The following is a 72,089-nucleotide window of genomic DNA, read 5'->3' on the forward strand; positions in this document are numbered from 1 at the left end:
AAATAATAAAAGAGGAAACAAAGCAATCATCTCCAGCAAGGCCAGCAGGTGCTCTAGTCAAACTAACTCTTTAACCCCTTCAGCCAGGCAGAGAATAGCATGTGTGATCTTAGGGAACTTGCCAAAGAATCTCATTGCCACACACTGTCTGACCAAATTTACTTATTCTGCCCAAGAGAAATTTGCTATCTATGTCCACACATGTAGAGAGATACCTCTTGAGCATCTTCTTCGAGGCAAACCATATTCCTGAATTTAATGCACACCAAACCTCTGCCAGTGCTTAGCAAACCCTCACCATGGCCAGTTTCTCACACCTGAACCTTGTTTTCAGTGAAAACAGTGACAACATACAGATCACCAGAGCTCAGATTTGATTCTTCCAGCTTACACACATACTAACTAGGAGCTACCTTAAGGATCAGCATTTCCACTGGTCTTTTCCCAAAGCCAGGAAGGGTTTGGGAAGCATCTTTCCTTCCCTTTTTTATTAGCTACTGCCTAGGAGGTCTTTACTCATAAAATTTCCTTGCTTGCTACTGCCAAAATTTAAGCCCTAGTACTGCAACAAGATCTATGCTGAGTTCACAGTGTCACAGACTTGTTCTGTGACCTTTGACAGAGTACTGTATCACAAGCATTTATACAACTGGGGTTTCAGCAGCATATTTATAAGGTCCTATATGTTTAATTCCTGAGATGTCATTTCTATACATGCTAACTCTTTGACTGGGATAACTCAGCAGTCCACAAAAGGATGCATCTATACAACCTGCATGATGGCCTCCAGTTCTAACAAAAGCCCCTGGGAAAAAAGAAATATCCTTTGCATTGTCATTAGTAGCAGTATATGGTTATTGTCCTTAAAGACAAGGCTCTTAGACTTAATCTATTTGTTTACAGCTGTATCTAATTGCTTACAGTTGAGTTTTCCTAAGAACTGGAAGCTCTTTTTCACTACACTTTGGTAGCACAAGATCAGGTTGCCTGCAGATGAATCAAAAGATTTGAGGATTGAAGGTGGTCCTGCCCAGTACTGGAGCTCTGTCAATACCAAGGACTCTCCAAAACTTCAAGGAGTTGTGGGTTATCTAATTCCAATGATGCACATTAGGAGAGAGAATGTTATTTAATGAGAAAGTCACTGGCTGTGAAGATCAGCAGGCAATTTATCTATCAGGAAGAAAGTATTTTTTTTTAGATAGAAAACATGATGTTTCTCTATGTTAAATTCTATACAGCTCAAGGAAATGGGAAAGCTTGGTGATCTTATCCTTTTGATTTCCTCTACCAGTCTTCTGGAAGGACAAGTCCCATTAACTGAGGAGAAGAGTTTCTGGTTTCCTTGCCTTGTGTCACTCTCTGTTGTCCTACCTGTGGGACAAGGGCAGCAGAGCCTGCAGCAGAATTCACCACTGGCTCACTAAAATAAGTAAATAGCTGTCTGAGACTCCTCCTTCAACCATGGTCTCAGCCAGCCACAGATTTGGGGAGCCTGAAGTTGAGCCTTTACCTTTGAAAGTGGGGAAAAAGAGTTCCATTCCTAACAGTGGTTTTTACATTTTAGCTTATTATCTGCTCTCTTGGCTACCCCTTCTGGGGAGATGACACTGCACTTTATCTCATGATCACATGCATCTGTGGTGCTAGTTAAAGGCAGGGAATATTTTACTTAGAAGTCAGTTTTCTCCATTTATCAGTTACAAAACACATTTCTATCTAACAAAAGGTGTAATGTAACAGTAGTAAATCAGATTTTTGTTTCTTGTACAGCTTTGCAGTAGTGGTGCTTCTGTAGAAAATCCCTTGGAGACATCTGCAGATGGTATTTCCAGCATTGCCAGTTTTATTGAGACAAAGCTCGCAATGTGCTGCTTAAAAATGAAGAGGCCTAGTGATGCTCTGACTCATGCACACAGGTAAGAATAAATATTGATTAGATACCCTTCTGAGACTGAGATAACAAAAATTAAACAAAAACTATGAAAAATCTTGTGCAGGAAGGATCAGTCTAACATTGAGTTACAATAGCCACCTATGCATTTACTGCTTGCATAACTCAGTAGGTAAGGATGTGCAGGGAAGTCACAGACATAGTTCAGAGCACCCTTCAGATTGAAGCCAGACAAATATAAACATGCTCAGCCTTATACAGCAGTAATGATATCAGAAGCTCTTGATCTTTTTCAAGCCAGATTAGGTCAGGGATGGCTTCAAATTAGTTTCATTATATAATTCCTCATGGGCTCACTTCAGATCCACATCAAAGACCAGCACCACCAGCAATGCATAAAGAAGCCAGAATCAAAACTTGGGCATGGTGGAGATGAAATTCCCATTAGTTTCAGATGAGTTAGGATTTGGCTGGGTTTGTGCTGCCTTTACTTACCACTCAGGCATAACGATAGTTTGTTAAGGGCATGCATGTCCTGCCAGCAACACTTCATGAACTGAGGGCTCCGTTAACTTTTTTCCCTTGTATGAGATGCATTAGGATGGACATTGCAATTAGCACAGGGTAAGAAGTTTTTCATACCATCATCTCAAATAGAACTACAAAAGAGGAGTTACAACAAAAGGAGGCGGCACACGCTTCTGCCTAATGCACAGCAGGCAGTGGTGAAGAATAACATGTGGGTAAAGAAATGGGATGCCATCATGGCAGCAGGTTCATTCACCTACATGCAAAGTTATGAGAAGTCTGACTGAATGACAAGCTCTTCAGCTCCTGTCCCCATTCCTCCACACCCCTTTCCTTTGTTTTCCCACATCCCTTGTTTGCAGAGCTATGCCTACCTTGAGTCCACGGCGTGGGGGGGTGTGTGTCCATCTTTCAGATGAGTTCCAAGCACCATCTGGGTTGGGGGTCTGAATGCCCATGAGTGGTTAGAGAACAGCATCTGCATTCCCAGAGCACATCTAGTAGGCACACACTCCTTTTAGCTTGAGGATTCTGTTAGCTGAGCCTAAGCAAACCAAGTAGGGAAGACTATGAGATGCTTATATAAAAAAATAAGTCGCCACCACCACAAAACCTGCACATCTCATCCAAACCCTGACCCAACCACATTTGTTCAGGGCTTCTCAAAGAACCTGTTAATGTAAGAAACAAAAAAAGAACTATGTCAAGTTTGACTGTACTCTCAACTGTCAGAGAGATGGTAATGATCACTCTCTTTCTAACTGGGATTTCCAAGAACACTACAATAAGGAAGCTGTTTGGACAGTATAAATATAACTAGAACAGGAAAGACTTTTCTTTACCTCCTTTAAATTATCTCACTTTCAAAATAGGAAGATGTGTTGACTCCAGGGCTACAGAAACGAAAGCTTATTCAGACATGCTTTGGATTCAATTGTCTTCAAACAGGAACAATGACCTACAGAGAAATAAATGGAGTTAGACTGAAATCACTGGAAAACTGATGTAGAGAAAAAGAAAATCTTCACTCCTCCTTCCTAGCACAAAGCAAAATGGCAATCAGTAATGTCAGTTTTCAATACAATTCATTCCATGACTTGCAGAATGGGAATACATTTACTGACCATGGTTGTCACGTTGTAAGATGCAAGAACTGATACAACAGCACACCAGTTACAAGAAAAACAACTTTCTGAGGCATAATTAAGAAAGACAAACCTTGAAATAGTCATTGTTCAAAAAGTACAAAGACATTATGCTGACCTCCCCTACTGAAATTAGCTCACTGGCAGCAGTTAGCTAGTGCCTATGGAATTTTTATTCTCATTGAGTTTTTATGTCATCACCACATTTTAATGGTTTGCTGGTAATCCTTTGGCATGAATCATGAATCCAAATTAAAATATCCATTTCTGCATTTATTTGCATTTACTGAACTATTCTTTCTTTAATTTCATGTAAAGTTCACAGCTCCTGCATTCATTTCTGAAACTTTATCAGCCAAAACTCAGCTTTAATATTCTCACCCACAGTTGTATCAAATCTATGGAAGTGGGGTTTGCTAGAAAGGAATCTTTCCAAGACGTCACAACTAGAGAAAGAGAGAAAACAGAGAACAAGGCCAGCAGCTCATTTTAAAGAGCAGGCATCTTTAGAGGAATAGCTGTTCCATCCTTAAGAAAGAAAAGGGAGTACAATTTAGATCATCAACTTCAGATCGTGGACGAGAAGCCAAGTCTGGGGCGTTCTGAAGAGGAGTAATTGTATTCTCTGGCTTCCTAATATCAACATTTGAGGCTGCCTTTAGCATCCCTGGCACAACTGAGGACACTGGCTGGGTTCTGATCATTTGTCAGACCAATACAAAACATTTACCCTTTGCAATCAAACACCATTAAAACCACTTCTCATCTGTCACAGCTCTGAACAAACGTGCCATGGATTGGCCTCACCAAGCAACATCTGCAGTAACCTACTTGACCACCACTTTTCATCATAAGATAGCCAGCAAAATAATTCCTAGCTTGCAGTCTGAAGCTATAAAATGAATCACACAATATTTACATGCCCTGGGGTCTTTTTGGCCCAGGCATTACAGCATACCAGGGCGTAAGGATCTTAATAACCCCATATGGCTTGCTGAGCAATTAGATTTTTCCCTTTGGTTGCAGAAGGCAATTTTCAATTCTAGCAGATGGCAAAACAGTGAAGGTCTGAGAAGTCAAGAACTGACTAAGAAACCTCAGATTAGTACTCAGGCCTGATGTTGCTCAGCCTAATATTGTCAGGAGTTGAATTTTTGCCCCAAATGAAAACAATCTTCATTCAGAGCATAGAATTTCAGCAAAGCAGCCCCTCAATTATGCCTGTTATTCAGAGGGCCAGGCCCAACAGAGAAATCCATAAAGCTGCTGCAGCTGCATGTGGAAAAGCAACCCCCAGTGCATCACACACTCAGCTCACCAACTGTTAAGTTTCATTTTGTTTGAAATTGGAGTATTCAGTATGTATTTTTTTCCCCTTTTCACCAAAAATCACCTGAAACACAAAGTCAGCATTAAAAGATGAAGAGATAGTTTTGCAGTTTCAGGGCTCTCCTGGCACTAGATTAGCACTCTGCATAAAGGCTACTAACCTGGAGCTGCATCAGGACAGTAAAGGGCTACTTTGGGGTAGAGTAGGAACACAGCAGAAGTGATTTCTAGTGTATAGGCTACAAAGAGCCCAGCAACATCAAACCAAACTGCCAAGAGTCAAAGGCAGCTTTCTGATGTTTGCTCAAGCTATTAGGGTGTGCTGTAATACTTTTCAGTACAGAATTTATAGATGGAGAGAGGCAGTCTATCATTTTGAGACCAGAAAAAAAGGAACCAAGATGGAAAATGGAGAGCTGAGATCCAATTCTATGAAAATCTGCCACAGTTCTATATTCATTATAAGCCTACCACAGCACATCCTGCTCAAAGGCTTACAGAAAATGTGTTGCCAACTACCAGGGAATTACTGATTTTGTTAATTTTTTCACTTAAGAGTGCTATTGCTTGGCTGTGGTAGAACTGACAACCTGGAGGGGGTCAACAAGCAAGCAAGCATTAACAAACAGAATCACTATGACTTTTGACTGCAGTTTCCAGCAGCAATTGTCTCCTCTAAAACAGCTTGCACAAGTACCAGTTGTCATCTATCTAAGGTATTGCTGTTTCAGTCCAATCATTAAATGCTGACAGCATTTGATGTTTTGATGAGTGTTATTTTGGTCAAAATAAGTTTTGGTAGCCACCAGTATTGTCTAAGCTTCAGCTAGGAACCACACTTGGCTGAGAACTGCAGTGTTTGCCGTTGGCATTGTCTTTTCATTACTGATAAAAGTAATTCATCCTCATTAAGCACAACTCATTTTTAACATCCTGTGCTCTTTTGTACATTGTGATTTAATCCAGCACTTGGATATGCCCCTAGTCACTAAGGCCTGCACTTACTCCAGTAATGCCTTAAGATACATAATGTATCACTGGATTTTCTCCCACACCTTCTTCCCCAAGAGGGGATTCCTGCTGGGTAATGCTTTCTCTCAGTACAGTTTTCTGAGCATTGTTTTAAAGTGTTGGACTGTGAAAGCATGGTTCTGATAGGTTTCCTAGTTTCTATACCACCTCAAGATGATTTGCAGCAGAACTGCATTTTTCAGAGCACAGAGCAGTTCTGCTCACACAGAGTAAAGCTTCACTGTGCCAGAACAGAAATGTCACTTCTCACATCTACCTCAGCACTTTGGTTTGGCACAAGAGTAGGATTGTGATATCCTTTACCCATTTTCTGTGCTTTCTGCACACCAGATTACTCACAAACCTATTTCAGCACTTACAAACTAGACACATTTCAGAGAAAACTACCTGCATCTTCTGCTTGATCTCTGCACAAAGCACAAGTAGCACCTAATGAAGGCACTGTGGTCGACCTTCAAGAGAGCTTTGAGCAAGATGTACAGGGACATTTTGTTTGAGGAAAGAAATGAAATCCAGTCTGAAATACAAGCTCCAACCACCTACAACACAGATGTAGGGGCCTCAGCATTAGCTTTTCTGGTCTACTGATGCTCTGCTTCTATCACAGTATCACAGTATCACAGTATAACTAAGGTTGGAAATGACCTCGAGGATCATCAAGTCCAACCTATCAACACAGACCCCATGACTAGACCATGGCACCAAGTGCCACGTCCAATCCCCTCTTGAACACCTCCAGGGACGGTGACTCCAACACCTCCCTGGGCAGCACATTCCAATGACGAATGACTCGCTCAGTGAAGAACTTCCTCCTCACCTCGAGTCTCAACCTCCCCTGGTGCAACTTGAGACTGTGTCCCCTTGTTCTGGTGCTGGTTGCCTGGGAGAAGAGACCAACCCCTTCCCGGCTACAACCTCCTTTCAGGTAGTTGTAGAGGGCAATGAGGTCACCCCTGAGCCTCCTCTTCTCCAGGCTAAACAATCCCAGCTCCCTCAGCCTCTCCTCACAGGGCTTGTGTTCAAGGCCTCTCACCAGCCTTGTTGCCCTTCTCTGGACACCTTCAAGTGTCTCGATGTCCTTCTTAAATTGAGGGGCCCAGAACTGGACACAGTACTCAAGGTGTGGCCTAACCAAAGCAGAGTGCAGGGGCACAATGACTTCCCTGCTCCTGCTGGCCACACTATTCCTAATGCAGGCCAGGATGCCATTGGCCCTCTTGGCCACCTGGGCACACTGCTGGCTCATATTCAGGCAGCTGTCGGTCAGTACCCCCAGGTCCCTCTCTGTTTACCTCTGTCACTTTTCTCTGAGCCTCTCGAACTTCATTGATTCCAACAAACTCTTTGTATCTGTCCCACCAGCTCTTGCATGTTGCAGACATTTTCTGAAGGGAGTTTTTTCCCAGAACAGTCCCAGCTTCTGTCAGATGATGAAAAAGAGCTGTGGCCACTTCTACTGCAGACTTGGCTTCAGGCCTCTTAGGTGCTGAGGGGCAGTAAGTCTGCGCTATGTATACATTCATTTTTGGACTCCACTTTATCGAGGAATGGTGATACTACAGACCACAGGACACTGAGGACATGCTTGACTTATATTTCATTGGCCCCATGTCTTGATAAAAGTGCACTGAATAAAAGTGCTGCAAGGATGAACAAGAAAAAGAAGTTCTTGAACCATGGCTGACCAAGACTTAAACCAGCATGTGTACCGAAATGAGTACAATTCAAGAATGGTTAAACCATCACTAGTTTTTCACCATCACTTACCCAGACACCTTTCCACAATTTTCAACAGAGGGCAGTTCTGCCACAGATTCCTGCTTTCCTGTGGTTAGGAATTACTTCCACCAGGCTTCTTGTTTACTAATTCACTCGCTGCATGAATAGTGACCATGTGCAGACCCAGTACCAGCAAGAGTAGCTTCAGAGTAATTTAATCCTTCAGCACAGAAGCGATTGCCCTATGAAACTGTGCCTTGGGCATGCACAGTTGAGTTTGCTGTACCATGTCACAGGTACTAACAATTCTGCAAAAGAAAAGGAAAAAAGGCGGTGGGGGGGGGGGCAGAAAATATCTTGAAGTAAGAAGAAGCAGGGCTTGGTCATTCCTTTTATCATGCACTGAACAGGTATATGAAATGTTGATGAATGAAATGAGAAAAACATTAAGCACAAAGAGAAAACACAGCAGTGCTGAAACAAACAGAGAAAGTATTCTCAAGAGCTTGCCTACAAAACTGAAGTTTAAGAGCTACAAAACCAGAAAAATATCAGGTAGTGAACACACAGCTGGGGTGACATTTTAAAATGAGCTTCAAATTCCTGCTCTCACTTTTGCAAAAGCAGACTGCTAGTTATGGTTCACTGATCTGTGAAGAAGATCTTAACTTTCTGCTGAGGGTATTGCTCTAAAAAACTCAAGGAAAAGCAGCTAATAGGGGTTTGTATGAAGTTTGAGTGTGACTGTATCGGGTTTTGACTAATGCAATAGAAAACCACAGACTATTAAGAAAGCTTGGTAGTTGCTGAAGAGATTAGAAAAGATAAATTAAAAGTTTTCCATGTTAAATTTAGGCAGCTAATGACATCAAATATGTGCAAATAAAGGCATCTCCACAGGAAAGGATTTTTCTTACCGGAAGACAGTTTAGCTGGTTGCTGATTCTGAATGCCACAAGTTCATTCCCTTTTAAGTGTTTCTAACAAACAGTAAGAACACAAAACACCAATATGCAAATCTCAATAGTTGTTTTCTATACACAATACTACGGTAGAGCAAAACCACAAGAACACATAAATGAAACAAGTTTACTCTCCTCACAGCATCATTCACATATTTACTGTTACAACACTCACTCTACATTGCAGTCCATGGACTGAAACCTCAGCTGAACTTTGTCTGCAGGATTTCTCTTTCAGTTGCACTACCACGTGAAGAGTTTTACCAAATATTCAGGCTACTGAGTCAGTAAGAGAAAAGTTGAGATTTTTGTATGAACAGACAGAATGCAAAGAAAGCAACCACAGTTTGAGCTAATAGGACCTAGGGCAGTTATGAAAGTTTCATCTAAGATAACAATCCTTGTCCACCTCTTACATCCTCTGGTATGAAGTAAGGTTTGTCTGTCTACAGTCGTTGACACAAATATTGTTTCAGAGTGTACACCCCTGTTGCTACCCACACTGGGAACTGGTGGCAAGCCTTGCTTTTAAGGGTCCTGTCTTACTTCACAGCCTTTTTGTCACTGCCAAAACGCAAAACCTGAGTTTGCGACACGCCACCACACTCCACAGCTACACTTCTCATGCCTCAGGGGGTCAAAGTCTGTCTGTCCCACACGACCAGCCCCTTCCCTCTCGCCACACGCAGGGCTACGAGCCCACGCTCCCAGCACCCTGTGGGCAGCACGACGAGAGCGCCATCGCCTCTGGCAGCCACGCTGAGGCGCGTGCGGCAGCAGCACGGTCTCGCCTCAGCCAGAGCAAGGGACGGGTGGGGAAGAGCGGCCTGCCGCGGGGGGCTCCCCGCTACAGCCCCCGCCTAGGCCGCGCCCGCCGCCGCCGCCAGCGTCATGTACAGCCCGGAGCTCTGTGCGCGGCGGAGACCGGGCAAGGGCGGCCCGAGCCGCCTGTGCCCCACGGGGCGGCTGTGCCCCACGGGGCGGCTGTGCCCCACGGGGCGGCTGTGCCCCACGGGGCGGCTGTGCCCCACGGGGCGGCTGTGCCCCACGGGGCGGCTGTGCCCCACGGGGCGGCTGTGCCCCACGGGGCGGCTGTGCCCCACGGGGCGGCTGTCCCCGAGGAGCCCCCCGAGGCTACCAGTCTCCGCCACGGTCTCCCAGCCCGAGCAACACTTCCTACGTGCCCGGGGCCCGGCCCGGCGCCTGAGGCACACGCCACAGCGGAAGCACTGCTAATCACTTGCAAATGGAGATGTAACCATTTAGAGCTTTAGGCCTCCTCTGTGAGCCTGGGAGAGAGTGCCTGCAGAGTTAATTTAATTCACAAGTCTACAGCATCTCAGAGAGACTTCGAGCTTTACACTTACTCTGAAAGCTCCTTCTGAAGGCCACAGACAGACAGTCACTGGGTGCTGATGCACACAGCAAAGGGAGTCACTGGGCTTCTGAAATACACTGGGGGGTTCCACAAATGTGCATTTATAGCTGAATGTCTCTATAAACATGTCATAGACTCAGGGTTATCCACAAGCTAATGATTTGGTTATGAAATCAGTTTCGTGGTGATTAGTGGACTGAAATCACAAGGGCAGGAGTTTTAAAGTGAACACGAGATTCAAAACTTTCAATGTGGAAACACAAGCCAGTTTGCAAGTTTCCTCTGTAACAGAATGTAGTGTTAACCTCTCTGCTAAGGTTGGAACTAGCTTTAAATACTCTATGAAACATGCCATGATAAATGTTTATATAGCATAAAATGATAAACATTAAACTCTGCATCCTAGAAGACACTAGGTGTAACTTTTCTCCAGACAATGGAAGAAGTGCTGACCAGAGATGCCTGTCACTGGCTGCAGATCTCACAAGTGGAACTAACTAGATGCAGAAGGAGCTCTCACTCTTCCCCTCCCTCTGCTCTCATCAGAAGGCTACCCTACCCTGACTGGCACTCTAACTACTTAGCTTATGCTAGTTTTAGCCTTCCATCTTTTTCTGATATTGACTTGAAGCCTGTCATTTGTTACAGCTGGAATTGCATCTGCTGAAGTTAAGGGGCTAAGAAACATGCCAAGGTCCACCCAAGTAGAACCTATCATTTCTACAGAAAGCATTTCAAAGTCTCCCAAGTTAATGTTAGAACACATTCTAGATGCACAGTTTGTCCAGGGAGATGAGTCGGACAACTCTCACTCACATGTGTGGAGCTAGGGCTTAAGAAGAAGTTGTACTGCAGCATTCTTCCTTAGGTTATCTACAACATAGAATATTACCACAGGAACTATTTTCTAGAACAACACACAAATCCCTAATGAAACTGCATTTATGATATAACCTCAATAAAACAATTTACTAATGCTTGTTCACATATCACAGCTGTCAAAAGAGAGAGAGTTCATATTACATTTGAGACATAGAGTGCTGAGTTGTACAGAAGTAGTGCACACAGCATGTGCCAAACCACAGCTTGATTATTAGCAGCTTTTAACAATGCAAGAGAGAGAAATCTCAACTTCTCCATCTCTCTTCTCTTTTAAAGGAGCATTAGCAAGAACCCGACTCACTTCCGGAGCCACATGCGCCAAGCGGCTGCATTTTGGCGCTTGGGGAGATACTCCGAAGCTGCAAGGTATGGTGGTGCTTGTGGATTTCCAATGGTTTCTCTACATCCCTTTCATTCCAGCTCTCAGTAGTAAAGACAGCATCTTATATCCAGGCTTGTCCAAAATCAGTGGGAGCTCTGCGTTGGCTTTGTGTATACGATCTCACATGCAGCAGAGCTCCAATCCTCCCAGTTGGTGTAACAGGAATCATTCCAATTATGTCCCTAGCTGCAGTTTAGGCTAATGCCTGTAGGAACATTTACTTGTTCTTGGGCATAGGACAGAGCCCTGATCAGATTCCAGGGGTGCTCTGGGGTTAAAAGCTACATGCACACAAGCATCTGCCACTCCCTGATTTCCCCATAACCCTGGGCAGAAGCTCAGGCGTGCTCCAAGGCTGGAGGGAGAGGGAGGAATAACAGTTTAAAACAACCAAAGCAAGCCCCACCAAGCCCCACAATCTCAGGGTACACTGTGGTATGCTGCAACATATAGCCTGTGTGCAGCTGATGAGATTGCTGGTGTGAATGGGAACTGCTGGCAGAAGAAAGTCTGCAATCTCTGCTTGTATGCCTGCATTAATGCTGCCACAATCTTTAAGGTTCATCATGCAGCAGAAGTTTGTAACTACTTAAAATGCTTAAATGAAAGAAATGCAGGAGGAAATGCAACGGTGACTTATCACCACCACTACTACACTAACATTAGACACTCACAAAGGACTCTTAGCTGAAGACCACAAGGTACATCGCAAAACAGTTCACAAATCATTAGCTAACCAATGGCAGAACAGTCAGTGTGAATTAGGCAAGAGACTGAGAGGGTCACTTTGCTCATCATTTAAGATGGATGCTAGTGGTAGAGCTCTGGAGCTATTAAAATAGCAGCAAAACAGTTTGCACAGGGAGAGGAAGACGACTGTATCCAAGCAGAGTTGCAGAGAGGATTTGGGAAGATGAACTTCAATTTTCTGTGCTGGACTTCAGCCAAAAACTTCAGGACAAGCTCTTCTTCTGCAGGACATACATTGAGATTATGTCAAAGGAATCCCCACTAGTTTACAGACATCAGGTCAGGGAGAAGAAATCGGTTCCTCGAGGCACAGAAACAGCTTTTCTGTATTGCTTTAGAAATATGATTTCAGATAAACCTGAAATATTCCACTTGACCATAACCCCACCCACTTTCCAAAATCAAACTGGTCTGAATTAAGAAAATGAAACATTTTATTGAAGAACAGTGAAGTGGTGTGGTATTTCCCAGATCTCCTTTTACATCTCACTGATAACAGTCTCTCATTTATCCTGCTGGTGTGTTGATTGACATAGAAATTGTCACCTGCTGAATAATCATCAACAGTTGAGGTGCACTGATCAGACAGACAGTTTAGAGCTGTGCTAGGAGAATGTGTGACAGGGAGGGAATTCTGCCTAGGATTTCAAACCCCAAAACCCACCAGTTTCCCCAACAGCTGAAGTGATCTGAGTGGCATGGAGTCACTGTCCCTGGAGGTGGTCAAGGAGGGGACTGGATGTGAGACTTGGTGCCATGGTCTAGTAGTCATGAAGTCGTGGGTGACAGGTTGGAGTTGATGACCTGTGAGGTCTTTTCCAACCTTGTTGATTCTATGAATTGGTTTGGGTGCTGGGGTGGGCAGGATGGGTAAGGAAGACTTTCTTCTTGAAGCCAGGCTGAAGATTGTTGTTTTAAATAATCTCAATAATAGAGGGTTTGTTTTTTTACAATACATTGATATTTCCTAAGCAGTAATACATATAAATGCCTATACTTGAGAAGACAGTATGGAGCAAGGTGATGTTCATAAATATGAATCCCCCCAAAAAAAACCAAAACACCAGTGGTTGGTGTTACTGCAGATCAGCAATCAGTGCATTTACTCCAGCAGCAGGCAAGAGGGAACTGCCTCAGCCTTTTTTTCCCCACACTGAGTAGCTTTCAGGAAACCAGATGATTTTAAATGAGATTATGTATTTTGTAGAGCAGAGGAACATTCTGACAGACTGAATCCAGAGTGGTTCCAAAAGCAGTGACTCTAACAGTGTTCAGAGTTGAGCCTAGTTTAACATAGTGTTATAGCAACTGTGCAGAGCTGCTTCTGCAGAGTGTGTTAAACTGAGCTTAGCGCTACTTCTGTCAGCTCACTGGAGTCACTGCTCTTAGTCAAAGCCCACTGATGGTGCAGAATGTACTCTGCTCAGTGCAGACAGACCATGGCACACAGATGTTCAGCTGCAGTTTATGGAAATACAAACTTGTCATTTGTTTACATTTTGTTAAAATGACTTCAAGCCATCATTTATTTCTGCTTGCTTTTTGCCCAAGAACAAGGTCACTCAACTCTCTTTTTCTGCTTTCAAGTATCCTGTGCCTTTCCACTCCCTAGTCCATTCAATACATCCAGAACCCTGTACTGGATACATGAACAGGAGGGGCATGAGCAGCATGGATAATCACATTTCACTCAGCCTACTTATCAAGCTGAGATTCCCCTCAGATTTTGTCTCTGAGGGCACACCAGGCTGAAGTCTTGATTCAGAGAAAGTCACAGGTTAGAGTAGGGGCAGTTGTCATTTAGGTTCCCCTCTGTGTAATTTTCACTAGTACAGCCCAGTTTCAGGAGAAGAAGCATATGAAGCAGTCTGACTACAAGGACATCTGAATTAATTGAAGGAGCCTGACATGCCCATATCTACATGACTTCTGAATTTTGTCAGCTGCATAGTGATTCCTTTGGGATAGCACTGTGATAGGATGCCACTATGCAGAGTGCAGCCTAAGGCCATGTGGCATTGTAAAGCAATCCCAGAAACACCACTGTGGGGGTCACAGCATCTGCAAATGGGGAATTCCAAAGTGCTGCAACCACTGTCACTACAATGTCAGCTAGTAAATATTTTTCTCTCCAGCTGGTATCTCTGATGTCAGAAGATTGCTCTTGACAAATGAATATTTAAACCTCAGGAGGGAGAAAACCTATTTCAGTTGAGAGACCATCTTGCCCCTTCAACAAATAGACATAAATGCATTATATGTAAATTCAGTCAGGAAGTTATCAGGATGTATTAGAAGGTATTTAGGCTTAGGATCAGCCTCCAATAGCAGGTACTGGAAATACCCTCCAAGGGACACATGGTCACAGATGATTAAAAGATCATTTAATAATCAGAATGGAAAACTGAGGAAGGGGCCTTCAGCTCCCATCTGTCCCAAAACCAAGAAAATGCCTTTGGAGAAGGCCAAGAAAAACCTCAATCTTCCTGGCAGTATAAGGACTGCTACCTTAGGGAAAGAGGAAAGAAGAGATAGGGATGTGCAAGGGTAACCACAAGCTGCAGAAGCAGCTCAGAGGACCATACTAACTCTAGGACAGAGCAGAAAACCCACCAGCTCTTTACTTTCAAGGACACAAGTGCTATGAAGGGAACATGCACCCAAGAGTGAGCCTCAAGGTTCCTAAAAGAAGAGTTAGCAGAGCCAATGTGTCCTTGAAGTCACCAAGCCCATGGGCTGTGACCCCACAGCTGCCTGTTACACGTCTGCAGGAGAAGGTCTAACCAGATGAGCAATAAGGCATGAAAGCAATTTTTCTTCGTTCCTCATGTAGTGCAGGCTCTTGTGGACACTGAACAGCCCTGAGTCAGTAAGAAGGTGACAATTTTATGTAACTTACAAAAAAATAAGGCTACCCATTTGTTTGAAAACTAGAGTTTGAAGTACAGAGGGGATTTGGCTTCTTTTACTCATTAAGCTGTATAGCTCTCATCTTCCTGCTAATCAAAATGCTGTGCTGATTTAACAGTGTCACTGTGTTCTGTGAAAAGCTTAAGAGAGCTCTTTTATCACCACTTAGAACACTAGTGACTTGAAATTAGTTGTATACATGTAAGGGAAAACAGACTGTCTGTCCCTCTGCCAGAACAAACAACTCCTACTCATCTGACTGCACAGAGGAAGGGTAAGCAATCCTCACAGAGAAAGAAGTTTAAGAATCTTAATAGCTGTGGTACAGCTGACTCAGCTTTTTTACATTCTTATTTATATATATATAAAATACTCTAAATATTCCCATCAGCTCAAAGGCAAACTAAATCTGCCAGTAAACCTTAGCCCTGCACTTGGCACGGATCAGGCCACGTCTTGAACATTAGGTTCAGTTTGGGGCCCTTCACTGCAGGAAGGACATTGAGGTGCTGGATCATGTTCAGGGATGGTGAAGGGTTCAGAGAACAAGGCTTATGAGGAGCAGCTGAGGGAACTGGGGCTGTTCAGGCTGGAGGAGGCTGAGGGGAGACCACCTACTCTCTAGAACTACATGAAAGGAGATTGCAGTGAGGTAGGGGTTGGTCTCTTCTCCCAAGTTAAGTAGCAACAGAAAGAGAAGAAATGGCCTCGGGTTGTGCCAGCAGAGGTTTAGACCAGACAGAAGAAAAAACTTCTTGACTGAAAGTGTGGCCAGGCATTGGAACAGGCTGTCCAGGGAGGTGGCTGAATCCCCATGCCTGGCAATATTCCACAGCGCACGTAGCCATGGCTTTTCAGGACACGGTTTATCAGGCATGTGAGTGTTGGGCTGATGGTTGGGCTCAATGATCTTAGAGGTTCTTCCCAATCTCAGTGAGTCTGTGATTCTGAGAGGTCAGCTCTGTGTTCCCTTCAAGTCACACTTGAAAATGTAGGGAGAGCTAGGCTATTGATTTGTGTTAGCACGTGTGTCCAGTTTTGTTCTACAAAGCACACAGCTGTACCAAGGTAAGAGTTATGCAGAACTGGGGTGGGAAATACAAGCTCAGGGAGCCTGCCTCTTGCACCCATCGTCATGTCTGCCACCTGCCTTGGCACCTGCGAGATCTTCTCATTGGATCTAGGAAACGAGCTCTGACAAGTGCTGGGATCAACCAAAGTCCCAAAGAGGGTCCACGTGGCCTGTTACTTAATTTGACATCCACATATGATGTTAGTCCATAGCTACAATGACCGGCCCTTAGTGCTGTGCCACACACATTAGTCTTTAGAGTCAAGACTGCCCCAGTGTCAAACAGGAGCTCACTCAGACAGGGCCATGGCAGAGGCAAAAGAAAACCTTCAGGAATGTTTTCTTCCACAGCCCCTACCAGAATTAAATCCAAACATCGACACTAGGAGGTTATCTCCCAGACTTGGGAGCATGAGGTCCAAAGAGCACAACAGGCACCAGCTAGAGCCCAGATGAAGCACAGAGCACATACCTCTGGAAGCTGCATGGCACCACTGTTGTGAGCAGTTCATTCCAGCATCCCATCTCTTGCCAGTCAGCTCAGCTGGGAAGCTAACACAGGCACTGGGGCCTCCCACACCTCCTGGGTTTTCTTATCACAGGCTTGTGTGGCTGCAGCGAATGATTTCGTTGTACCCAGGCTGTTAGTGTCAGCAGCTGTCAGGCAGCAAAAGCTGCCTTGGACTCATTTCTTACAAGTCCTAAGCATGCCTGGAGATAGGCTGAGAGAGACGGTGGTGTGCTCCTGGCCTCCACGTATGGAAATCTGTCTTACTGTTCTGCACCACCAAGTGGCCAGATGAAGCAGGTACAGCAAGACATCTTTGGATCCAGGCTGACTACGTTACCCCAGATGGGTTTGGCTCTATTGTGGAAGTTTGTACTGGCCCTGACTAGCAACTAGGAAAAATAGTCTTTGAATATTAAGCCTCATGTTTTGAAAGAAGGAAGTCGAATGTTCTCTGGCATCTGCTAAAGGTGTGTCCGAAGGTTATCAGAAGTACTTAATCTCTCCTGTCTGATAGAGCTCTTTGATGGGCTGCACACCTGAAACTTGGGCATGTTTTAAGTACTTTGAATTAATAACTCAGAACTGGTGGATAGCTCTGTAAATATGAGGCCAGTAGTTTTGAATATCAGTGAAGTGGTTGTGTCAGAGTAGGAACAGACTGCACATATCTAAGGGAAGATTTAGTTCCTGTTCGTAACAATATGTTACCCCCTGATACTGGGCCTGCTTTGGAATGTTTATTGTTAAATCCATGTATTTTTGGTTATATCTCATTAAGAGAATAATACAGCCTTGGAAAGTACATTCTGAAAGGGTATCACAACAGGATTGGGATTACTGTTTGTGAGACACTTTTAACTAGGGGGAAATTTCAAATTCAATTTACAGTAATGTCAAAGCACAATTAATATATAGGCAATGATCAGGGGAACATGCAGAAGTACACAGTGATAGCACTACATCAACAAATAAACTTTTGGTGCTAGTAATTAGGAACACAAGATTATTATATGTTTAATTGACTAAAGCGACAATTTGGAATTACATCTAGTCACATTTAATTGGATTTGGAACCTCTAGAGGAAAGGAAACGGAGAGCAGTGTGGAGAGGCAGCCATAAAAGCAAACTGATGTTCTAAAGTCTGTTAAAACTCTGCATTAATGTCCATTGCACAACGGTTCTTTAATATCCCTCAGTCTAGAAAGAGTAATGCAATGATTGTCACAGACAGTGGGAGTGCTAAAGCATACTCCATTATGCAGCAAGACAGCTGATTGCTTTCAGTTTGGGGACTTTTTTTTTATGAGATATAGTTTAATCAAAGGTGAACTGTGTCTGAGTTTGCCACAGACAAGTGATGTTCTCAGACTGCACGCTACAGGGTGTTTACATGTTGCTGCTGTGATAGCAGAAATGTATATAAGACACTTCACTCACAAATACTGTAAAGCATAAAAACAAAAGAAAAACTAAAGTATTCTGTTCCAGTCATTAAATATTTGCTGAGACTGAAAGGTGATAAAGCTGTTGAAAGAAAATATAGGGCTGTGTGTTCACAGATAGTTTTGCTAACTAAAAAATGTTTACTAATGCTTGCCTTAAAGTTGGACAAAGACTGAGAGTTATGTGTAATCTTTTGACACAAACCTCCTGTTACACTCTTTTACTGTTACCTGCTTTGCATTTTGCTGTATCCATTCTTCTCTCCCCACACACTCATTCATTCTGCTTTTGTCACCAGGAGCGCCATGATTGCCGACTACATGTACTGGCTGATGGGAGGCACCAGGAAGCGCACAAGCAAGTACATCAGATACTATTGGCAGGTAAAAAATTGCTAGCTCAATGAGGAAGGAGGTGCCTATCTCATTATTAAGACCAAAATGAAGGATTACTGCTTAAAAGAGTGCCGACAAAGGTAGCTCTTGGGCATGTCAATCAACAGGACACCAGACAGCACTACCGTATTTATCATGAAGGAGATTGTCTTGGACTAATTTTAAGGGCAAAATTCAAGGTTGTTAACCCTTGGCTCATACTTCAATTTTATGGACTGCTATAAAATTTAATTCTGGATACTGTAGAGTCCCCTAAGCTATTTTTTTGTGAAGTCTTCCTACCTCAGTGACACTTCCCTTTTGCAATTTTCATGGTACTAATCCTCTGACACCTTTCCAAGCTCTTCAGCTGGAAGGGGAGGACAAAAATGACTGTAACAAATGGTCTCAGAGGAGCCTAAAGTGTTCTGTGAAGGATGGCTAGGCAAGACCACATTGTACAAAGACTACTTATGAGGGGACTGGACCATTGACTTCAATGAGACAGGTCTCTTGAGTGATACTTAGGTGAGATGGCTGTTCAGCCACATCAGCACAAACGTAAGTTTAAGGGTACCCCCTTCTGCTGAGGAGAGCTCTTAGAAACTTGGAGGTGAATAGATGCTCGATCCTTTGCTGGGAGATGCTTATTGCTGCAGGAACTTAGTGCTGCCAGTGGTGTCCCAGCCTTAACCCCCCAGTTTCAATGAGAGCAAAGTCCATTTCAGAGAGAGTGCAACATTTGGGCCACAGGCCCAATGGAAGACCCTTCTGCCTTCCAGCATGGACCTTGCTACCAGGTGCTCCTTGTCCAGATGAGGAATTAATGATACTAGGAACAGTCTATGTCCCTTGTGATAAAATTTCTCAGGGTGCATGCATGGCAGTCTATCCCAGTATCTGCTCAAAACAATTACAGTGTTTCGATGCTATTTCTGCACACCCCATACCAATAATCAGGATGGAAATCAACTGCTGTAAGACCCTGTCAGAGGACCTGTTGTCTAAAGCCATGAAAGAGAAGGACACAGATACATAACAAATTGGCACACTCAACCCTCCATTCCAGGTTGGTGGGAGCAGATGTCAGCTAAACAAGCAACCCACAGAGGCACAGTGTGTCTTGGATAATTTTGCATAAGTGGAGGCTAGGCTGGAGAACCAAAGTGAGGACTTGTCAATAAAACACCAAGCTAGTCCCATAATGATACCTTCTGTGAATCACTTCAGTGTATAAGGCCATCTGGAAGGTTGATACACCCTGGTAAAAACTAGTATCTTTTCCTCCCATGCTTTTCTGACCATCTCTGGTAACTTTGTGTTGGCATTGCCACTATTAACCACATCTACACATTTGCCAACATACAGCAATGAAGCCTTAGAGTTCCCCCAAAAGGACAGCCCTTGTCAAGGAGACAAGGCTTTGTTAGCAACAGCTGTAGCTAAAGCAGTGCTGAGCGTAGTCTTACCCAGAGCCCAACACAGGAGAAAATGAGCTCCACCTCACTTACTCTGACTGATAAGAGTACCTAGCAAGACTGTTTCCAGGCTGGTAGCTCATCCTGGCAGTTCCAGCACCGGTTCATTGGGGTCCACTGAGTGTGAACTCCACCTCTCCACATAAAAGCAGCGCAATGCATCATTTGAGTCATGTTTAAGGGATGGCAAGGTTCATAAGCTTTGTGTTGCCCTCTGCACAGGAGTGAATTTTACTCTTAATGCAAACAGGGTTTAAATGCAATATTTTAAGACTAATATTCTGTATAGGCATAGTGTCTGATTCATGCCAACCCAAGGGGTAATAGGAATGCTTAGCATTGTTTAGCAAGCTCCCAAGGACTGAATAAAACCCTCCTATGAAAGATGTGACCTTCAGAGAACGTGGAATCACTTTTTTCTTTTAATCTAAAAGATAATGTATCTAATACTTTGCTCCTCATTGAAGACATAGGCTTGCTGCACTGAAGACTGTTTACAAATGTGCTTTCTCCATTAAATGAATTTTCTGACTATAGAGAGGCAGTGTTTTCTGGGAGTAATTTAAATTCCCCTCTAATTAATATTCAAGACCAAAATATGTTATCTCTACATGACTGTGCAATTATAAAAGGGAAACTATCATCTGTGAAAGTAAGTATTCTTTTCTTAAAAACACCCTGGCCAGTAAGTGACCTGAAATGTATGATCCCTTTGCCTTTTCCTTAGGCTATGATTGAAGAAGCCATCACTGCAGAGACCTCTTATACAGTCATGTACACACCACTGGAGACAGAAGGAAAGGAGCAAGACATAAACAAGATCCAGCGCGCCTTTGCTAAAAGGAACCCTGAGTACTTGCAGCACCAGTATACAGGTAACAGGTTCACCTGTTCAGAAGCACTGGGGAGGTTTAGGCTGGATGTTAGGAAGAAGTTCCTCACAGAAAGGGTGATTGGCCATTGGAATGGGCTGCCCAGGGCAGTGGTGGAGTCACCATCTCTGGAGGTGTTTAGGAAGAGACTGGATGGGGTGCTTGTTGCCATGGTTTAGTTGATTAGATAGTGTTGGATGATAGGTTGGACTCGATGATCTCAAAGGTCTTTTCCAACCTGGTTAATTCTCTTCTATTCTGTATGCCCTGTGTGTCTGTGGCTGACTTACAAAGAGTTGGAGAGAGTCTGGAGCTTGAAATCCAGGCATTTCTAACCTTCTGGAGGACGGGTAGTTCCCTTCTGGGATTTGCTCTCTAAGCGTACATGGTTTAGGTAATCAATTCAGTCCTTAGGAGAAGTACAGACTTCACACTATAAAGATGATTTTTTTTATCCAGGGAGCCTCATGTTCCCATTGTTGGATTTCATTGTTGCAACTAATCTTTTGTTCAAAGGTAGATTGGCATCGTATTGTGGTGACAGTGAGATCCAAGTTGATGCCAATCTCTGTAGACTTCCGTCAGTTACCAATGGTCATCCCTGCATCACAGCCTTACTTCACAAAAATATCCTCTTTTCTACAAACATAAGGGACTGACCACCAGCTTTGAGAGCATCTCAGCTGCAAGGATGCAAATAGATAGCCAGGTTCCCTTTAGCCCATTAAAGACAAGTAGGATCCTAGGATCCAGAGCAAACAAGGGTGTTGCAGAGCCTGTTGTCATCCGGTAGCATGAACTCAAACAGCATCTCCTGGAGCAGACACTGAAATTCTGGTGCCTACAGCCATGTTTCAAGAGAAATGGAAATGATATTTTGGCAAAAGAGAGGCAGGGGGATAAAAGGCATTGCTTACTACCATTAACTTGGAACGTAGTTGACCCTGGTACCACCTGGCTTTGAGTTGGTGATTGAGAAACATAAAGGGAAAAATGCATTTCTCAGGTCAAATTCTGGCAAGCCTCTGTCTTCATCACATAAACTAGATGTGCATCTCACCCTGCCAGCAGGGTGGTCTAAAGGGTTGAGGTGCCACCCACTTCTTGCCAAGAGTTACATACTCAGGTCAGAGATGGTGGCTTAGTTGTTGCCCCTCTACTGAGCTCATTCTACAGATCCATAAGACTTCCAAAAGTATACACATTGCATCCTTGGGAAGGAGAAGAAAAACTGTTTGAAAACCACAAATAGGCATTGGGGAAGCAAGCATTATAAACAAATACTTAACACAAGTGAACTTGTTTGGTTCATTTTGCTGTAGGAAACTGTCATGATTTTCAAGTTGCAGATCACCCATGTATTTAGTTTCTGGCAGCAGCTTTGGGGTTGTTTGAAGAGGGAAAATGGGGACTTGTTTGACACAGAGGTTGTAAAATCCCACTCTCCCATTTACTTGCTTAGGTGACTGTGGAGAATTTCCTGGGACAAAAGTATTGGCATTAAAAGGAGCATAAAATAAAGCTCCCCAAACCTGATTTTTAGAAAGATAAATCCATATTTCACATACAACTCTGAATTTACAAGGGTGAGACTTTGAGGAGCACATAAGCAGCAAAAGGGGCATGGTGTGCACTGAAACCCAGTTTGTCTCCATAAATTACTGAGTGACTCTGAAAGCATCGCCAGTCACTTTCTTACTCCTCCCAATAAGGGAAAGGAAGAAGGGGGAGAAGGAGTGAGAGATAAACCAACCCAGTCCTATATTCCATTACTCAATTACAAAACAGACTAAATAGAGCAGGTTGAGGGATCACTGAATTTTCTAGGAATGAAATGGGATAGAAAGCCAAGAAAAAACACTCTGTCTATCAGGGGGTTGAGAGTACAGTGCTGTGGAGAGCCTTATGCAGTTGGGACTGCTTCCAGATGACCTCCTTTCTGTCCTGGAAACTCTCAGAGCAGATGTGGCTCTTTGTCTTAGACTTGATGCTGAGATAACTGTTGTCAGTGTTAGGTGAAGTCAACCAAAGCAGTAGGGGTTACTGATCTATTCAGATATGACCTTAAAATCACACTGCCCCTGAACAAGCAATCCCACGTAAGGAGTTTAGCACGTGGTTGGTGGGGTACCGCTGAACTTTCAACCTGCAGGTCTGCATCTCACGGAGGTGAAATGAAAAATGTAAGATAAGCCCCATTTTAGCAGTGGCTGTGAGACACCAGGCATCTCACAACCATGTGGTTTGAAATAACCTTCCTGTTCTGTAACAATCATCTGCCCAATTCTAGCCCAAGCTCTGCTAGAGTGTAAGGACTGAATCCATTTCAGAGCTTCCCTTATTGCCGAGGAAAAGGAGCAGATACACATTTAAATCCAAGTGTACAATGCAGTTTGTTGCAGAATTGAGAATCCATCAGAGGCAGAATATGCTGCAAGGGAAATATCAGGTCCACTCTCTTTGATTTATATAGGGGTAAGTCCAGAGAGCTCTGAGCAGGGTTCTCCATTTGTCACTGGGATCACACAGCCTGGCATCTTAAAAGCAGAGCACACTGAAAACAGAGCACTCCTTTGTGAGAAGTGGCACTGACATTCAATCTAGGTTTATTTTTTGTGTGTGGGAGGGAGGAAAGGACTGGTCTGGATCCCTAAGCAAAGGTGAAGTAGACAATTGTTCTGAGCATCTGTCCTCACTGAGGTCAGGGCGGTCCGACTCAGCTGATCCACAGGGTTTTTGGCAACAGCAGTCACAGACTCTGGACAGCACAGGCTGTCAGATGCCAGCTGAGTGGGTCAGAAAAGACACCCAGGAAGCCTAGGGGGCTGTGGTGGTGATGGTAAAAGCACAAATCTGTAGGAAGTCAAACTTCACAAATTCAGGGGACAATGAACCAGCAGCTAAAAGACCAGAATGTTGTATTACTGAAGTGGTTTTAATGCTTTGGATGATCAGCATTGAAAAATTCATAAAGAGAAGAAACTCATTTTTTGTTATGGATCTGTGAAATTTAAGGCATTGATCTAAAAGGTTGCAAAGTCTGGAATTTCAAACCCCAGTTCTAGCTGGATGGGTTGGTTTAGGCATCTTTGTTGTGGCAAGCTTTCTGGATTACATCTCACTCCTCCTTAGAGTTCCTTTTTCCCTTCAAATTAAGTAACTTCTCTTACAACTGAAAAGAAATAGAACAGTGGAAATTATTGTCATTTCCCTCTTCCAGATCCTGAGGCATTTCACATCTTGCCACAGTCAGCTAAGTGGCCATCTGAACCTCCTGGGCTGCACTTGCTGACTCTGGGTTTCAAGAGCAAAGGCATTGGGAGACGTGTGGAAAAGTGGACACGCAGAAGACTGCCACTGCTCTCAGGTACTCCAACTTGCTTAAGAGCTGGCATAGCTCAGAGGTGTCCTCCATGATCCTTGCTAAATGAGGGGGCTAGGGGGGTCCTCGTGTCCCATGTCTCTGTGCCAGCAGCCTTGACTGTCCAGACAGCTCTCCCCACCATCCTCTCTCCCCCTCCAGTTTACCCATCACCTTGCTAGATCCATCATGGCAAACATATCTGAATGAACACAGTTTATGGGCTTGTGATTCTTGCCATCCTGAAGAAACTTTCTGAAAAGCTCTTTCAAGTGTAGGAAATAATAGCTGGCACTAATGCCTGACATTATGAGCTGCCCAGGGAGGTGGTGGAGTCACCATCCCTGGAAGTGGTTTTAAAAAAGACTGGATGAGACACTTGATGCCATGGCTTAGCTGAGTAGATGGTGTTAGGTAACAGATTGGACTTGATGATCTCAAAGGTCTTTTCCAACCTAGTTAATGATGTGATTCTGTGATTTCATTTCCTAGACCAGAAAGCACTTTTCAATACTCTCAAGGGCCAAGAGGCAGAGAGATACTGGAAAATCGTTGGGAAAAAGATCATGTCAGCAATGGATTTCATAAGAAGCACCAAGTTAATTGTGAGTATAAACCTGAGTGTCTGGGGTGCAGTGTGTGTGGTGGCAGAAGCCAGTGCGTGTGTGAGCGATGTGTGCTTTTGGGTGGGTAATTCATTCTGCACGTGTTCCTTCTCTGTCCAGAAGTGCTCAGTGAATTCATTAGGTAGAGTTCTAATGGATTTTAGATACTTTTTAAAGCAGTTCTAATTATTTAACCGTGTACCCAGTGTGTTTGAGATCACTTTGCAAGCAATGTTCTCAAGTCTTTATGGCCTCTGATATTAAATCCCTACTTCACGTAACCACCAAAGCTACTCACTAGATACAATACCTGAAGTACACTACACACACCACCAGAATCTCCTTCAAGAGTTAATAATTGCTGTTTGAAGCATTTCTAGTTATTTAGATTCTGATCCCTGTGTAGTGAAGTATGTGAAATAACCTTCCAATCTGTTACAGCCATACTGCAGGTCTATTAGTTAATTCTGCTCCATACTTTCTGCAATAATGTACACAGCTTTTTAGCACCGTGGCTTTTGATTAGCACAAAAGGTCAAAACTCAAATTTGCATGTAGACTAGACTGTTTTAATGCAATTCTTGAATGATTCTCTTGAAAATAAGTGGAAGAAGCCTCTCCTCCCCAGATTGTGAATGCTAATGCTAACATTCTTTCCCTAGCAATAACAGCTCTTTGGTTTTCTGTGTGTTGAAGGCATCAGCCATTTCCTCCTCAGAGGTGTCTTAGCAAATCACAGGATTTATATTCTTAGGTTTTGATAGCAGATAGGAGGTTGACAAAAACTGCTACTTAGCAACCCCTAGCAAGGGAGAAACATTAGCTAGATATTTGGGGAAGCTCTGTCTCCTTTACTCTCAGAGAGCAGCTGCTGAAACAACAGGAAGTGCTTGAACTCACATCCTTAGTGGGAGGTAAAGGTGCTTAGAGTGTCACTACAATGGACTCTCCTCAAGCATCTGCATCAAAGTGAGGCAGGTGAAGCTGGCTGAGGGCAGACAACCCCGAGGGAACAGCAGCTCCTTCTTTCCAGCTCTTTCCTTAAAACATGTGCTGTTGGCTTTGGATGACCAAAAGCCCATTCTTGATGTTCAGGCTAATAGCAGTGGCATCTTTGGGAAGGTGAAGTGTCTGGTATTGCTGTGTGCACTTTGAACATTTAAGAAGCTAGAAGTATGACCTGACCATGGGTTGGGTACAGAATAAAACCCTGGTCTTTCTAAAAGCTCTGGCAAAACTCATTTCTGGAAAAAACAAAACAAAACCAACAAACAAATTTGGACCTTACTCTCTTTGGATGTAACAGAGAGGATCAAGAAGAGAAAAAGCTTTGAGATCAGGTATCTATTGGATTCCCCGTAACTACCCTGTTGTGTAAATGGATATAGAGGGATAGGACCACAGGATTCAATCTGATACATAGTGTATCTGTCATCCCCAAATAGAGAAGAGCAAACAAACTCACCATAGAAGAGATGAGAGCAGAGTAGTGTGCTAGGACCACTCAAGCCAGTCCCCACTACTTGTATGAATTTGCACTGCTCCTACACAGTCATATTTGCTACCAGCTCTAGACCTCACCTCATACATTTAACTATTCTTGCTGAAACAGAAGAGAGCTCTCAAAGACACAGGGTGAAATCCCAGCACCCTGAAGACAGCAGCAAACTCGACTCATGCTTCAGGCAAGGTTTACCCCGGTGCCACCTCCGGCAGCAGCAAGAATGGGTAAACAGGTCTTAACCACAGTCCTGTAGATGTAAAAGCAGTCACCAGAGGGTCAGTATGGGAGCTTTAATGAAGAGGAGGAAAGCCTCAAGACAGAAGAAATGATCACTGGGTTAGATCAAACAGCTGCTAATTCCACATCCATTATGTGGGGAAACATTTTCCCTTTCCTGACAGTTTTCATAGCATCGAATGATCTGGGCAAGACAGAACCTCTGACCCAAAGAGCAAATGACAAAGCCAATTCTACCTGATAATACAGATAGGCACAGAGCCAGAACTGCACTGCTACTGGTGACTAAAAGCTCTTTATGGACCTAGCAGAGATTTGGCCACTTGTGCCTCCTTGAAAGTATTCCAACATTTTCCTCAGGCTAGAAATATTCCACCATATTGCCCTCAGACACACACTGAATGAAAAACTTCTGCTGAGACAAACCTCAGACACAAACTCTAGCTTTACAGCTTGAAGATGATAATAGACTATGTTTGGGATTTAACAGAACAAACATTCCTTTCTGCCCTTTTCTTCATTTGCAGATGCAAACACACAATCAAAAGTGCTTCTCCTAAGCAGATTTTTATTCCTTTACAAACCAACACCAAAAAATCTCAGTGCTAAAGCAGAGTTTGTTAAGCCATAGCAACTCTTGGTAGTAGTCAATTCTGCCACCTCAGGTTTGCAGCTACACAGCCTAGTGTTCATAATGTGATTTATACCACTGTGGGTAAGATGTGAAGATAAAGATTAAAAAGGCAGATGAAAAAAGCATTTTCTGTTGCCCCCCACCCCTTGGTAAGATGTGAAGTGAAAGATTAAAAAAGCAGCTTAAAAAAGCATTTTCTATTGCCCCCCACCCCCTTCTTTGTGAAGAACAGCCAGTCCCATTTGAATCAAGGGGACACTTGTGTATTGGGACACAGGAAGCATTTGAGGGAGAATGTCACAGTCTGGTCCCTGCAGAGTATCATCTGCTGCGGGTGGGGAAATGCCATAGACCTCATCTACCCAGAAACACTAACCAGAAATGCAGATATACATGACACAAAGATTATTTGCCTTATATATATACATAAATATTATACATCTATATAATCTCAGGCAAACCTTCAGCTACTCATATTCCAGTGAAGCTTACCCACACTAATAAGTGATTATTCTATCAAGACATTTCACTGGGGTCATTTCTACTGCTTTGTACACACCAAGCTTGCTGTTCTCCTGCTGCAGTCCCATATCAAGGGCACATGATGCTACATAACAGGAGAAACAGTGGCCAGAAGGCTGTATTAGACTGCTCAGATTGTAAAGGTGAACAAGCCCCACCATATGATTCACAGCATGATGTGCACATTTACAGACCTCAGTGGTTTGCTGTCTGTAAGTAGAGGGAAAGTGTTTACTGCACACAGATTTCAGCATACAGGCTTTCTGAAGGACACCAAGGGCATTAAAGAAACATTATGGTGGGTTTTTTTCTGCTTGTTATTGCAATACATCACAGTGCTGCTTGCAAGGCAGAACTTCATTCAGATTGAGAGCTAAAACATAGTCGTAAAGCCTCGACAACAGAAAAGCAGAACTACTGGGGGGCATTCCAGACATGCAAAGTGGTGCTCTTAAAGCTGAGAGTTAAACTTACCACACATATTGGGTATGGCAGACTCTGCTTTGCATTCAGGCTGACCAGCCACTTTGCTTTACTTTTTCTTTAGTACTGTTCCAGGTTACACCCATCCCTGGAGGGGGCTGAAAAAAATCCCAGCCCCCAGGCAGACAGAAGAACCTGAGCCAGGTGGCCAGAGAGAGAGCTTTAGTTTTCCCCCTCCCAGGAGGAGGGGTCCCCTGAGTCAAAGGTCTATTCCACTCCTCCTTCGTGTCCAGCAAGCCTATTTAAAGGGGGCCATTGCCTTACTTCCCCCTGCTTTTCCTGCACGTTGCCTGCTAGACAGGCTATCTTTGCTGCCTTCCTGCAGCCACCCCGTGGTGAGGGCGATCCCCATGTTGCTTCCAGACCACTTCTAAGGACTGCATCCAAACAATCCATTTGCATCCAGGGAATCCAGTGCCAGCTGAGCCTGGGTTGATTTATTTTTGTATCTACCCTTTTCCTTACACCCTTGTAACTTTCCCTCTCACTCAGATGCTAAATATATTTTGTTTAAACTTCCCTTTTTACTTCCAAGCCAATTCCAGACCATTTCTTTTGTGATTTTTACTTCACCTTTCTCCTGCTTTTACCCTACCAGGAGAAAGGGGGAAGGGGAGGAAATCTAAATCTTTACTCTGGGTAAAGTTTAAACTATAAGAAGTACTCATCAATTAAACTTCATTTATAAATAGAAGTGGCATAAGGGATAACTGCTTTCTTGAGTACAGAGCAAAGCAAAAAATGGGGGTATCACCCCAAAATTCTTGAGGAAAGGACACGATTCACTCCTCTCACATGCTCTCCAGCTCCTTTTTGCAGTGAAAGCCCATCCTATCTTTGCTCTGATTGTTAGTGCTAGGTATTTAGCAGTAGCAGGTGAGCTTCATCCACAACAGGCTGACCTGCTTTTTGTAGCTGCTTTTTCATCCCAAGGTCAGAGGAGCGACAAGGTCACAGGGCTGAACCTTGGACATCAGGACCTTATTTCTCTCCTAGAAGGAAGGTCTTCAAAGATGCCTGAGGATAAGCATTCCCTTTATTTTTTAGTTTAAAGATAATTCATGTAGCAAATAGTTTTCTGGTGAAAGCTCTTTCTTAGGAGGACCTCCACTTCAGGTGAGACTCCCCAGTATGTATCTAGGCCTCAAGAGAACACCCAATTACTCACTTTTTAACAAAAATTCTCTTTGCAATACCAGACCACAGGAGTGAAGCCTGTCCAGAAAGTGACAGTATCACAATGTAATCATTTATTGTCTTAAGAGGCAATCAGAAGAGCCAGAGTAGACAAGTAGACAGAGATCAGGTCAAGAAAGCTAAAGCCCAGCTTGATTTAAATCTGGGTATGAACATCAATGGCAACAAGAAAAGCATGTCGATGATAAAAGAAAGACTAGGGAAGATGTGAGCCCACTCCAGAAGGAAAGAGGGGACCTGTTCCCCGGGGGTAAGGAGAATGCTGAGGTACTCAACAACTCTTGCTGTAGTTTGCACCAAAAAAGGCTCTAACCACAGTTACAAAAGGTAAAAGCAGGAAGTGAGGAAATTAAAAACCACCCACTGTAAGTGAAGATCAGGTTTGAGACCACCCTAAGAATCTGAAGGTGTGTAAGACCTGACAAGATCTCTATGCAGTTCCTGAGGGAACTGGCAGATGAAGTTGCTAAGCCACTTTCCATCATACTTGAAAAGTCAGTGAAGTACCCAGGGACTGAAAAAGGAAAAAACATAACCCCCATTTTCAAAAAGGTTAAAAGAAAAGACCAGGCAGGGAGCCACAGGCCAGTCAGCCTCACCTCTGTGCCTGGCCAGGTCATGGAGCAAATCCTTCTGGATACTCTGCTAGTCATATGAAAAATGAGGAGGTGATTTGTGTTAACCAATGTGGCTCCACCATGGGCAAATGATGACTGACAAATTTGGTGGTCTTCTAGGGTGGAGTAGCAGTGTTGACAGATAAGGGAAGAGCAATTGACATCATCTGCCTGGACTGGTGCAAAGCTGCGCAGAGTGGCGAGGCACTGGAACAGGTTGTCTGGAGCAGTTGTGGAGGCTCCAACCTGGGTCAAAGCCAGGTTGAAGGGGCCTTGAGCAACCTAGTCTAGTAGGAGCTATCTGTGCTCATGGCATAGGGTTGGAACTAGGTGATCTTTAGGGTCTCTTCCAGCCCAAACCATTCTATGATTCTATGGTTAATATGTTACTACATATCTAACCAGGATGCAGCTATGCCTCCATATCCTGAATTTGTTGATTCCTTTGCTACCAACTCATTGACAATGAAGTCTCCATTTAAATTTGCTCTTTACTTAACCTTCACTCTGCCTACACGAGTTTGTTTCATCTTCATATGATTGCTTGGCCCCTTTATTATGGTTTGGTTTGTTTACTGCAGCTTAGTAGCCTCTTGAATTCTGTTGTAGTTCATGTAATTCTCACCATGTGGTTCAGCTCCCTGCAGAATTTTTTCTCCTGCCAGCAGCAGTTCTTTACTTTCTCTTTCTGCATTTTCCATTGTCACTGAAACGCCACCTCCGACAATGTTCAGCCTCCTCTAATCCCTTCCAAAAAAGTCTGCTGTGGGTTATTGATTTATTGACTTTCACCCTACTATAAACTTAACTAGCATTGCTCTGTCCACAGAGTGCACGTTGGCACAGATGCCCAATTTGTTTCCCATAGCTACATAGCATGCCCTCATATTTTTCTGGACAGTCAAGCAGAGAAACAATTGTTTTCTTTTGGCCTTTACTTTCTTCATGGTTGGAGAAGCCCCCAACAGACACAGGGTGATGAGAGAGGATTTTTCCCTGCTTTCTTAGCTGATAACTCAATATACTCATTTCTTAGTGCTTGCACTGAAAGGTTTGGGGCTGATTTCAAGAATAGCGAAGAAAAACCTTTTGCTGCATCTAAAATGTTGTGAGCCTATTTCATGTTGATCAGAGCTCTCTTTCTCTTTCAGTAACTGATTGCTTCTTCTTTTAATGCACACAGCTCTACCTGGGGACACAGCTCTCTGGCTTTCAAACACTGATGATCAGGTGGAGATGGGGCTCCATTTTGTTCCTTGCTTTAGTGCCATGCTAACTAGACTGTGTCACACATACAATTTCACGTATCAGAGATCACAGAAATCCTTTTTTCTTGCTGATGTCTCCTACTAATACTAAGTCAGTTCCTCAGAAAAGGACTCTTCAAGTGATAAAACTAGTTTGTAAGAAGGTTGTCCCAGTCTCCCTTCTTAGAGGTGGCTCAACAGTAATTCATGAGAAGGGAGGCTTGGCAGGCCTCTCCTGGCTCCTCAAGTCAAGTTACATGTTATTATCCACCTTTGTATCACCCAATATCCTAGTCATAAATGGAGTAAAGTCCATCTAAGAACTAGTTGGGCTTTCTGCCTGCTCTCAGTTTGGTGAAACACACTGTAGACCTTCAGCCTGAATTGTCAGAAGCTTAATTGCCAGCCTACTCTTATTCCTACCTATTTATACACCATGGCCCTTCTGTTATCATTGTCTTTTATCTCTTTTTCCCTTTTCAGTTGCTTGCTCTCTTTGGTCTTGAGCCCTGCATTATGTTTATTGAGGAGAATAATATGCTCTTGGCATTTTCATTAATAGGCTAATCAAACAACACTTCTCTCCAAAGAGGTATCTCCTACCGTGCTGGCTTCTCTGCTCCATGATGCTTGGGTTGAAATTAACCTCTCCAAACACAGCTGACTGGAGCTATCAGCAATACTCCAGAGAACTGCTGACCAGAGGTCTTTTTCCTGTGCAGTGCCTGATTCTCTCCTTTAGCTGATGGAAACACCAGTTCAGCTATTTCTTTTTTGGTTATATTCATGTCCGGAACTCCCAGATTCTAGCTTCATTTCTGCCATCAGTCTCTAGTGCATGGTCTTTCATTTCATACCATTTTACCATTCTAGTAGATATTATATTCATTAACTGTACCATGAGTATTTGTAGTTTCTCTAGAGTTTAGTTTTCTTCTATTATATATATATAAAAGAGGAACAGCATTGTTATTGAATCCTTAGACTTGATACAAGAGCTATGTTGATAGTCATTTTGGTAACACTTGATCCTTGCCTAGTACAAATTTCTGCACAATCAAGTGCCAGTGGCATCCTGGCCTGCATCAGAAATAGTGTGGCCAGCAGGAGCAGGGAAGTCAATCTGCACCTGTACTCAGCATGGGTTAGGCCACACCTTGAGTCCTGTGTCCAGTTCTGGCCTCCTCATTTTAAGAAGGACACTGAGACACTTGAAGGTGTCCAGAGAAGGGCAACGAGGCTGGGAAGAGGCCTTGAACACAAGCCCTGTGAGGAGAGGCTGAGGGAGCTGGGGTTGTTTAGCCTGGAGAAGAGGAGGCTCAGGGGAGACCTTCTTGTTCTCTACAACTACCTGAAAGGAGGTTGTAGCCAGCAGGGGGTTGATCTCTTCTCCCAGGCAGTCAGCACCAGAATTAAGAGGACACAGTCTCAAGCTGTGCCAGGGGAAGTTTAAGCTCGAGGTGAGGAGAAAGTTCTTGACAGAAAGAGTAATTGGCCATGGGAATGTGCCTGCATAAAATGGAATGGAATGGAATGGAATGGAATGGAATGGAATGGAATGGAATGGAATGGAATGGAATAGAATAGAATAGAATAGAATAGAATAGAATAGAATAGAATAGAATAGAATAGAATAGAATAGAATAGAATAGAATGGAATGGAATGGAATGGAATGGAATGGAATGGAATGGAATGGAATGAAATGGAATAGAATTAACCAGGTTGGAAGAGACCTTTGAGATCATCAAGTCCAACCTACCATCCAACACCATCTAATCAACTAAACCATGGCACCAAGCACCACATCAAGTCTCTTCCTAAACACCTCCAGTGATGCTGACTCCACCACCTAAAGCAAATAAAAGGTAAGGATTTAACAAAAGAGATGGAGCAGAGCAGCCTTTTTCAAAGCCTGACATTTTGCTCAGCTGTTCTGTTCAAGTAACAACTGGAAAAAAATCCCATGGCTTCCCTCCCACCCTTTCCCCCTTTTAGATCAACCTTAGTTAACAATTAATTCAATATAATAGTAAAGAGTTCAATAGGAAAACCAAATTAGCAGCTTCCCAAAAGTAATTGCTGATTTGGCTGTGGTCCTATTCCTTTTATGGCTGTTCTTCAGTAGATCACTGATTAAAGATAAATAAGTATCAGTGAAAATAATAGTTATCTGCCTGAACACAGTTTACATCTGCAGAGAGGCAAATCTAGCAGGTTCCTGATCTGTTAACTTCCTAGACATAACCACAATTTCTATGTCTAGATCACTACAGCAATAGTATGTAAATGGATTCAAATGCTCTCATGCTTATCTATGCTCATAGTGAAGGCATGGCTTTGCATATATATTTTAGTATGATGTATCAAATAATCAATTGGCTGAAGACAAGAGAAACTGGGACAGTAGTCAAGAGGAATCATGTAAGGTCCAGCAAAGCAAGGTAGCCAAATGCTGTCAGTGTGAGTGTTGGCACCACAGTGGTAGGTAGATGAAGAGGAGAAATATTCTAGAAGAAAGGAGAGGCAGGGGGAATGGGAGGTACACTCTGGCAGTTAGAAGATGCACAGAGAAGCAAGTTGCTTCTACAATCATGTCTGCAGGCACTTGGCTGAGTCTCTCTGTTCACATGCTTCAAATTTGCCATGTGCCTAGCTGCCTGGAGGATCAGAGACCACCTCTGCAGATTTTAGTCCCCTGAGGTTATGCATTGGAACACTATGGATTTGCCTAGTCTGCAAACAAACCATGAGCTGACACACTGCACTGTCTCCTCAGCCTCTTGGCTGAAACTTTCAAAGCAATCCATAAAAGTCAGGTAATATTGAACAGAGGGGATTATGGAAAAGCCATTTCCAACTGAAACAATTGCATTCCTGTTTGTTCTCTCCTGTCTCCCCTTCACATCTATTATGACTATGTATTTATTTTTCTGGTGCTGCTAGAGAGATTGTGGCGAGAAAGTATTTTTGTTTTCCCCCTCTAAAAATTGTCAGCAGATTTATCTTAAAGGTGCTGAATGCCATATTGTGTGTAGTATTACCAGCACAAATAGATGTGTGATGATAAGCCTCAAGGCATTAGGGACTCCAGGGATGATTGTGTTTTCCATGACTCTCTTCTAACTGACTTGCGTTTGTGACCAAACAGGACAAGCGCTGCCCATGCTCACGAGCAGTAGAGAAGCTGCAGCAGGCCAGCCTCTTTGGCCGCATGCAGCACCTCGAGGAACAGGCCCAGCTGCTTGAGCAAGTGATGGCTGAGGTAGCCACCATCCCCTACCTGCAGGACCTCAGTCAGGAGGATACCCAACTGGTAAGTATTGATTTCTTCACCCTGGTTTTGGCTTTCGGAGGCAGGGAGCCAGGGAAGGGATGGGGCAGAACACTGGGCTGCAGTTTGCTCTGGAAGTCATTTTTCCAATGTGCAGACCTGAAGTAGTTTTAAAGTCCTCCTGCAGTGCCTTGTCAGAGGAGGTGCTAATCACCTGCAAGGATGATTTGTATAGAACCAGCATGACTCATCTGTAGGCACATTTTTAAAACCTCTTCTTTTCCCCCAAACGTCCCCAAGTCAGTCTGTAAGAATGGTTGCAATTATTCAGATCATGCTACTTTAGGATAGCTAACATCAGAAGCCACCTGCAGCAAACAGGCCAAATCTAGACAAAGCTGAGGAGAGGAGGGGGAGGAGAGGAAAGCTTTTCTTTCCTGGCTCTGTCTACAACATACTCCCTGTCTCTGAATAAACCCATCTACCTGCTATGCCTTTGTTTTCCCTTTGTAAAATGGCAAATCACTCTTTCTATGAAGAACTTCTTCCTAACATCCAGCCAATAAGATTCAGTTTACTGGCTGCACAAGCACAGAAAGCAGGCTGGCACCAACCACAGCAGATTGATTTAGAGATTCCAAAGAAGACTCCTGCATCCTTTATCTAGTGCTGGGACACATAGAATTTGAGCTTCAAAAACCTAAATGCAAAGGTAAACTCAAGGAAATACAGATCTGCTCCGTGAAGCTCAAGGCAGTGGTTTTGGATCTTGCACAGATGAGTGCATTTGTCACTTCAGGGACTCATCTTAGACTGCTGCCCATCTAGGGACAGCAAGAAGAGACAATTTCTCTATGAATGCTTTTGCTTATACTGTCCAATTACTTGTAATGAGTAACAAATTCGGGAAGAGATTCCAAAACTATCATCTGGGTTCACTGTAACCAGCTAAATGTTTTGGAATAGACCTTACAGAGCACAGCTACAGGGATTAAAGACAAGTTTCTCCTAGTTAGTTCTTAAAGCACTGAGACTGATGGCTGCTTGCAGGAGGATGTGCTGGACCTGACCCTTGGCTTTCTGATAGTGAATTAAGAGCAACTGAAACATTTTCAAGTGTCTGGGAATGCTGCAGGGTGAGGCAATGCTATGACTGACCTGGAAGGGTACTGGAGTGAGGAAATGGTACAGATGACCTGAATTTTAGCCTTCCTTCTAACACTGAGGACTGATTAGCAAGGATTTTCCTACAGCTGCTTTTTGCAGTATACACTAGAAAGAGGCAGCCTTGTTTTTATGCTCTGTTATGCTGCATTATGGGGAAAAGAGATGGTTTGCCAAAGAAAAGGGATAGTAAAAGCAGGCAAAATGAGCTAGATACTTCCAGCTACAGCCAAAGCATCTCAGCTTTAGTGTTGTCCTCTTGTGAGGTTTTACATGCTGCTTTAAATTATGATACATTAGCCTTGGGAGAAAATACTAAAAAGCATTCCTGTACAACACAGAATATCCCAGACAGCTAAAGAATGAAATATGGACCCTTTGTTCTTTACAAGCCAAGCCTTCCTTTCCAAAGTACAAACATTTACTGCATTAAAAACATATAGGCTTCAATACAGAATTGCCAGAGGATTTCTTCCCCCCATTGTTAAGTATTTTCTATCCACAATAACACAGAGTCATGGCTGAAGCAAAGATGAGGTGGCAGTGCTCATTGTGTAAAAGATGAGTAATAAAATCATCAGCGTACAAATGATTTTTTAATGAGGTTTTAATCTGTGTATTTAGAGAAGTTATTTGGGTGTGAATTCCACAGTGATCATTTTTATCTTGGTACCGCAGCTGGAGTTGCTAATGGCAGAGGCCACGGACACCCTCAGAGGAAACACTGATACCCAACGTGTGTGGAAGGAAATTCAGAAGGTAAAAACTTGCAGCAAAGGGTAGAAGAGTATATTGTTCCTTGGGGAGTAAATGTCCCCCTGAGTCATACCTGTTCAAAAGGTAGAAAAGAAAGCAGGTGCCATTTGAAAGCTGACTGTGTGCCTCCAACTCTGTTAGAGCTCAGGCACTAGCCACAGATAGATACTTACTATTTGCTTTCGCATCTAGGGTTGATCTTTGTTCGTATTAATAGTCTCCTGTGGTTATCTAATACAACAAATATCCCCAACCTCAAAGGCTGAATTTGTGGTTGATAATCATATTTCTCTTCCATCTTTATCATAGGGACTATTGTGCTAATTGCAGGGAGAGGGGGAGTTGTTAGGGAATAAAATTCAATCCAATAAGTGAAGTCTCTTAGTAGAGCTCAGCTGAGGCTTTGGTGCTGAGAGAGGTAAAAGACATGCAAATGCCTTTCTGGAGTCTCTGCACAGCAGCTGGGCAATTGACTTCTTAAAGGATTTGTGAAGCACAGGGCATCTTGTTTTGGTTCTCTCTGCTGATCAATCTGGCTTGACCTAATGAAGAGTGGGGCAGGCTGGGATGCAATAGCAGTGTTAGGTTTGGACAAAGTCTTCCAAACCAGAATGAATCACAGCTCTGGGCATTGACACCACCAACATTCAGCTACTGGAGAGGAAAGGGGTAGCAACGCATCCCCAGAAAGGGATAATGGTACTAATGGTCCAAGGCATTGGCCTTACCCTGTGTCTTATGGCTCCATCAGATCCAGAATGACACACACTCACTCTGAGTTGTGGCTGCAGTGGGAGGCTGGAGAATAGAAAGGGCTTGAGTTCTTGCACTGGTGGGACTTGAAATTGTCCCTCTTTGGGATTTCAGTTTGACAGAGAGATACTGAAAACCCAAATCCCAGCTGCACTAAGTCAGTGTAACTAGGATGGGTATGTCTGAAAGAAGTCACAGAGGTTGAGGGTCAAGGTGCTTTCAGAGTCCCTGTTTCCAAGTTATTTGAATGAAATTTCCAGAAGGCATCTCCTCTGAGAGAAAGTCTGAGCAGGTGTATTGCCTCAGCTAGCTGTGAGATCAGTGGCTCTTAATAAAGTTTGCCAAGTACAGGATGTACAGAAAGTAACCAAAACCTAAGTGCACAAAATTATAGACAAAAGAGCATTTCAGCTCTTTCAAATGCTCATGAGGGAAGGGCAGGATAAATATTCACACCTCTTTGACATTGCCCAAGATAGTCTCTAAATCTCTCACACCTGCCTACAGATCGTATGAGAATCTTTTGCAACACAAACACTACATATGATATGAATGATAGATATTTATACAATTACCTAAATATTTCCTGCCAGATAGAGCAAACATTGATAACCAGATGAATGCAAAAAGCTCCCCCCAGTTTCAACAGTGGCTAATATTTCATTGTAAATTCAGTAGAACAAAGTGTTTTCTTTTGGTGCATTTGCATGGATTCATTTCTCTAGATACTTTCAATGTAGTCTTGATAGATATCAAGACTAATAGCATTTAAAAATGGACAGAATCTCTTCATAATTAAATAGTTGGGACTAAAAGTTACTGAAATGCATTGAAATCTACACTCTTCTGTTGCACAATTTGGGGCTTCAAAATTTGTTGGCATTCTGAACATAGTTTTGCCTTTCAGACAACCATTTGAGCTGAGGCATCCTGTTCCCAACAGCACTCCCATTTGTTTCACAATAGAATTGTAGTCTTATTATTATTGTATTAGAACAAAGAAATGAAAACCATCATCCAATATTTCTGTTGTACTTTACTTTTTTCCCCCAACATTTAATTTCAGCACAGTCAGCATGTTCTTAGGAACAAAGGCTTTTTAAATAGAGAAGACAGGAAAACACTCAGGGAGTTTTGGGGTTTCTCTGTTGGATTTCTTGTTGGTTTGGATTGTGGGTTTTGGTGGTTTTTAATCAGCTGTAATTAAGAATGTCACACTGGGTTCAAGAGCTCTAACACAGTACTAAAGAAGATTAAATCTGATGATTCAAAACTGATGTGGTGTGGATTACCACATGTCCCTTGTGCTAGAACCACTGGTTCCTAATTTGTTCTCTTTCTGGGGTTGTGATGCAGATACGTGCTTCATGAATGCCTGGAGCCATTGTGAAAAAGGAAAGCAAAGAATGGGAAAGGAACAGGAATTTGCTGGATCAGGGGTGGAAGTCTCATGTGTAACATCTAAGGTGTAATGAAGTCAGAAAAGTGCAGGTGCAAAAGGAAAATAGTATTAGTGGCCCTGATTCAGGCAAACTGAGAGTGAAGGAAACAAGAGCAACCAGATGGAAATGCAATTGTCCATCCAGGACAGCTTATTTTTAGTCACAGTTAGTTTGGAAAGAAATTAATTGCCAAAATGGTTGAAGCTTCACTAGAGAGAAGGGACGAGCTTCTGACACCACTTCTTTCTAACTACAGATTGGAGTCATTGAAGGCTACTTACATGAAGTGGAAGACAATTACATCAAAAACAAAGCCAGGACAGAAAGAAGAAAGAAGAGTCAACGTGTACAGCAAACTCAAGAGACCTGGAAATATTAAGAAAAACCCCTTCCCACTTTAGGTTCCCCCACCCCGATAGGATATATTTAGGAAGTTAGTATAGAGTTATTAAGAGGATTTCCACCATAGGTATTAGGTAGATAGGTTAAGAAAAAAACCCCTTCCCACTTTAGGTTCCCCCCCCCCGCCTCCTCCCCTTAGGATATATTTAGGAAGTTACTTTGCTTGTCATTAGTTTGAACTGGTTGGAATAAATGTTTTGGTAAGGTTTATTTGTCTTGTTTCTTTAACTAGGAACACCCTGGCAGGAAGGGTCTTTATCTTCTGCTCTGAGAATATTCTGCATCCAAACTCTACAAAATCCCCTTGGCTTGATTATTGCCCAAGAACAGGGATCCATCCATCCTCCGTAAGGAGAAATTCAGCCTCACAGTGCCTTCTGTCCAGCTTCATGCCTTACACTTCAGCTACTGGTGCAACCTAGAGGTACAAAGTGGCATCCTGCACCTTATGGCTGTGGTAACGACAAGTCTGAGAAACATGATGCTATGACAAAAGAGAGAGAAAGGAGAAAGGAGCCCAACTGTTGCTCCATGGTTAAGATTTTGAAGCCCTTCACTCTCATCTGCTCCCTATGATTTTTTCCCTCTACTAGCTAGTCATGGGTTGTTTTTTTCTAAAGATGCACAAACACTGCAGGGAGGAAAGGATTTGCACCTGCCTTCTCCTGGGCAGATCTGGAAGCCCACCACAAAGCACACCAGGAAGAGCACCAGGAAGCACACCAGGAAGAGCACCAGGAAGCACACCACAAAGCACATCAGGAAACCCACCTGCTAAGGATGAACATCTTCCACTCCCACAGCAGCAGTCTGTCATCTAGGCACATCTTACACTGCTTTGGTCTTCCAGGAAGCACAGGTGCTCAGATCCCCTGAGACCCTTCATCAATGAGCAAAGCAGCACCAACTTTTCAACAGAGATCACCTCAGCAGAGGCAGGCATCCCCAGCTGATACCCATGGTCTCTTCTAAGACTGCCATTTCCTTTTTGCACTGGGTTTACTTTGCAGGAAGATAACTTCACCCCATAAAAGCAGCATTTAGTTCATTCCCTTTCCTCACTCAAGGGTGACTTTAAAACAAAAAAGGGAAAGGAAAAATTCATCCCCCAGACCTAAGATTTCATTCAAAAAATCCAAGACCCCAAAGGTATTTAGCCCCTTAATTCCCATTATTGATCATAGATAGGAGTCTAAATCCTACAGATTTTATGCAGTTAGAGACCATTTTCCTAGGCTCTCACAAAAGACTTTTGACAACTAAGAGCGAGCTGGCAAAAGCTTTGATGGTCCTTTTTTCATTGTTAACAGAAGAAGTATAAAGAAATCTTTCCCAGAATACCTGAGCTGCTCTGAGCTCTTTAAACATATGGGACAGGAAAGCAAAGAATTATTGCCCTTTGGAGACAGCATTATTTTGCTAGGGAGTTGGTTTTGTCAGATGAAGTTTCATGACACATAGTGGCAATCATCCATCTTTGATGTGCAGACACACACTAAATCAGACAGCCTGCTCCCCACGGATCATCAAGTCACAGTCAACACACAGCTTGGTAAATCATCAAGCTCTTAAGCAAATACACTGAATTTGATGCAAGCTGGCTTACAATTCTGCAACATTGAATGCAAACCAAAGTATTTTTTACCTAGAATGATGAAAAAAGAATGAAGTGCACTGGGAAGAAGTGATGTTTAGGAACATCACCTGCCCCCTCCCTGGCAGCATTCAAGGCCAGGTTGAACAGGGTCTTGAGCAACCTGCTCTAGTGGAAGGTGTCCATGCCCATGGCAGGGGGGATGGAACTAGATAATCCTCAAGGTCCCTTCCAATCCAAACCATTCTATGAATGGAACAAAAAAGCAGCACTGCCATTGAAAACCTCTTGGCTGTGTAACGTGAACAAGCTGATCCAAGCACAGCGAGGAAGATGAACTGTTCTTGTTGTGGAGCTTGGCGAGAGCCCCAGATCTGAGACAAGATGTGACATTTCACTTTGCAGGTAACAGGGAGGGCAGGAAACCTGCCTTATGCTGCAGATCAATACATCACTGAAAGAGAGAGAGGCCAGAGCCCAAATCCATCTGCAAGGTGTTGGAAACATCTAGGCCAGCACCTGGCTACAGTGTCCTTTAGCCTCCAGAAAGCCACAGACTAAAGCAGGTGTCAGGAGATGAAATCAGCTGCAGAAACAAAGCAAACATGAAAGGAGCCTCTGCCATGGGAAGGGGTGTTGCTGTTTTACAAACATACCCTTCTGGAATGCATAGATTCCCAGGCCCATGGAGCAGACTCAGTCCTGCATTCAGGTCTCTCTGAGAGTCAGCTTTAATCCATGAATAATTTGGCTGGCTAAACATGGAAGAGATGGGAGGAGGATTGGGATTTCTGATGCTTCCTCCATGCAGCAGTTTCTAAACCACAAGCTTTACAGAAATTATCCCACCACCTGCCTTTGGAAGGAATTTCTGACTAATGCATGTCTGGCCCCTCAGCCAGCCTTTTTCTTGGTGATGACATACACCACGAGCTCCCTTATTTAGGGAACATTACTAGAAGTTGTACTTCACTCCTCATCCTCTTACTTGTTAATGGCACATTAAAAACAGTCTGGCTCTTGGTGGCTGTGTCTGTTTTAGACCCACACACAAGGACGTATCTGAGCCCACTCCCCAGGAGTACCACTTCTAGGTCATTTCTCTTTTAAAGACTAGTTTCCAAATGACTGATGGGGGATTGTTTTCTCCAGCAAAGATTTATTTTTTTAGGGTTTTTTTGGTCACAGAAATGATTTATCTGTTGACAATGAAGTTCACTGGCCCCAGGCACCTGAAGTCAGTTGAAACCACTCAATGAAAAGCAAATACAAATTTAAGGGGGGGGGGGGAGGGGGGGGGTTAGGGTTAGGGTATATAAATACCCTCAGCCCTAAGACTGCCTCATAACTCTTCTGCTTGCTGTTGCAATCTTTGCTTCCTTGTAAATGCCAGAACTTCTGTACTAAGCCCTGGAAGGGACAATGAGCACAAGCAGAGTCAGCTCCTTCAGGTGTTAGGTGTATGTTTCCTGGTGGGTTGCAACACTAATTGCAACTCAGAGAAGGTAGCTAAGACAGCAGTTGGTCTTAAAACATTCTTCAGTTTCACTACTTGTGAAGCCTCTTCTGTCAAAGGGGTATAGTAAAAACATTGAAAAACACAAGATGATGATTTAAAGAGATGGAGAACAGGTCTACAGCTGAAGTATTTAAAGGCAGCAGAAGAGCTGCACTCGTGACACCCAGTGGTAGAGACCAAATGAGGACATGCACTAATGGCTAGGGATGAAATCAGTAGTCTGCTGTTACTAATCCCCTTCTGGAGTCAGTCAGCAGGACAGTACCCAGAAGAAAATCTGGAGCACTTCAGTCACACTCCTGATTCTGCAGGTGTCTCCCTCTACCTCTGCTTCGCATCACAGGGGAAGGAGAAAACAATGGTTACAGCAAGTTTCCCTCAAATGTGGCTACACAGTTTGCAAACTCCTGTGGACAAAGAGGCCACTCTGGCTGTCTCTTAGCAATTAGCATCTTAATACTCCTAAACAAAACACCACTTAAAAAGGAGGCTTATACTGAGAAGGCTATGAGCTAAACATGAGGTTATTGACACACAAGACACAGGAGGGCCATGAGGCACCAGGCAGCACTTCCAAAACAGTCCATGACTAAAATTAGGAGAATATTTACATCCATACCCAGTGTTACCCAGCTGAGAAGCCACAACAGTGGAACCTGTTGCTCATTCAGAGGCGAGATGTGACCACACATCTTTAGCCTCCAAACCCTGAACCATGGCAGGCCGCAGTCCTACATTGTTCTACAATCACTGTCACAAGAGCCAGTTTCACACTGGGGTGTTTCTTGTCCTTGTGGCAATTCATCAAGAGAAGACCTGAGACAGCTCAGCAAGGCACAGTCCATGAAGGATACAGTGCAGTGCCGTGACATTTGCAGCTTACTTTGTGGTGTGATTGGCCAACCATTCCTGTGCTCCCCAGGTAACCACCTCATTAACCTGGGGAGGAGAAGGTGGAATGGACACAAAATTAGCCACCAGAATGCTAAAGAGATTAACACAGGAGCACACAGCCCTAGCTTTCTTGAGAAAAGTTTCAGTAGTTACAGCACTTATCATAGAATCACAGAAAGCCAGCTTGGAAGGGACCTCAAGGATCATCTGGTCCTACCTTTGTAGGCGATAAGTGTAGTTGAAATGAGCTGGTCCAGCACCCTGCCAAGCTGAGTCTTAAAACTGTCCAGTGTAGGGGGATCCATTACATCCCCTGGGGAAAGAGTCCAGTGTCTGACTGTTCTCCTGATGAAAAGTTTTTGCTCAGGAGTCCAATCAGAATCTCCCCAGGAGTAACTTGTACCCATTGCCCACTGTCTTTTCCATGGGCTGATCTGCGTCAATACAACTAAAACCCCTTGTGATTATCTTAGTGGTTTCTAACATTGTGCTAAGCATTGCTAAGTGCTAACGACTAAGGTACCATTAATGTCAGGAGCAGGTCACCTGAGCAGCCAGCTGCTGTCAGTCACTACAAGCACAGCACTGTATTTCAATTCTGCTTCATATCAAGGGGGTTGTTGAGCGACTTAGCGTATGACTCCTCTTCTCAAAGATGGAGGGAAGACTGACCAGGGAAGGAGAAGAAATACCCTGTTGGGGAAGAAAAGAAACAAACAAGTCATTTCATCATTCATTAGGCAGTGTCAACAATGCAGTGTCATTTCACCCCCTTAATAAACTGTATGAAGAATGTAATAGCAGACAAGAGATTTCAGATTTGCAGCTTTTGAAATTGATTCTCCATTCCCAGGTTCTGAGCAGAGAAGTTAAATCAGCACCAAAGGAGAAGAATGGCCATATTAAATCAAAGCTCTTTCTTATCAGCCTTGAGAGATTCAGAATGCAACCTGGTTTTGAAGAGCAGCTGTTAACCAAGTGTTCACCTACACCTTGCATCACACTTTTTGCCCTAACCATCTCCCTCCAAACTGGAGGCCTGATACATTATGATGCTCTCAGACAAACAGAGCTCCCTGCAGATCCTACAACTTTCTGTATTCTTATCAGCTCTCAGTCCCAAGTTAGAGGCTGAACATGTGCCTTTGGCAGCAGAAGGCAACAGGTATCACAACGATTTGTCAAAGATTGCTTCAGCTGTGCCTGAATGGGCACAAACTAGTCAAAAAGCTGCCTCTTCTCGTGCTGGGAGCACAGGCTGCTTCTGGGGCATAAAATTCCAGTGAAAGCAACACCAATAGGCAGCACTAGAAGTTAACCTCTTTGGGTCAGCTGAAATGTTATGTTCTTTTTACACTAGACCACATGATACTTTCACAAGCAATCTTCTGTTTGAGCACAGCCAAGCTCTTTAGCATACACACAGGTCATGGTAGTCTGACAGCTTGCTGCACCTGCATGCTTCAAGAGCCTTTTAAATAGGGCTGTGTTGAGCAGGTAAGTTTATACCACTTCACTATGAAGTCTAATGCCTGTTTATGGCACATCTGCTCTGTGCAGCCGTGGGTACTATTTGAAAACTAAATCCTCAACTCCTCTTCATGTAGCAGCTCTTATTAGACTCCAAAGCATTTTATACAGGATATTTTCTTCTATTTACAGATAGGGCAATAGAAACTGGAGATCATGGGTAAAAGGACCTGCTCAAGACTTCCCAGCAGCCAGGTTACTCACAGCTCTGGACAGTGAGCTACACTACCACTTTGGACACACACTTGGACAACCAAACAGAAAATTCAGTTGTACAGAAATGAGTTCAGGAAAAAAGCCTGCAGGAAGTTAAAAGGGTTTGTTAAAGCATTAACTTAGCACCCAGAACCAGATCACTTGTGATTGTGGACTCCAACCCCATGCGCTGGAACAAAGCAAGCAAAAGCCCAGCACCACTTAAAACACCTTGTGGATTCTAGTGTTATGTAGGTGTAATGTGCTGCCTTAGAGGAATCACTGCATGCAAGATGGGCATTAACAGCCAGGATTTGATGCATGGAACTTTTCATCACCAGACTGGTTATCTCCAGCATCATCACAAATAGTAATAATAACAATTGAGGTAGGACATGCCCTGTCCAAGCCAGGACCATTTAAGCTTTCCAAGCTGAAAGAGGTTTTTTCTTCTACAGTATTTGAAAGACAAACATTTGTAGAGGCAGGACACAGCACAGGCCGAGGCCTGGAGTTTTGGGAGCTCCACTCAACAGAATGGGAACGATGAACATTTACAGGACACTGGACAGATCCATTCAGGCTGCAGGTAGAAGATGAACGAGCAATCTACAATCAGGAAGGGGTTCAAGAGTTAGTCCAAACAAGAAAATAAATCCAAGCATTCAAGCCTTTTGGTATTTTTACTCTACAGCTTTTCTACACCAAAAAAAAAATCCCCAGGTAAGCACAGGCCAGGACTGTATTTTATTAAACCACTTTTGAGTAACAGCTTTGATTCTCTCAATGGACTCAGGTTTCCTGCAGCTTTAGCTTCCTACTTCAGAACTGCATTGGTATCTCAACTTGAGGGGCTGGCAGCCAAACCTCTTTTCTCCTCAACTTTATGATTCAACCAAAAAGGCTTTGTGCAAGTTCACTGGTGTGTGAGATGGGTAAAAAAACAGCCTGCACACCATCTCACACAACACGGGATCTGCTGCCAAGCTACAGTTTACTATCTTAAAGGTCCGAGAATTCTGGGAAAGATTTGAAACAGGAAAGTAGTTTTTACCACTCTAAGTTCCTATCATTTTGTGAAAAAAGTATTTTTCTATGAGGTAGACACAAAAGTGCAGGACTTGTGTTTTCATGATAAATGAGATGCAGTGCTGTATCACAATGAAGACAGAACATTAGAATTTGAAAACAATTGTTGGAAGGAAGAAAATCTCTACAGAGAACTGGGGTAGAGCCAGAATGCTAGATTTTATTTCTTCTAAAGCAAGGGAGTCCACTGCAAGGCTTCGTCCCTTATTAATTCATATTTTCTCCTGCCTATCCCTTGTGGGACAGCAGGGCAATATCTGTATGTTGTACAATTTAATGGCCACTCAAAATACCGAATTATCTCTGTATTAAGGCACTGACATTCCAGGCAGTACTACAAAGATACACAGGAAATCCTGTTCTTGGCCTTCTGTCCTATAAACTACAGATTTTGAAGTAGATGTTTACTCAGCATACTGATTTACTCCAACACTAGATTAAAAGCAAAGATAATGAATAGAAGTCCTCCAAATCTAGTCTGCTTTACTAGGAAATTGAGTTTGACCTAACGTAGCAGAAGAAAGCTGCAACAGGCAGCCAGGCACAACAGAGGAGCTGCAGTGTGTAGAACAACAAATGATTTTACTAAGTTTTCTTAAACATGTGTGAGGAAACAATTCCCCTGCCTTTTACTAACCTCTCAAGCTGCAGCATCTGCATTTATCTGCCTTTCCTTTCCAGTTTGTTTCACAAGGTGTCCGTCATCTCACTGCTTTCACTGGTACTACTCAGGGTTGCACATCACATTTATATTGTCCAAAATCAAAAGCCTCAGCCAACATAAGACAGCATGGAAGCTTTGCACTCTCTCAGAAGAAAGAAAATATGTTGTTTTTTTCCTCTCCAACTCAGTTGCAGAAGGCAACTCCCAGCTTTGAGTGCACACAAGCAGATTTCTCTGCCTTTCCAGCAAGGAAACCTCCTCATTAAACTCTGGCTCAGAAAATAATATGTCTATCAATGTAGTTAAAAATAACTTTTTCTGCTGTGGTCCTTGGAAAAGTTAAAATAATCAGCACCAGACATTACAATAATTCTGCTGGTAAGAAGGTCTCTTGCCTGGCCTGCACACCAGGCAAATCACTCACCGCTAACGATGACGTACCGCTCAGTCGGCTGCCTATGGAACTCTCATTAGCTGAGCTGGGACTTCTTCCTTCCGTTGCACTAGGAGACATTAAAGCCCTTGGCAGACCTCTCTTTGGTGTTTTGGAGAAAGAAAATGCTTTTGTAACCTGTGGAGTTTGACAAGCAGTTAGTCACACACTGACAAAAGAATCAGACCGCAATAGTTACAACAGAGGATGCCATCCAGGCTGTGAGCAGCTGTAGGACTCGTATCAAATGTTAATATGCCTGCATCAAGATTGGCCAACACCCCCCCACATGGTGATCTGACTTGCAAGGTTCTCCATCACCCCTGCTCTTCTCACTCTGTCCAATATGAAGACAAGAGTGTGGGAGGAGGGAAGAGAGCAAAGAATCAGGGAACGGTCAAAATAAGGTCTGGTCAGCCAAGCTTCCTCACATTCCTTGGGTCTGCAAAGTCAGGACCTCGAGCTGCTCTCAACTGAGCCTTCAGCACCTTCTGCAGCACAGCAGCCTCTACACCTTCCTCTAAGATACATTATTACCTTGAACATGCTAACCCTGCTGGGAGGTTACTGAAAACGGGGAACAGATTCCTCCTGGCTGCATGACTCTGTCACCCTTTCTCCCACACCACACATTTTAGCAGTGAGAGGCCAGTGAGAGCCAAGCTGCCAGAACAGGCAAGCAGCCCTCCTTCTGCCTCCCTGCCAGGTCCTCTCAGCAGGACAGGGCACAGCTAAAGCACACAAGGAAAACATCCACAGGCAGACACCAGCATTCAGCTTACAGTTCCTTGCCATTTCAAAGTCTATTTTATTACTAGGCACATGTACTGTCAATCCCTCCTACTGTTGAAGTGTTTGAATTAAATCATCACATGCAGCTTTCAAATTCCACTCAACATGCCAGCACCACTTACAGACAATGCTTTGGGGGTTTCTGTAACATTTAAAAGATTTAGAAAATTAAACAGAGTAAGTTCCATAACAGACTCCCAAGTGCCTACATAGTACTGATGACCATAATGCGTAAGACCACAGATACTCCAACACTACCCAGGCAAAACCTCACATACTCCCTACCTTCTTTCTTCAAGAAGCTCATACTTAAAGAGTTTTAGTTCAGATTAAGTTTTTTCCTGTCACTACTCTAAGCGCTACAAAACACCTGACACAGGAACATGAGCACAATTCCCTGACTAAAAGAGGTTCCAATATAAATCACTACCCCTGTAGTATCTTACCTTTTTTGATGCTTTCTTTATTGCCCTGGATGCTCTGCTTCAAGTCCTGTCCATATCTTTAGTATTTACTTCAAGTGAATCAGGATCAGCAGTAGAAATCAGTTTCCTACGGACAAAAATAGTCTTAATAACAGTCAAACAAACATCAACACTCATCAAAATATCATTCTCCAGTTCATTAGGTCAGATTTAGAGGTGTTAACAGTCATATTCCTCTGCATTTAACTCTTAATATACAGTTAAGGAGCTATTTCCTCTCACACCGCATGATTGGATTAATTGCTGGTGCAATCACTTTATGAAACTACCTCACCAGTGGTTTTACATTTGTTGGGTTTGATTCACTTTCAACTCGAGGTGAGGAGGAAGTTCTTCACCGAGCGAGTCATTCGGCATTGGAACCGGTTGCCCAGGGAGGTGGTTGAGTCATCGACCCTGGAGGCGTTCAAGGGGAGATTGGACGTGGCACTTGGTGCCATGGTCTAGTCATGCGGTCTGTGTTGATAGGTTGGACTCGATGATCCTCGAGGTCCTTTCCAACCTAAGTGATACTGTGATACTGTGACCAAAGTGAAGGCAATGGTTCTGATGTGTACCTGAGGAGCTTCATAAAGATACACACCTCGATTCACTAACATCTAGAACTCTTCTGAAGTGAAATCTTCATAATTCCAGCTATCAAGCATGATGATTATGAAAGACTTAAGTCTTTCAGCTTAAGCAGAACATATGCCACAAGATTTAGTTGTTTTGGGGTCTGTTTTCAGTTGTGGGTTTTATTTGTTTGGGTGTTGGTTTTGTGGGGGTATTCTGTCAGGGGGGGTTTGTAGGGTTATTTTTTTTTTGGTTGGTTTTATTGTTATGGAGGTTTTGTGTAGGTTGGGATTTTTTTTGGTCATTTTGTTTGTTTGCTTTGGTTGGTTGGTTGGGTTTGTTTTGTTTGGTTTGGTTTGGTTTGGTTGCTTTTTTGTTGTTTGGGGCTTTTTTAAAACCAATGCCTCATGCAAAGTAATCTTTGGCCAGCTACTTACAAAAGTTGGAGGCAAAGGGAAGCATGGATGGCAGTGGGAAGTTGCTGGGCGTTTCGGGGGGGTTATTTTGAGAAAAATGAATTCTTTAAAAATCGAGGGGAAAAACCAGAAGGACACCAAATAGGAAGCGCTGTGGCGATTCCCAGTCCAACAAAGACGTTAAAGCTTTCACTGCCACCGTGTGGCACAGCCAGTGCTATCGCAGTCTCATGACGCTACAGAGGTCTTGAAAACCAGGCAAGCACGCTTAAACTGAAGCTCACATTAACGTTTAAATCAGCAAGAAGAAAAAGTATTCTACAGTTGCTACAAAGCAGTAGCTACAGACATTGTAACTAATGGGATTCAGCACAACAGGTTACAATTTTTCAGCACAATTGGGAATGTTCTGGGGCAAGAGGGAATGATACATTTATTACAGGAAGATTTAATTTCTATTTAAAAACCCCAACATTTTTCCTTCCTTGTGCTATATGGAATACAAGAGGCTGAAGAGAGGGGATGAACAGATTACATAAATTAAACCACTGCTGAATCAGACTATTTCCTACCCAGGACCAAAAAAGGAAGGAAAAGCACAGACAAGTTTCTTCTAAGCTCCTAGATGACAAGCCAAATAAAACTAAGCTGCTGTTTTGATTACCTTACCTCCCCTGAAACATGCATGTCTTTAAAGATTACAGAGCATCGAATATTGTACGGTAAGAGTACAGTGCAGGAGAGAACACTCCTAGCTTAAACCCCACTTGTTGCACCTCTGTGTACTGCACATTCTCTGCTAATTTGGAGGACCCATATGTAGCCATTCCTACACAATTAACACATCAGCTGAACAGCTCTTGCCCTAATTGGAGAGGAGCTGCTCTTCAAATTGGTAGCTTTCTGGCTGTGGGAAACCTACAGATTGAACTTGTAACAGTGCGAGGAGGCCATTTGCCTCTTTTATTTGATTGTTTTCCTCATTTCATCACTTTAAGGTTTCTGTCTACAGGAGGAATATGCCTCATGTCTCTCACATTATGGTGGCCATGCAGATATGGTGTGCAACAAAGAATTCAACTTCAGACAGAGTTAAACTGAAGTGTATAACTCGTAATGCTGGGATTGTAAATTGAAGCATAGCTGTGAGAGATGCAAGATGAAGACAACTCTGGTTAGGTCTGTAGTGCAGAGTTTAAATTCTTTAGAACTAACTTGTGATGGGGGAAGAGCACAACTCTTCATTTTAAAGTACTTACTAGTTTCTGCAGAAGCTAACTTCCAGGCTGCTTCCTTTTCTGCCTTTTAACCACTCGCTTGCAGATGTGCTAGCACAAACATTTTCTGCTCTACTTCACCTCAGGCACGTCCCCTATTATCAAGTTCTTTAGTTTCATGCACTTCAAGCCAAAAGGAGGAAAGCACTTCTAGTCAGCAGTGTGGTTCCAGAGTACTTACTGCATCTGCTTTACAAATGCTGTTAGCCATGTGCCGACACAACATCTTCAACCAGTCTTCTTTAGGAGGTTCTTCAGTTATCATCTGGAAACTCAGCAGCTTGTTGTTGAGTTCTGTAGGAGGCTGCACAACTAAGGCAAAGGCTTTATGGCAATCTACAGTTAATAAAAAGAAGAGGTGAGGAGTTAAGACAAAGAATAATCACTTTGCACATAGCTCAGGAGGGAACTTTCAGTTAACCCTATGTCTGCCAGGATTTGGTGCAAGAATTGTGTCTTTATTTACAAGATAGCTGTTGTATCACTTGCAAGAGCATTTGAGTTCTGTCCACATCCTCCACCAAGACACTGCAATCAACTAGTCAAGCAACAGTTTATTCACCAAGTAATCTGTGTCATGTAGTTTGTAGACTAGTCAGTCTTTACTAGGAGAGTAGTAAATATCATTTTTGTTCTCTGACTTATGAAATGTTGGACAGCTCATTTCTTTATCAAAAGAGGGCAAGGAAAGCAGGAAAAGTAAAGCAGGAAAGCAAAGACATCAGTACCATGTATGACACATTAACATAGTCAAGTTACAACAGTTTTACTGCTTAAACTTGACAAAAAGAGTGCTGACTTGATAGTTGAAAATTAATCCATTGCTGATACTCCTTTATAGCAGATACAGTTGAAGCATGCTAAACACAGCTGAGAGAAGAAAAATCCCCCAACAAACCAAACCACCAAACACAAACAAACAAAACCCCACACAACAACAAAGAACCAAAGCAACCCACTGCCAATTCTGCAAAGCAGCACTGGAAAGGCTGTGCTGGAAAAGAGTGCGCACAGAGTAGCTGACCTCATCCAAGATTTGCATACTACAGTTTTAGCAAGTCATAAATGGAATGCTTCCAAATGGCACTCATCACCCAAGTTCCAAAGTAAACTGAAACATTGCACAGTAATGTAAAGAGAATTCTTAAAAGGGAAATACTGAAGTACCAGCTAAAACAGCAGGCAAGCATCACCTTTACCACCTACCCCCTCTGCCATGTCCATTTTATGTAGGATTTCTATGCTCAGGACAAGACAAAGCAGAACGAGTATGACATGCACACAAACACCTACAGTGAAATATAAAAACCTGTCTCTCTAGAAACCAGTCTGACTTGACTGCTTTAGAAGTCTCCATCAAGGCTGGAACAGTATTGCAGCCTGAGTTCTGCTGCAGGAATACCTAACTCCATTGAAACCCCTACATTCTCAGCACAGCAAAGCAACCACAAAAATTAAGCCATTTAAATCTTGCTTTATAGATGCTAAGCACAGCTTCTCCTGAGCATCACTAATTAAATGAAGATTGGGTTTCACAGCAACATTTGTCTCTGGTCAGTCTAATGCTCTGGACTGAAGTATCTTCTTTTTGGTTCTGTTTTGCAAATCCAGAGCTGTCAGTCGTACCACTTTGTGTAACTCACACTGCCACTGGGCTGGCTTATGCTAATGCCATCCAGCAGCTCTGCCATATTCAGCATCCTGCAGTGATTCTTGAAAAGCCAAAAGGTCTCAATGCAAGGAATGCTCAAGCTCATACACAGCTTCAGACAGAAGCTTATACTAAAAGCACACACAACAAATATACCTCAGCATTCTATCCCATGACAGCAGACCCTTAACACCATGAACCAGTTTTCATTAGCTATCACAGAACCTCAAAACACACAGACCTTCTGTTTCTCTGATGTCTAAGACTTTCTTGATCTGGGAGACAGGCATCAGAACAACATGCTTAAGAGATGCAGGAGGCCTCGTGTGGCCATGTGGACTCTTGAAAGCACTGATAACTTTATGCTGTTTCCTTGCAATCTGCAGTTAAATAAAAGACAGAAAGAAGTTGTATTGCCATTGTTTTGTCTATTCTTTTACCATCCAGTATACAGGAAGGCAGAGGAAGCCTTGATACAGAAGAATACTCTTAAGGATTATTTTGGTCTACTTACCACATCAAACTTTTAGCAACTCCCTTATCTCACTATCACTCTCTACAGTTCAAGTGTCCCAGCTGTTACCCATCAATACACTCACTCAAAAAAAACTTATATACCAAGGAAAGTAATTTTGTATTCCAGATCTCAATTATGTCCTACATAAAAAGCAAGGTCCTTTTGAAACCTGCACAAGGGAGTCTAGATTTGAACAGAAAAGACATTGTGTAAGTTCATGAACCAGGTGCATTACATGTTTAAGTAAGGTGTCTTCAGTTGCTTGTATCTTATACAAGAGGTAAGCCAGGGAGATTAAAACAGTTTCTTTTCTTTTCCTTCTTTTACAAGGAGAGATGAAGCCATGTCAACTAGACCTTGAGGAAAAGTGCACTAGTCACAGCAGCCTTTTGTCTCAGTGCTGCTTAAGACAGCACTAATTTTGGAACACCTCAGAGTGAGTCTTCTACGAAGACGATGTTATGTACTGCTGAAGACATTAACAGTGACTTTCATAGTGTCCTTTACAACCTCAGTTTCTCCACATAAGTTCCAGTATTACTCTTTTTCTTTAGCTCTTCCTAACATACTGTCAAAGGCATTAAACCTGTATTATTTTTGTAGCCTAAGCACAGACCCTAGAGGCCCACTGTTTACTCCCATTAAACATGGCCAAACTTTAGGATGACAAGCATCCTGCTGAGACCAGGCCTCCAGCACTACTACATCCATTGGTACTATTCAAAGTGCTATTCAGCTAAGCGTTTCTTAACATATTAAGCTGCCTCTATGTTTTTGATCTGTCTGCAAGACAATAAAGCCTACATTAACAGCTCTCAGCCATCTAGAAGCAACTAGCTACTTGTGTCGGCTTATACAACAGCTCATGGAAAGGCAGCATCAGCATGTGTTGAGCTATCAGCTTTCCATGACTTAGAATCCTGCTTCCAAATTTTCAAATTGTACTTGTTTATATTCATATGTAGTGTTAAGCCTTTTATAATTCAGTTCATGAGCTGTACTTACATGGTCATCTTACCTCTAAGCAATCATTGAACAGAAAAAGTGTGACCTGTTCTCCCCTGTCACAGAGGTCATCGCTGAGTGCTACGGTTTCCAATCGCTGAACTAAGCTTCGATGAGAGGACAAGAGATTGGCCTAAGTGATAGAAACAAAAAGCTCATTAAGCATTTAACTCAAGGACTGGATTACTGCTTGCTTACAACTTAACACTGGCAATCTGTTTAAACCAGCACCACTGCAATTGAACCTCAGACACATTTACAAAGGGAACAAAGTAGTGCAGAGATCTGCAGCTGCAGAGAAATTACTTACTGGACATCCATCGGCTTCATAGAACTTCATCAAAGAACTGCCTTTGTGCCTCTGTTTTTCTTTTGTCTTCACTGATGTGCCTGAGGGAAGCATATTGTATTTATTCTTTAATACCAAGCAACAGTAAAAGAATGTACTGCATTTAAAATGTACACAAAGAATAAAGCTAACCAGAGAGATACAGTGTGCACAGCAGCACTAGAAACATAGAAAATCAACGTAGCCAAATACCACATGCTAAGAATCTTGGAAACTTCAGACCTAGAGCAGCATTCTTGCCATGTCAGCAGCTGACATAATTCAGTAAACACCTAATGCCCCTCCTCTGCCCCATAAGATCAGAACTAGGGGCCAACACAATGCAGTTCTTTGCAGCCTGGATTTTACCCCTCCAAGTCAAAACTGCAGCTCACCAAGAAGCAGATGCAAGAATAAATTACAACTTAAAAGTTGCTGTTGTTGAAATCAGACAAACATTTACCCAATTAATACAGGAGGTCTCATTGCTGGAGACATGAGCTACACTTCAAAAGAGGTGAGACTCACTACCTAAACAGCTTCAGCTTTAAGCTAATTAACTTGTGGAATGGTGCCAAGAATAGCTAATGCAGGAGCAGGAGAGAAACTCATCTTCCACCAGTAGCATGTCCTTACAGTGGCCTATCTCCTTAGAAGCAAAATTTAGAAGACAAAACAGTGTTTCAGTGTGGAAGGAATAGATAGAGTTGGAACAGAACAGAGGACTTGGGAGGTTCAGCTTCTTGCTGAGGCAGGGAGTAAGCAGAGGTTTAAGGAAAACTGCTGGGTAACAATGCCACATACCACTTTGAGAGCTCTGGCACAGAATGCCAACGTGACAACGGTGACCAAACTAGGCTGAAGAACAAGAATGTCTAATTACCTGGAGACTAGAGTTATGGCAACAACACAACAGGAACAGTTTTGGAGGAGCAGAGAGATCTAGATGTGTAACAGTATGTCTCATACAATGAGCATCACTTATGTCATCACTTCCTTTAAGGACTCGATAGCTCTCTCTAGAGTTATCTTACCTGGGTTCTCTTCTGCTGTATGCTTCTTAATAGCTACAATTGAAAAATAAGAATAAGAAAACCCCACATATATTACAAGTGCCTAAAAACAAATCAGAAAAATTCAGCTTTAGATTGCTCAGTCATAGAAGATTATTTTAACAATAAACAGAAAACCCAAACCAACACAAACCACAGCTATCCTGGAATCCAGATAGCCTTGATTAAGTGGGGAAGTAGGCTGAGCAGCAAGTGTCCATGCATCTCATTAAGAAAAAAACAACCACAAACACACCTACAAGACAAAACCAAGCCCTCAAACTAGTCAAAATTTGCAACAAAAGTACATGGTGATTTTGTTGTAGCACTGAGAGAAGCTTAGAAATCTTTTCCTAAGCAAAGAATGGCATTGTAGGGGTTTTATTATTAGAATCATTACTACAGCAAGTAGCAGATACCAGGTGGAACACCTGAAGCTGTAAGCCTTGTCAATACAAATCACTCTCTAGTTTATGCTAGCTGCATGTGAAGCTCAATTATATTTGCATTTGAAGAGATGAAACTGTTGTCAGAGCAAATGATTTCTCTACTTGAATCCTATGGACGAATACATGAACAAGTGAAATTCAGCCAGAAGTATGTTTCTTCTGTAACTGCCACTGAGCATGATGAACTCCCAGAATCAGCTTTGGTTTTATATGAGAAAAATGGTTGCTAATTATGGCAAAAAGCAAGTATTAGCTTGGTTTTAACACCTTCACAGGCAAACTACTAAAAACCATCACTGGATTACCATTTAGTAGTAGAGCAACACTAGGCAGCCTTTGAACAGGACGGATAAGGAGTTCAGCTAAGCTTTGGCGACCACGTTCAGGTTTAGCTTGGTTTATCTGGGGAAAAGAGGAGAAAGCAATCTTTTCATTTTGTTTTTAACTACACAAAATACTAACAATCCCAGGAGAAAAAAAAAAGCCTTCCTTGAAACTAGCATTGCAGTACAAGCTTGAGAACCATTCCCCATAGTCAGTCATTAACAGATCATGTTACAAACCACATTCTGTACAGTATTTATCGCATGATTTACATTGTCAGAATGTCTTGTTTTGAACTGTCCATATATTATCAACTCCTCAGTCCTTGTTTCAGATGCTAATGTGGCATAGGACAGGGGATGGCCGGTTCTCTTACTCATTTCCTCATCTTTTAGATATCAATACTTGCATATAATTACTGGTACCTCAGAAAAAAAAATGAGCTGAAATCTGTCAGACTGATAGCTCCACTATTGGAGAGGCACTTTTTGGTTATAGAAGAAGAGTTAGAGCTATGATCTAAAGAGCTCAAGTGTCTTAACACTCATCTTCAAATAACACTTTCTCTGAAGATCCTCTTCCTGTTAGATCTCCACTGTTATGTTGCTCTTCGTTAGTCACAAGAATGTTGAGAGATTCGACCTCCCTGGGACTTGACAGCTGCTGAAAGCCAGTTAAAAGCCATTTCAGAAATACAAGTCTTTGAAACACAGGGAGAGGGACCAATGAAGAGCAGCAGCTCTAGCTGTCTGTATAGAAAAAAGAAGATATGTATTTGGGAGAAAGTAATGAAAAAGCGCTTTTCCCAGCAAAACCTACATGGAATCAAGCTGTCTTGTAAGCTGTATAATAGAGGAGGAACTTGGATCTCTTATGAAAGAGTCTTACGAGGAGCTGGAAGGACGGAAGTTCAAATCCTTCCTACTTCTGTCTCACCATGAGATGGTTCACATTGCTCCAAGCTTCCAAAATTCCACATGCTTCTATCTACTGCATTAAGTAGTTTACTTGGTAATGGCCTCCATGTTTTACTAAGGACTTAGTTCTGTAGACACTTCCCTTTAGGAAGGCATGAAACCTTGGCTTCTGTTTTCCACATCTAGTAATAGTCTCCTTGCTCATTTCCAAGAAATTCACAAATGGAGGGTATGTTTTCAACAAGTCCTTTGGCTGAAAGAAACAACTGGTACAGCTCTGCTTCACATATTCTGTACCAGTGTACATATGTTCCTATGCCCTGAGCCATACAAAGCTGCTCAAAGGCACATTGCAGTGAAGAATAACAAACAAATGTGTTGTAAAGCCAGGCGTGTTCACAGAACAAATGAAGACATTTCTGCATGCCAGATGCCCAAGATTCAGTGCTGCTGATTAAATGCAGACTGCTCTCAGAAACCTCCAGGACGTGTGACAATCTTAGCAGCTGCTGAGCAGCTAGAGTACAAGGCAGATTGTCACCTAGCAGGATGCTTTTGGTGAGGATTTTGGAAGTTTCAGACAGGCATTCTCTTCAGCTACTGCAACCACCATTACAAGACATGAAATCATAAGCAGCAATATCTTACTTAGACTGAAAACTGTTCAATGCCAAACACTCTTTGCTTGGAAATGCTCAGGTCAGCAAAAGATACACTGCAGATTGCTTATGTTAAAATGCACTGCAGCCCCAGACATAGTTCTCCTGTTCTGCACATTCTGTACTTGGGAAAACAAGCAGTTCTTATTCACTCACACTTTTCAAGTCTTGAAGGAAAAACACAAGAAGTTCCCATGAATGGCTATTTTCTTAATTATTAATCAAAAGTAGCAGATAGCTAAGGTTACTGGAAGAGCCCTTTCAATGTCAGAGTAAAAAGCATGTCTGTGGTGTTGCAAATTAGTTCTCAATCTCTATCTCTTCAGATTTTTTACCCCCTCACACAAGAGGACAGACAAACTTGACACTGATTACCTACCCAAAATGCATCTAACATGTCCAAGCAGAAAGCACAATCATACAGGCTTGCATTCTTTCTCACTCAGTAGTGCTTTGCTGGTGTTTGCTAGCTCTGATAAACTGATTGTTTATAAGGTAAGACAAGAGCTCATAATAGCTATTTTTAAATGCATTTAAAAAGAAAAGGAAACAATAACTTACATATTTAAGAATGATATCCCCAATACTTTTGCTTTCAGTCCAATTAATCATAAGATCTTCCAAGTCTTCCTAGAATCTATGCAGAACAGGGAGTAAGAAAATGAGATGAATAAACTTCAAAATGCTGTAAGATGGGATCAAGAGTCTGCTGAGCAGACATAATTAGCTTTGTGGTTCCATGCTGACACAAGAGGCAATCCTAAAAGCTGTACATTTTCACATCAAACCCCTTCATCCTGCTGGGAGTTGAAAGCAAGAGACCTCCGACTTACTGAATCTGTAGTTTTGAATCAATGCAAGCAGAGCCCAGCAGTGTAACAGCAATAGCACTCTGCAACAAGGTGATACTGCTGTGTCTACCACACTACAGAACACACCCCAAATGGCTATTTAAAAAAGTATACACAAAAGAGAGGTGAACCAATTCCAATTAGGATTGTAAAACTAACACAGGACTCTAAGGTCCATACGAGAGGATTGAAACAGAACTAGCATAGCTTTTCCTCACTTGCTGCTCTAGGGCATCCAGGAAAGGGAGACCAAGCTGTTAAGGCTGTATCAGCTTCATAAGGATCAAGCTTATTCACTGTTAGCTAGTAACAGGGACAGGAGGGCACAAGATTCACCTTAGGCAAAGAAGATTCACCATTACTATTGGTTTGTTGCTGCCACTTATCTTATTACACCAAAGATGAAGGAAAACACAAGCATTGCATCTAAGAAGCTTCATCTACACTGCATGCTGCAGAGGAATCCTACTTGACACCTGGATGCCCACGTCAGTGGGCACATATCAGTACCTATTGTAATTAACTAGACTAGATCCCAACAGCTGGGAAAAAACATAAACCCAACAATCAAACAAACCCACTGAATTACAGGCAATCTGCAAGTCCCTCTATTTTATAAGCCTACTGTGAAACAGATGGGAACAGACACATGGCATTATTTGAAGGACATTTTATAACCTTCACATTTGAGGAAGACTTGCATTGTAGTCTATCGTGAGACCCAGAGGCAGCTTCAGAGAGCCCCTGCAATCCACATCAAAACAGAAAATAAGGTGAGCCTCGAGAAAACAATTTCATACAGAATTCAAGCAGCTCTTCTTAGGCCTCAGTACCAGGTCAACTGCTTCAGAGGTTGAAGTGCAAGCCAGTTTTATGAGCTGGTTGTTTCTGACAATTGGTTCAAAGCCATTTGAGGAAGGATCACTTTTTCATACTGAATGATAGAAGTCTCACCAAAAGCCCAGGAAAACAACAAATTTTTGTTTGGTTGGTGGGGGTTTGGGGGTTTTTTGGGGGGGAGGGGGGTGGTGGTTTGTTTAGTTTTGTTTTTTTAATTACACAGGTTTATCTATGCTTCCAAGAGTCCTCACTTACTGCTTCAATAGAAACATGTAAGTACAAAGCACTTGTCAGAACTAGACTACATTTGATTCCCTTTTGACTACTTTTGTAGCTCAGTTACAGAAAACCCCCTACAGTATGAGGTACTCAAACGGGAAAGGAGAAGCCAGCTGACAAAGAGCAATATTAGTTGTGTGCACAATGCTCAGACTTCAGATATTTGTAAGTGTTAAACCTTAAAGTGTACTTCAGATTTGCACATCACCCAATAGGTTGAACAGTATGTGCAACAGCACCAGAATGAACCTACACCTATCCAGCAGTACAGCTTAAAGAATTCAAAGTCTGTAGCAAAGCTTCCCCTGCAAGGGAGAACTAGCATCTTACCTTGATTTTGGTATGGACATCATGAATATCTGGAATGCTGCCAAATATGGTCTTAATCTCTTCCTGTGCAAGGATTGCTCCTCCAAGTTGTCCTTCCTTCTCCAGTGGAACTTGAAAGAACTGATGAATTAAGCAAAAAAGTTAATGCTCTCCAATGCACAACAGGGTGTTAAGAAAGTTAGGAAAGCGACAGTGTTTCTCTTCCAGATCAGACTTTGCTGCAGACAAGCTTGAGATGCTCCCGTTTCAAAAGAGTGGGTTAGGGAGGAGTGGCTTTAAAGACAGAGTTTAAAGACAGAGTTTGATCCATCACTACAGCATTACTCCCTTTCATCTTCTTTTCTACTCACACACATCTTAGCTCATTCTTTAAGCAGATAATCAGCTGCAAGGGAAAGAAACTCTTCAGCAATTAAGCCCTTCCTGTAAGCTGTTTGCTGTTCTAGTCTCAGACTAACAAAGCAGCCCACATCAAACCATTTCTTCCCCTGCCATCTCTATTCATCAATATCTTACAAATGGGAATCACAAAGATCCTATTTTCCCAAAGCTTGGAATTGCCATAGAAACTACAATTCCACTGCAGATTTCAGACTATAAATTGTATTTCCCTGCCTTTATTCTTAACAGACACTAAGCATTTTTATGTCAATAAAATTACAGGAGACTGCTTACACTGTTTTTATCAACTTTTGATGCACCCAAGCCCTCAAAAGCCTGCAGATCACAGCCTGAAAAGAATCATTGATGCAAACATGAGATATTCAAGATGAGGCTCAACAGGGCTCTGGGCAACCTGATCTACTGCAGGGGAAGTTGGACTAGATGACCTTTGAAGGTCCCTTCCAACCCAGACCATTCTATGATTCTATAGCTTCTTACAGCTGCCCTGCACTTGCTTACCTGAATGATCGTTGTTAGGATATCAACGTCGTTGCTTTCTGTCTGATACAATTCCTTTGCAATTTGCCATCTTGCAGACTGCTTTACTGGAAGAGGAGTTGAGTTTTTGGAAGGTCTTGCACAAGATTTTGGCGTATCTGATAAAGAGATATTCCCAAAAGAAAGGAAAACTTTATTACAATAAAGTCCCTAATAAGCTCAGCATCAAAGACAGAAATAAACCTTCAGAATTTCCAAGGAAAGAGAGTTTGGGTTTGTTTTGTTAAAACGCTGTTCTGCAGGTTATTGGATAGCCATGAGAGCTCTTTCTAGAAAAAGGCTTTATTACACCCTAATTAATTATAGAACAAATTAGACTGAAACCAGGAAGCCATTGAGGGGCAGGTCAATGACTCAGCCCTGTTGTGTTTACTAGGAAGTAAGGATTAGGTGCTGAGCATTAGTCATACCTAACATACCAAAATATTTCTCTGTTTTCACTTTGCCACATAAACAATTATTCTTCAGCTGTTTGCCATCCTTGCAGTGAGTATGAAGCTCATTAGAAATCAGTCCTTGAACACTTACATTCCTCTGGGGGGGATGGGAAAGTCACAAGTCCTTTCCCTTAAAGCTAAAGCCAAAGTTGACCTGGAGCAGCCCATTACTTTTACATACACGCTCATGTATTAGATCTCAGAAACCTGTACTTGCTCATTCTGATGTCAAAGCTCATTACTATCACAGCTGCTATGAAAGAAGTACCTCATCTGCTGTGTTCAAAACAGCACTTGATCTGAAACTGTCTGCTGGTGGTGGAAGAGAATTCTGTACCAGGGGTTGTAACAGCTCTACCATGATCCAAGAAAGATGATCTATTCCTCCCAAACTGTCACTTGCAGACTGTGCTTTGAGATGTTCTTTGACTCCTATAGAGAGGCCTTTTTAAAGCAGTAGCAGCTCCAGATTCCTCCTCTGTGGAGCAGAACTGGGACCTTTTCTTAATTCATTTTACAAAAACCTGGATAAGCTTTTGCCTCACACAAAATTCTGCAGTTTCCTCTTTGCCACAAGAGCCATGTACAGAGATGCTAAAAGCTCTTTGCCAATGAACTCATCAAAACCAGCTGGTGATTTATATTCTTGTGAAGTTTTGGACATGACAGTTTGCTGGCACAAATCCTGTTATCTCAACTGTACATTTCAAAGAGCCAGGAGTGGGCTTTGCAGGAATTTTCCCTTTAATTTCTTTAGAAAAGAATCTTTGTTCTCCTTTCTCCAAGAATCCTACTGAAGAGGTTTTTAGATTATTTACTGTTAACCTCATTGCTTACTTGCTGCAGATTTTCAGCAAAGTACTTGAAGCATTTTGGAGCAACACTTTACTGTACTTCATATTAACTCCCTATCTTTTCCTTTGGATATGGTCAAGAGAGTAGAACAGAAGTCTTACAGGCATTTGAGAAAACTCTGGTTGCTTAGCCTGGAGAAAAAGAGGCTGAGGGGAGATCTCACGCTCTACAATGCCCTGAAAGGAGGCTGTAGCAAGGTGGGGGTCAGTCCTTTTTCCCAAGCAACAGATGTTTGGATGAGAAAGTGACCTGAAGTTGTGCCAAGGAAGGACTGGATATTAGGAATATTTCCTCACTGACAAGGGCTGGAAGAGGCAGCCCAGGGATGTAGTGGAGGGATTTAAAAAGATACGAAGATGGTGCTGAAGGACAAGGTTTAGTGGTGACCTAGCAGTGCTGGGTGAACTGCTGGCATTCATGACCTTGAACTAAAACAGTTCTGATTCTCTAATACGAATATGCTTCCTGCAGTGACAGGAGGCAGCCTGGCCTCTGTCTGAACTCTTCACTCCAATTCTTTCTGCACACTTAGGAAATCTTTGGCAAAACTTGCAAGACTTCCACACCACAACTGTTACCACTCATATACAGAGAGCTCTTCAACATTGCAAGCGCGTCTGAAGGGTTTCAGCTCCACCTCCACTGGCAGTGCTTGACTCGGGAGCGTTAGAGATATCCAGCCAGGAGCCGATAGAAAGCGAATGTTCAGCTGAAGGGCGTTTGCGAGGAGGAAACGGCGCCATGTCTGTTTCTCTGCTCAGCTGGGCAAGAGGCTCTCTCAAACGGCGTCTTTTGCGATTGCTGTTTGGAGTGCTCAGAGAAAGCAGTGACACAGACTTCTTGAGGCCAGGACTGTCTGACTGCAGTCAAACAAAGTTTAGTTTAGTGTTTCACCCACTGTGTCCAGCTCAAGTGAGCACAAAGGGGAGTGAATTGTGGAGATCGGCACACAATGCAGCTCCTCTTAGGGAAGCCAAGAGGAAACGAGCAAAGCCTCTTACTTATTTTTTAAACTGGAAGCCATGCTAATATTTTGTTGGACTAAAAGTAAGTACAACCTTTTGGAAGCAGAGCCTCTTACTTATTTTTTAAACTGAAAGCCACACTAGTATTCTGTTGGATTGGAAGCAAGTTCAACCTTTTGGCAGCAGAAATGAGGTTGTGTTGGTTTTTCCCCAAATCGGTATTCTATGTATAAAATTAATAATGGATGATCTGGAATTTAAGTGCTGCTTTAAAAGATTTGATCTCTAGCCCCACACACACTGCTGTGCATGCTGATTTTACCCCCAAACATATGCTGTGTCAGGAGAGTTCAACATGCCTTCGCAAATAAATACATGGACTCTCCGGCTCTGGCATCCATTTGAATGGCAGGGCTCATTAGGAGGGCTTTAAACTAGGTCTGAAGGGGGTGGGTGAGGCAATCGGTCCCTCTGCAGAGGTAAGAGTAGGGCACAAGGTAGGGTCAATTGAGAAGTCAGGAACCAATGCACGCAGCCTGGGCAACAAGCAAGAGGAGTTGGAGGTCCTAATCCATCAGGGCGACTATGATATAGTCGCCATCTCAGAAACTTGGTGGGACAGCACCCACGATTGGAGTGCTACACTGGGGGGTTATAGGCTCTTTAGGAGAGACAGGTGAGGGAGAAGAGGAGGAGGGGTGGCTCTGTATATTAGAGAGTCACTCTCTGCCACACAACTTGAGGTGGAAGATGAAGGAGTTGAGAGCCTGTGGGTCAAAATCAGAGGACAGCCTAACAAGCCTGACATCCTGGTTGGAATCTGTTACAGACCACCCAACCAGGATGAGGAGGCTGATGAAGTATTCTACAAGCAGCTGGAGGCCGTCCCAAGATCATCAGATCTTGTCCTTGTTGGAGACTTCAACCTCCCAGATATCTGCTGGGAACTTCATTCAGCAGGGAGGAGGCAGTCCAGAAGATTCCTGGAGTGAATGGAGGACTGCTTCCTGACACAGCTGTTAAGCGAGCCTACCAGGGGACAGGCTCTGCTTGACCTGCTGCTCTCCAGTAGGGAAGGGCTGGTGGGAGATGTGATCGTGGGAGGCTGCCTAGGGTGCAGTGACCACGAGATAGTGAAGTTTTCAATATGCAGGGAGCTAGGGAGGAGCACCAACAGAACCTTCACCTTGGACTTCCGAAGGGTGAACTTCAGCCTATTTAAGAAACTTGTCTGCAAAGTCCCCTGGGTACCAGCCCTCATGAACCAAGGGGTTCAGGAGGGTTGGACCTACTTCAAACAGGAGCTCTTGAAGGCACAGGAATTGGCGGTTCCCATGTGCCGGAAGGCAAGCCGGCGGGGAAGGCAACCGGCCTGGATGAGCAAGCAGCTCCTGGAGGATTTAAGGGGGAAGAGGAGGCTGTATCACCTTTGGAAGGAGGGGAAGGCTTCTCGAGGTATGTTCAAGGAAGCTGTTAGATTATGTAGGAATAAAATTAGGGAGGCAAAGGCCCAGCTGGAACTGAAGCTGGCCACCACAGTCAAAGACAATAAAAAGCATTTTTATTAATATATTAACAATAAGAAGAAGGGCAGGAAGAACCTGCACTCCCTAGTGGACCTGGAGGGGAACACGGTGACTGAAGACGAGGAGAAGGCTGAGGTCCTGAACACCTTCTTTGCCTCAATGTTTAACAGCAAGGCAGGAGTTCAGGACGAGTGGCCTCCGGAGCTGGGCGATGGGGTCAGGGAGCAGTGTAATGCCCCGGAAATCCATGAGGAATTGGTTTGGAACCTGCTGAGCCACTTGGATATTCACAAGTCCATGGGACCGGATGAGATCCATCCTAGGGTGCTGAGAGAGCTGGCGGATGTGCTAGCTAGGCCACTCTCCATCATTTTCCTCCAGTCCTGGCTCACAGGTGAGGTCCCAGATGACTGGAAACTGGCCAACGTGGTCCCCATCCACAAGAAGGGTCAGATGGAGGAACCTGGAAACTACAGGCCGGTCAGCCTGACCTCAGTGCCAGGGAAAGTGATGGAGCAGATTATCCTGGCAGCAATAACTGCGGACCTGAAGGATGGCCAAGGGCTCAGGTCCAGCCAACATGGATTCAGGAAGGGCAGATCCTGCCTCTCCAACCTGATCTCTTTCTATGATCAGGTGACCCGTCTGGTGGATGTGGTCTACCTGGACTTCAGCAAGGTCTTTGACACCGTCCCCCACAGCAAACTTCTGGCCAAGCTGTCAGCCTGTGGATTGGACCATTACACTCTGTTCTGGGTTAGGAACTGGCTGGAGGGCCGGGCCCAGAGAGTGGTAGTGAGCGGTGCCACATCCAGCTGGCGGCCAGTCACTAGTGGTGTCCCCCAGGGATCAGTGCTGGGCCCTGTCCTCTTCAACATATTCATCGATGATCTGGATGAAGGGGTAGAGTCAGTCATCAGCAAGTTTGCAGATGACACCAAGTTAGGGGCAGATGTTAGTCAGTTAGAGGGTAGAAAGGCTCTGCAGAGGGACCTCGACCGACTGGTGAGATGGGCAGAGTCCAATGGGATGGCATTCAACAAGTCCAAGTGCCGAGTGCTGCACTTTGGCTACGGCAACCCCATGCAGAGCTACAGGCTGGGGTAGGAGTGGCTGGAGAGCTCCCAAACAGAGAGGGACCTGGGTGTGCTGATCGACAGCCACCTGAATATGAGCCAACAGTGTGCCCAGGTGGCCAGGAGGGCCAATAGCATCCTGGCCTGCATTAGGAATAGTGTGGCCAGCAGGAGCAGGGAGGTCATTGTGCCCCTGTACTCTGCTTTGGTTAGGCCACATCTTGAGTACTGTGTCCAGTTCTGGCCTCCTCAATTTAAGAAGGACACTGAGACACTTGAAGGTGTCCAGAGAAGGGCAACAAGGCTGGTGAGAGGCCTTGAACACAAGCCCTATGAGGAGAGGCTGAGGGAGCTGGGATTGTTTAGCCTGGAGAAGAGGAGGCTCAGGGGTGACCTGATTGCCCTCTACAACTACCTGAAGGGTGGTTGTAGCCAGGAAGGGGTTGGCCTCTTCTCCCAGGCAACCAGCACCAGAGCAAGGGGACACAGTCTCAAGCTGTGCCAGGGGAGGTTTAGACTCGAGGTGAGGAGGAAGTTCTTCACCGAGCGAGTCATTCGGCATTGGAACCGGTTGCCCAGGGAGGTGGTTGAGTCATCAACCCTGGAGGTGTTCAAGGGGAGATTGGATGTGGCACTTGGTGCCATGGTCTAGTCATGGGGCCTGTGTTGATAGGTTGGACTTGATGATCCTCGAGGTCCTTTCCAACCTAAGCGATACTGTGATACTGTGATACTGTGAATGCTTCCCCAGAACCACTACAGGAAAACAGAAAATGCACATGAAGAACACGTTGCAGAGCTTTACCCAACATTAAAATTATTCAAAGAGTACATGTATGACAGTAAGGTAGTTTGCATGCTAAATGCAAGCATTTGGCTTATCCCAAAATGTATCTCACATACCAAGCACTACATATCAAGATTCTCTCAAGAATTGCTTAGCACTCGCCTCTTGCTTCACAACAGAGAGGTTTTTTTTGAAGGTTCAAACGGAAGATCTTTCACTGTATTTTCTTCAACCACTAAGTGCGGACATCTTTCATCACCAACTGGTAAATAATGTCCTCCTAGATTAAAAATAGGCCAAATTAGTAAGACTGAAGAATATCATTAGAAAACAATAGCTCACGTGACAGTTCTGTAGCACCTATCTCCAAGAGTAGAGCCAAACAAGAGATGAACTCCTTCCGTGAGCTGACCAGATGCTGGGCTAACAATTCCAAGTCTTTTACCTATGATGGTTTGTATCAAAGTTGCAAACATAGTACAATGTGAATTATGTAAAGATAAAACACAGAAAACTGATTATGAAAACTGAAGGAGAACATATATACTATGTAGCAACTTTGCCAGGATGTCTTCAAGCATCTTATTTTATTTAATTGCCTGGTTTCAAACAGCCTAGGAAGTGTGAAGTCTTCAAGAGCTACCAGAAGTTGTGCTTACACTGGTATCTGAAAATCAATTTATAGCTCTAAATTGAAGAGTCTTCATCAATACTTCAGGATTCATGGTCCAGCATTTCAGCTTCAGCTATAAATTTATCAGCCATAAACCCCCTTCTCTCTGCAAGTCAGGTTTCATAAACAATAACCTTACATTTCTGTCATTTCTTCCATGTTAGCTTTCTCATCATCAGAGAATACAAGGAAACTTAACATGCAATCCTGGAAGGGAGGAATCTTGAACTGGTCCAGAGAAGGGCCATAAGGATGATCAGAGGGCTGAAGCACCTCTCCTATGAGGACAGACTGAAGGAGTTGGGGCTGTTCAGTCTGGAGAAGAGAAGGCTCCGAGGTGACCTAATTGTGGCCTTCCAGTATCTGAAGGGGGCCTACAGGAAGGCTGGGAAAGGACTTCTCAGGATCTCAGGTAGCGATAGGACTAGGGGGAACGGAATGAAGCTGGAGGTGGGGAGATTCAGGCTAGATGTGAGGAGGAGGTTCTTCACCATGAGAGTGGTGAAACCCTGGAATGGGTTGTCCAGGGAGGTGGTTGGGGCCCCGTCCCTGGAGGTGTTTAAGCCCAGGCTGGATGAGGCTCTGGGCAGCCTGATCTAGTGTGGGGTGTCCCTGCCCATGGCAGGGGGGTTGGAACCAGATGATCCTTGTGGTCCCTTCCAACCCTGAATGATACTATGATACTGTGATACTATTCCTGAAGTCAACATCAGCTGCACAGAAATCACTGCAAGAAAACAAACAAAAGAAAAACAATTCCCAAAAATGTCACTATCAGGACTATTTAAACATCTTCCCACACTGCAAGTGAACAGGGTGCAAGGTTAAGGCTGAAAGAAAATAAATACCTGCGTTTTATTCCTTTTCTCCCAAGCCTTATAAATCCATTCAGGTTTCACAATAGGCTTACCAAGACTTCCAGCAACCTACAAAAGACAAAAAGCACAAAGTTCTACCAAGAAAGTATTTCCATTTGTCTTTCCCACACCAAGAAAAATTTCTATCTTTGCTTTCACTTTGAGACACTACAAAAAGTTAACGTATTAATTCTTCACTGACTAGTAGAGCTGATCAATAGCTCAATAGCTATTTTAACACCTACTCAAAAGTGCACCATCTTCTTAGTCTCATCACTCAGAAAAACAACGTAGAAGCAAAGCTCTGTTTCAGTGGCATACAGAATCCTCCTCCTGCTTTTGAAACTTAAGACGACAAACATTCCAGCCTGAGGTTACCAAAGAGAAATCAACTGTTCCAAAGGTAACTTCTACGATAAAGTTTTCCCACTTTTTCCCCTTTGGGTAGGCAGAAAAGTGTTTGAACAGAGTTAGAAAGTAGGTCTTCTCTTCCAAATGGAAGGTTAGAAAGACAGACTAAGAAAAAAGCAAGAGCCATCTAACAATTCAAACAGGGGGGAGTCAAGGCACAGAGGCATTTCTATGTCAAGTTCCACTGTACAAAAACCTGTAAAACTCCTACTTGTGTCAACTGGACATACATGTCCTGAAAGATTCCTTTTTGGTGTGGTCAAAAAACTCCCACCCCTAACAAATATTTACACATAAAGGAAGATTTGAAAGTTCACACAAGACAAGCTAAAAATCATTTGTAAAAAAGAAGATGCAGGCAAATTGAGTACTAAAGCTTTTTCAAGTTACCTTGAAGTTTGTTTGGACAGACAATTCCAACTAGGTGTGTTGATACATAAACACTTGTTCATGGCTGAACCAATGTTTATCAATAGCTTAAGTACTTCAACATTTTGGTTCTTGCCGTTTACTCGACTTGTCCATTTCACAGTCTCTGCATTCAGGCAATTTGTATTATTTAGACCTTTTAACAGAGACAAAAACATGTCAAACCTCAACACCAGATGGAGGTGAACTCACCATTACAAGTCACTTTTGTTAGTACAGGAATAAACCCCTGCAACTGACAAGCTGAAGTATAATTTACACACTTGGTCTACAAAAAACCAAATTCTGTAAGTTTCCATGAAGCACCAGCTCCAGCTTACATACTCTGAATCTGTCTCCATGTGTTGAGATAGCCACCAGATAGGTAACTTTTGAGCAAAAGTCCTTTCCAATAGTCCCACCCATATGATGAACCAGGGTCACCAGCTTCACCTGAATAAGAAAGGTGAAATCAGTTTTTAGAATCTTGTGAAGCTTACAGTGCAGAGTGAGAGCAGTACAAAAACAGTTTACAAAGCAAAGCTACAAAAGGTTACATTCAGTGCCTAGGAATAGAAATGCTCCAATTTGTTCTTAAAACAACTTGTTCACACATCTACAGGAGAAGAAATAGTTCCTACAGGGGAAGAACTATTAACTTTACTATTTGTGTTTGGGTTTTTGTTTGTTTTTAAACATTTAATCCAGCCTGACTATGTAGCTTGAGGAAGACTACCCAAGCCACCAGTACTCTTGTGAACACCATACATATGCCTCCACTTTTTCCACACACCATAGATTTGAAGCACATTTCTCCCCATTGATGTAGTCAATTTTATCTGAAGGGGAAATTGCCAGAACTGACATAGGATTGTGATTTGTCCAAGCCAAAACTGGCAGATCAAACTTAACTATCCCTAACACTAGGCAAAGGCTTCAGGTTTGAGATGTTTTTTTCCCAGATAAAGATGTGGATTGTTGATTCCCAAGTGTCCAAGAGTGAAACTGCATGTCAGCTGCATCACTGACATGGAAAAGAGAATTGCTAGAGGATCAAACCACATCAGACCTACACATGTGAAGAATGAAGTCCCAATAGCACAACAGCAGGATAGCATGGCAGCAAGATAATATCTGCAAGTGCTCTGAACAGGACTACAATGCTTTGCATGATTTCACTACCACCTGTGCAAGAAAGAGGACACTATTGGGTAAACACCATCTTATCTGAAGCCTCAATCTGCAAATCTTTAAGTCCTACTGAATTAAAGATGTTTGATGTCACTCAACAGATAAAAAAAGTGACCAAAAGTGGCATCATCCACAAAATGACTTGACCAGGGAAACAGTTTTACTCCCATCCTCAAATATTGCTGCCTCTGAACTGCAACAAAACAGAACAATAATTCATTCTCCTCATACAAGTTCAGTCATGGTTAAACTCTATGGGTGACAGAAGAATATATTGAAATCCAAAGGGCAAAGGTCTTACCAACTCCTCTTTCTTTCTGAATCCAGTAAAGCACAGTACCAAGTTCAACATACTTGTACAGTACAGTGGACGACAAGAGAAAGGTAAAGGCTGAAAGTAAGAAGTAAGGTGATTAGTGAAAAATACTGCTTCCACTCAATTTGTAACCTTAACTGTAATGGTGCTATTGTTACTAGTTTAAAAACACACCAGGCACTAGTGCAAGTCTATGTACTCAGTTATACCTCAGTTCCTAACCTGCCAGTGTTCTGCTAAAGCAACTGAAGCACCCCATTCACAAGTAGGATTCCATCTTTTTTTCCCTCCCCAATCCCTCCCCATCTAGAAGTCAACCCAGGAAATATTGAGTGTCTGCTGGGGCATCATTTATGTGTTGCCTTTCCTAACGGCACCATCCCAGCTAGCAGGTCAACAACTGTCACAATTACTGCAGTAGCTGCATCCATATTCCTGTTTGCCTGTGCTTTCTTACTACATGCAACATTCTAAAATGCTATTAGAAGTTTGCCTCTCTTGAAATTCTCTTGCTGAGAGTATTTATGATTGACCAAAGGAACATGGATTCTATTTTGAATGCTTAATATTTACAACTCAATGCACCAGAGAACTACTCTGGTGCTTTCAGAGGGCACATACCTCTCCCTTTTGTGCACAGTGCAGCACTACTGGAGGTCCAATGACTCGGCAGTCTGCTTTGCAGAGGTTGTTAAAGAGAGGATCCTGGAATTCTGACACAACAAAGACAGTCTCAAACTCCAGGGAATCAAACTCTCCAAGCTCTTCTACTGTGTCTGTCTTTAGGTAGGGCACTTTAATTTCCTTGATGAAGATGAATGAGAAAGCATTATCCAGGCAACAGACTTATCCAGATTTTTATTCTGGACCTTTGGAACAAAATGTATGATTCAGATTTCAGAGACAGACAGACTCTTAGGATTTGGGAAAGCTGAAAGAGATGCACTGCTCTCTAGCATAAGAATAGCTATGAACTGCACCTACCAAAAAAGTCTGTTTCTGATGAATAAGAATTCTAGAGACTTCAGCAGTTTACAGAGCAGTTCACAGTGATAATATAGTATTGGAAATATCTGGGTAGGAGAAAACCCCAAACTAAGCACAAAAAAAGAAATGAGATTTCAGACTGTCAGAATGGCTTAAGGTACTTCTGGATGCTACTAGAAAGTAGTATCCAGCTTGCAGCAGTGTTGCATAAGCTGTAAAGAACAGGAGTGGCTTCTGTCCATTGCTTGATATCTGTAAGGGTTCTAAAATATTGGTCTGTTCCAATTTCAATGATTGGGTCCAAATTTTATTTCCTATGTTCATCACATGAAGAAACAGAAAGCCACTTCTTACATTTCATTTTCAATGCAACTTTTAATTGAAAGGGAAGTCAATTAACCAATCAGGGTTGGTTCCTAGCAAAACCGTGTGTGCTGACTGAACACAAGCATGCAGTCGAATGTCTGCATTGCTATTTCCACTCCTCTGTTAGAAAACACCACGAATTAGGAGCTGCAGATATTACTTCCATAGAGGAGAAAGTGTTTGAAAAGAAAAAGTAAGTGCCAGTTTTCACAAGCTTTAGGTGACACCATAAGAACCATTAGCACATGTTGTGACTGTTATGCCCAATTAATAGATATTAAAGCGTGTGCACATCTCAGTCCCAGCGCTGCACGCAACCACCTGTGCTTAATTGCATGACACACCAGATGAATAATACTTGTCATTAGTTTTTCTTCTGATTTATCAGGACTAGTTGTCTTTATCTTTATAACTGGTACTTCCATTATCTTAAGGGTCTGTGGAAGAGGAGAGCTTTAGTGTAGAACCAAACTGGTTATTGGAAATTTAAAAGCACACCATCTCATTTCTTTTACCCGAGACTCACACACCTCCAAGGTCTTCAAAAGCTCCTCACATCTCCCTGCTTCCTGAACCAAAACCACTCTGGTTTCTATTTGAGGCATTGCTTCTGTTTATAGAGAAGGAGAATACTCATATTTTAAGAGCAAAATCCATGCTGGGTCTAAATCAAGCAGTAGTTCATAGAACAATACAAGCAGACTGCATCCTTTCAAGACAACTTATTTATCAGCAGCAAACATGAAAATAAATGTTACTTCCAGAGGCCTGTCCTTTAGTTAAGACATA

The 72,089-nt window shown here is 43.1% G+C and overlaps 1 protein-coding gene, 1 long non-coding RNA gene and 1 pseudogene across 2 annotated transcripts; 1 reads left to right on the forward strand and 2 right to left on the reverse strand.

Annotated features, from left to right (window-relative positions):
* Nucleotides 1-7,492: 7,492 nt before the first annotated feature.
* LOC137458652 (uncharacterized) lies at nt 7,493-8,650 on the reverse strand. The gene is made up of 3 exons (XR_010991878.1): nt 8,565-8,650; nt 7,696-7,955; nt 7,493-7,568 (listed from the first exon to the last, which is right to left on the reverse strand). It is a non-coding gene; the product is annotated as an uncharacterized lncRNA (long non-coding RNA).
* A 2,573-nt stretch (nt 8,651-11,223) lies between these two features.
* On the forward strand, nt 11,224-39,098 carry LOC137458649 (spermatogenesis-associated protein 16-like). Its single transcript, XM_068170004.1, has 9 exons — nt 11,224-11,235; nt 15,147-15,185; nt 18,237-18,321; nt 20,518-20,665; nt 23,883-24,029; nt 24,516-24,628; nt 34,219-34,383; nt 36,184-36,264; nt 38,713-39,098. The coding sequence occupies exons 3-9, from the start codon at nt 18,244-18,246 to the stop codon at nt 38,833-38,835; spliced, it is 855 nt and encodes a 284-aa protein (XP_068026105.1). The 5' UTR covers nt 11,224-11,235; nt 15,147-15,185; nt 18,237-18,243; the 3' UTR covers nt 38,836-39,098.
* A 4,370-nt stretch (nt 39,099-43,468) lies between these two features.
* On the reverse strand, nt 43,469-71,905 carry LOC137458648 (protein ECT2-like; annotated as a pseudogene).
* Nucleotides 71,906-72,089: the final 184 nt, after the last annotated feature.

Source organism: Melanerpes formicivorus, unplaced genomic scaffold, assembly GCF_026170545.1.
Source record: "Melanerpes formicivorus ecotype bairdi unplaced genomic scaffold, bMelFor1.0.p_v2 SCAF_268, whole genome shotgun sequence".
NCBI lineage: Eukaryota > Metazoa > Chordata > Aves > Piciformes > Picidae > Melanerpes > Melanerpes formicivorus.

Excerpts from the sequence above, each read along its gene's own strand:
- LOC137458649 (XM_068170004.1), top strand. The coding sequence starts at position 18,244 with ATGATTGCCGACTACATGTACTGGCTGATGGGAGGCACCAGGAAGCGC. Across the intron at positions 20,666-23,882 it reads CTTGCAGCACCAGTATACAG|ATCCTGAGGCATTTCACATC; the intron begins GTAACAGGTTCA and ends TCCCTCTTCCAG. Across the intron at positions 36,265-38,712 it reads TGTGGAAGGAAATTCAGAAG|ATTGGAGTCATTGAAGGCTA; the intron begins GTAAAAACTTGC and ends TTCTAACTACAG.